At 35.1% G+C, this 72,089-nt stretch overlaps 4 protein-coding genes across 4 annotated transcripts; 1 reads left to right on the top strand and 3 right to left on the bottom strand.

The window, feature by feature from the left end:
- Positions 1-4,244: 4,244 nt before the first annotated feature.
- LOC104096866 (pectinesterase-like) lies at positions 4,245-8,860 on the bottom strand. Its single transcript, XM_009603316.4, has 3 exons — positions 8,002-8,860; positions 6,910-7,257; positions 4,245-5,023 (listed from the first exon to the last, which is right to left on the bottom strand). Exons 1-3 carry the CDS (start codon positions 8,738-8,740, stop codon positions 4,332-4,334), a joined length of 1,779 nt encoding a protein of 592 aa, XP_009601611.1. The 5' UTR covers positions 8,741-8,860; the 3' UTR covers positions 4,245-4,331.
- A 40,658-nt stretch (positions 8,861-49,518) lies between these two features.
- On the bottom strand, positions 49,519-50,605 carry LOC104111712 (RING-H2 finger protein ATL3-like). Its single transcript, XM_009621465.4, has one exon. The coding sequence runs from the start codon at positions 50,377-50,379 to the stop codon at positions 49,588-49,590; it is 792 nt and encodes a 263-aa protein (XP_009619760.1). The 5' UTR covers positions 50,380-50,605; the 3' UTR covers positions 49,519-49,587.
- A 1,936-nt stretch (positions 50,606-52,541) lies between these two features.
- Positions 52,542-61,752, top strand: LOC104111713 (26S proteasome regulatory subunit 7 homolog A-like). Its single transcript, XM_009621466.4, has 10 exons — positions 52,542-52,752; positions 52,871-52,952; positions 56,717-56,808; positions 56,889-56,966; positions 58,397-58,458; positions 59,221-59,365; positions 59,479-59,697; positions 59,776-59,957; positions 60,700-60,875; positions 61,325-61,752. Exons 1-10 carry the CDS (start codon positions 52,657-52,659, stop codon positions 61,480-61,482), a joined length of 1,290 nt encoding a protein of 429 aa, XP_009619761.1. The 5' UTR covers positions 52,542-52,656; the 3' UTR covers positions 61,483-61,752.
- Positions 61,753-62,134: 382 nt separating this feature from the next.
- On the bottom strand, positions 62,135-70,884 carry LOC104111714 (protein STRUBBELIG-RECEPTOR FAMILY 6-like). Its single transcript, XM_009621468.4, has 16 exons — positions 70,419-70,884; positions 67,898-68,030; positions 67,714-67,785; positions 67,564-67,629; positions 67,406-67,477; positions 67,225-67,296; positions 66,799-66,870; positions 66,651-66,716; positions 66,478-66,537; positions 66,084-66,379; positions 65,027-65,313; positions 64,289-64,554; positions 63,439-63,571; positions 62,801-62,937; positions 62,536-62,692; positions 62,135-62,438 (listed from the first exon to the last, which is right to left on the bottom strand). Exons 1-16 carry the CDS (start codon positions 70,507-70,509, stop codon positions 62,295-62,297), a joined length of 2,124 nt encoding a protein of 707 aa, XP_009619763.1. The 5' UTR covers positions 70,510-70,884; the 3' UTR covers positions 62,135-62,294.
- Between the last annotated feature and the right edge of the window lie 1,205 nt (positions 70,885-72,089).

Genomic DNA, 72,089 nt, shown 5'->3' with positions numbered 1-72,089 from the left:
GAAATCAAAAAGCTAAACTACTACATCCCCAGAATCTGGGGGAAGAGAAGCATCTGCGCCCCTAGGAGAAGTAGGTAGATCTGTCACTAGATCGAGGTCTTGACCTTCATCATCATCCCCTTTCAAGTTGTTCTTCGCAACCAAATCTGCGCCCCCAGTCGCATCAGGTTGGACCGGGAGACCCTTCGGGCAGTTAACTCTAGCCCACGGGCCTTGGCGATCTCGGCATCAAAGTCAATGACACCCGTTTTGGCCTCTTCCAAGGTTTTTATCCTCATGATATACATAGAATATGTGTTTTCAACAATGAGGGAAGTCGTTCGACATTGAAGCTCTTCCTTAAGCTGGTCAACCTTGGTCGAAAGTTTATTCCGCTCGGATCTAACGGCTTCAAAGCTAACATCAAGGTCACGGATAATGGAGTTATAAACTTTATTATGCTCCCTGACCTTCTTATACTTCTCCTCCATCCAGGCATGCTTCTGCTCCTCCGCAGTAGCCTCTTCAGCTTTGAAGTTCAAGGCTGCCTCCAAATTATTTATTCTTTCAATAGAGGCAGCCTCACGATCGGTAGAAACAAGAACGTCATTTTGGACCTCAGACCACTTTGCCTTGGCCTCTTGAAATTGTACCCTTAACATGGGAGTCTCTTGGCTGAGGGTCACCACTTCTTGCTCGCTCTGCTGCAACCGAGCCTCTAACTCAACGGCCTTGGCAACGTTTCTTCTAGTTTCGGGAGGCAAGTAGCAATTTGATCCCACTCGGCTAACAGTTGATCCCGCTCGAAGGTGAGTTTCTCTTTATCAAGGTTCAACCTTTGAAGTCCATCAGAATCAAGGAAGTTAGCCTGCAAAACAAAAGTTCAAATCAAAAGTCCTGACATAGCAAAGCTAGACAAAATAGTTGAAGGAATAAAGACCACACTGTTGTTGCGTTATGCATGGAATTGTTTACCATACACTCCCCCGATAAAGAATGTATTTTATTCCTATCTTTCTCTGAAGCTAGAGGCTTCAGGAGTTGGCAAGTTTCACCGACCAATACAACAGATGGCACTTGGTAAAGACTGAGTGGGAGACGCTCCTCCTCCTATGAGGATCTGCTGAAGGGGCCGAATAGTTATGCCCCAACTTCCCATGGATTAGGTACTAGGGAGGAGGGATGTAGTAAATGCTGTAGTAAATGCTGGTGGCGAATCGATGTAGTAAATGCTGGAGGGATGTAGTAAATGTTGTAGTAAATGCCGGTGGAGATGATGTAGTAAATGCTGGTGGCGAAGGCAAGGTTGGCGAAAAGGGAGATGAAGCTGATGGCATTGTAGGTTGCGAAGAAACTGCGGCAAAGTAGTGTTGGTTATTGGTTGGTCATCAACCAAAGATGGAAGAGACCCGGTACCCAGCCTCACGGTACCGGGAGCAGTGACTGGGACTTGAAAGCGAGAGTTTGCATCTTCTACTATACCACACTCCCCCTAGAGCGCCTCGACGTCGCCCTCAGTTGATGTAACTAGCTCAACAAATTGAGCATTCTATTGAGCTGATGAAAGGTATTATCTTCTATGTAGAGAAGCCCCATCATCACTGACTCCTCCATCATCATCGATCACCACAGTGTCTGCAGCTGTATCGGGAGCGGTGCTCTTCGCTTTTTTATTTTTACCTTAGCCGCAGAGGAACATTACCTTTTTTGTTGCTTGTTCTCCGGTCGGGGACTCCGAGAGGAAACATTTGCACCAGAAGCACGTCTGATGACACCCGTTCGGGTGAAGGCTTCCTGCAGCAACCTCGCCGCATCTGCAAGATCATCCAAAATGTCCTCCTCGGGGATGGTAACAGAGCCCTGCAATAGACCAAAATTCCACAGAAATAGAAGTTAGTCAATTTTCTTGTACGCAAGGCAGAAACAAGATTTGTTCAAGAGTTAACTTACCTTGATTTTTGGCCTTCCACCCGTATTTAAAGGTCAGTTCTTTCCATCGGCGGGTCTCAGGCATGGTAATATTCAAAATCTTCTGGACCCACTGGTCCAAGCCTTTAACCCTAGGTGGTGTCCACCGAGTTGCTGAAATAGTGAAAAGAGAAGGATCAGTAACAGTATGAAGCGATCTTTAATCAGAGAAAGGACAAACGTTAATCTTACTTATACGAGTCTATGACTCAGAGAAAGCTGGAGTTGTATCCCGGATGATGTCCCTGGTGGAAACTTCAATGAACTGCTCCATCCATTCGCAGTCGTTGTCATCATCCATGTTGGTGAACAGAGCATGGTGACCACGTTTGCTAAATTTTATCATTCCCCCATGGAAAATCTTGGGGGAATAAAGGTTCATCAGTCGAACTAGGGAGAGCTCTTCCCCCGTCTCCTAGCATAGCCGCCGAAGATAGGATACCGTTCGCCATACAGAAGGGCTCACTTGTGCCAAGTAGACTTGGTAACAGAAGCAAAACTCCAAAATTATAGGTTCACGTCCCCCGCTAAATGAAAACGGACCCAAAGTGAATGGATATGTGTAAACATACGTAAAGCCCTTTTCGGGGAAGGTTACCTGCTCCGCTAGATCAAGAGCGATAATGTTCAAATCATGGCAACCACAGTCTTCCTTCACAACAGGGATGCTAGAAGAACGGATGGAAGAAGGATATACACCAGCAGCCCATGTGCGGGAGTTAGCAGAAAGGAACTTCTCTTCTAAGTCCTTAGCTATAGTAAGCTTTCTGGGAATAATGGTGCTCACCGTAGGAGGAGGAGCATCATCAGTATTTTTCTTGTTCTTTGAAGAACTTGAGTTTTTGGAAGAGAAAGCCATAGTTAGCTGAACGAAGTAAGAGTTTTCTCTTGAGAAGAAGGTTAAAGGAAGTTGGAAGCAAGAGTGAGTTGAGTAAAGAAAGTTTGAGAGAGTATAATAAAATGTGAAGTGTAAAAGAAGAAGATTGAAGCGTATAAGTACAGGATAGGCGGCTAAAATTGTGGTCATGGTTATCTCGAAGACCGGCGAAAGTATTGTTGAATCATGGGATAAAGCATGTTCGGGAAATTAAATGCGGAAAGACGTGCGTCTAATCAAACATTAGAAACCTTTTAGAGGAGTGCGGAGAATTTTTCACCAAGAAAGGTATTGGTATCTTCACCAACTTCCCGGTGATACAAGGATGTGCCACTGGAAAGCAGGGGGGCTATCTGTATAGGTTAAAATATGTTCATATTAAATGCTCGCATAATAGAATGACACGTGGATCCGGAAACAGATAGAAAGCGAGGCAGGTGGAAATCATGTTCGGGGGCAGCAATCTCGGTTGTCCCAGAAGGGAATGTTGCTCATAAAGACAAATAAATGTCTGCCACCCAGTAACATTCAATGGAGAATATTCTATAGCATTAAGTACATAGTCCGTTACAGAGAATATGACATACATAGCCTGCCGTTACATATTCTTGAATGACCCCCATAATTGTCATTTAAAATAGGCTTGATCCTAGGACCTTGTTCCCTAGGTGCAACTATAAATAGCGAATTCAACAGCCATTTAAGGGGAATACATTTTCTAACAAACTTATGCTATATACTGTTCAAAAGCTCAATAACATTTTGTTTCTTGCTTATTAATATTGCGACTATTGCCTTCGGAAGCTTTGCTCAAGGAATCAAGCTATCTCTTGTCTTATCTCGATTTCAACATTAAGTCTTGCATTCTTATTTAATTTATTTATCATTTTGGGATCAAATCAATTCGTTTGTCTACAAACCACGTATAAATTCAACTGTATCATTTTTACGGGCAAACAAAGAGGACAAAAACTAAAGTGATAATATAAATTAATTAAAGCAATAAAATTTTATCCAAATACACATGAAGAAATATTATTCCTAGTGTTGAACTAATAAGAGTCAATTAGGTATGCTTTGGTTAAGTGCTAGCTCAATGATTTGGACAACCATATGTCATTGTTACGTAGCCAAAGAAGAGGGTACAACACTGAACAAGTGAGGAAAAAGGTGGAACGGTCAAGTTGTTTATCTATTACATGTAGGTTCGAGTCGTGAAATTTATATCAGGATAAGTTGTCTATATATCAGGATAAGTTGTCTATATCACACTCTTTTGGGGTGCGGTCTTTTCCACACTCTTTTTTTTACTACTCCATTTGTTAATCTAGAGGCTTTATTCAAGAGTATTATTTTAAAATGATATCAATCATCAAAGGGGTTGTTTGGTATAGAGCAGGGATATTCAGTATGGGATAGCTAATATCAAGATTTGATATAAAATTTATTTTGGTATTAGCTAATACCCACAAACAAAACAAAGAAACTAAAAAAACAAGAAACAATATTAAAGACCAAGAGCAAAAGGAAAACCAGTGGAGCTCAACCAACTATTTCCAGCAATAAACTTGTTAGGAGTATAATCTTGAGCCTCAGTTGCACTAGTAATAACTTTAAAACCTTTCCATTTCACTCTCCCCGATGTCCCAGCTCCGGCACCTGTATTCTCATATTCCCCATAAAACAACGTATCAAGTGCAAAATCCCCATTCCACTCGTGCCATCCTGTCGGACTAATCACATCCGCGATCGAACATTGCATGATCACAGTCCTAGAATATTCCTTCCACGGCCGTCCTAAATACGTAGGAAAATTTTTCTGAACTGATTTCAAGTCTGAAGTAGCGCCAATTCTAGATTTCTGAATCACGATCCCAGTGTTTTGGTTGGGATCCTTACGCCCTTGGGCCGTGACCATGTTCTTCTGGCCCGGCCCTGGACGTCTGGCGTGGATGTCGCAGTCCTGGAGTACGGCTGCGGCATTGCCAAAGATGAAATCGACTGTGCCTGAAATGAAACATTGGACGAAGAATTGACGATTGGAGTGGACGTAGAGAGTGTCTTGGTAGCCTAACATGTCACATTTGTAGAAGGCGGATAAATCGGCACCTACGCGAAGTGCAACTGCTTGGTGCTTTTCGTGCCCTGCTGTGTTTTCGAATGTTATGTCTCTGGCTAAGAACCCTTCTCCCACTGCGGCTGCAAAGTTAGAACAACAAATTAATATTAATACGTAGTGATACCTTTCAAGATCGATTGAACTTAGTACATGAAAGAATGAAATATTGTTTGCACTCACATACCTTTTTTGAATTATCAAAGCTAAATAGTTTTGTTTTTATTCCCCTTCTCTTTTTTGTTGAGATAATTAAATGGCGTTACTTATAGAGAATTGTTTTTTGCAGCGGACAGGGAAGCTAAGAAAGCATAGAATTATGGTCACTATGTGCTAAGAAAGAGTTTTTCTATACATTGATAGATGAACTAAAAGTTACATGTAAGTGAGACTACTAACCTTAAAAATGATAGCAAGTAAAATACATTATTAATGTAAAAATACTTTTCACAACCAATATATATTTAAGTTAAATCGCTAAAAATATTGTTCATTTAATCCATTATATTAAGCCATAACTAAAAGAAACATAGGAGCATCTTACTCCATCAAACTCTTACGAAATATGCATGAAGTTTAAGAAAGTAAACAAAACTTTGAAATTCGTAATCTAATATAAGCTATGGATATTTGTATAGTTATAAAAATTTCTCACTAAAAGTAAAATGAGAAATTTAAATTAAATTATTTTTAAATTTAAAAAACTATCATCTTTTGGGACAGATTAAAAAAAATATTATCACATAAATTGAAACGGATAGAATTCGATTTATAGTTAATCAAATTAAAAGGAGAAATTCTCTAAACTAAAACAAAATGTTGATTTAAAGGTGGACGAAAGAGCTCGGCTAGCAATGACATAGAATGACCACCAAATTTAAGTCAATACTGTGTGGGGAAATTTACGGAAGGCGCTCCCAGCTGGATGCCATCAATAGGTGATGGTGATCAAGAGTACGTATTGGCCAAATGGAGGTCAAACCTTATGAATAATTTTATTTGAATGAATGGGTGGTTTTTTTTTAATGCTCTCAAACTTTTCTATAACAATCGTCATTTATAATAATACACTATTATAATAGCCAAATTTCTTTAGATTTTATGTTATGTTACTATAATATATGTTATATATAACAATACTTCACTATAACAGTCAAAACATGTAAGTACAAACAAGAGTGTTATAGAAAGGTTTAATTTAACAACTTTTATTTTATGATAATTAAGTTAGATTTAATATAAGTACATAGTTCAGAAAATATTCAAATACTACATACATATATATAGCATCATTGTCATTTGTCTCCTTGGGTTTGGATTTATTTGGAGCACGGCCTAACACAGGCCTTTCTGCTGAATCTTAAAGAATATAAGCCTATATATATAATCCGGACAGATAAACCATATTTTGAAGTTTGAAATTCAAACTTGGGTTCACGCGCAACAGTAATTGCTCCTACTAGCTAGACAAGGAAAACAACAATAAAGCTCCTACACAGTACACCTTTGCCACATGCGACTCTGCGTCATCCCAAATTACAGCTTTTCACAACTATGCTCTTAGGGTTTTTGGTTCAAAATCAAGTTATTCCAGAAATTTGGATTATAATTTTTAGACTATAACTAGAATTATAATCAGAATAAATAGTTTCACTTTCTATATGAAATAGATAATTATATAATTTTGATATAAATCTTATTCTATATTAGCTAATATTCATTTAGAAGTAATTGAAGTTCTCTCGCAGTAAGCATTATTATTATTGTGCCAGATGCCAGCCATCCAATGATTTTTACTTGTAGCAATAATCTATAAATTAAGAGGAAATTTGAGTTTTAACGTATTAAATTTAAAACGTCACACCGTTTACTGCTAAAAGCGACTTAATAACAAACAAGTACTAGAAAATAACAAGTAATGCATGAATAAATAAGTAAAAAAGAAAAGGTAATTGTAAATTTAACTTACCAACAGTGGCAGAATGGAAAGTAGTGCTACCATCTTTGACATTCCTGCTTCCAGTAATAATAGTATTCTCTCTACCATCTCCCATAAACATTATGTTCTTCTTCTTCTTTGACACCTCCACACTTTCTTTGTAAACACCTGCTTTTATTCTTATCACATATCTCTTGCTACTCTTTTCAGGTGCGTTAGCTACTGCTTCAGCCACCGTCTTGTAGTCTCCGCTTCCATCTGCCGCTACCACCACATCCGCCGTCACTGACGGTGATTGCAGCAGTCTTCTATCTCCGGTAGACAACCACTCCGGCCATGTTCCACTGCTTTCCTCATTGAGTTTTCTCTTCACTTTACCTGTGTTAAGAGTTGAGACATAAAAATGTGATTTTATTAAACAGTACTCGTACATAAGTAGCGTGTTAAGAATATAATTAACTGGTCCCCTTTAATTAGGTTGTATTTTACGGGTGTCAAAATATATAAAAATAAATATAAAAAAAACAATGAGTGTTCAAATATATATATATAAGTAAACAATACACAAAAAATCAAGACGAGGGTCCGCAACTGTTTGCGTGTCCATTTAAAAAATATTAAGAAATTGATTAAACTATTTTTTAATTTCAACTTATCACTCAACTCTTCTTCTCACCACATTAATCTCTCCATATTTACTAGAGTAAGGGTAAAAATGGGAAAAAATAAATTAATTGTATCTTAATTTTACAAAATGACACGTACTTTTGACCAAATATTTTTAGTAACCATGACAACTTAAAAAAACTGGAGGGAGTATTTCATCCATTTCACTTTACACGTCTTAATTTGACATTTTATATGTCTTAATATGAAGTTTAAAAATGTAAAGAGAACTTTAATTTTGAATTTTGTAATCTTAAACTAGAGGTATGTATATTATAGAACTAAAAAATACTTATTGAATCTTGTGACCTTATACATGTTATGTCATTCCTAGAAGGTACTGTGGTAAAATGAGATTGTTGATATTAAAAACTTACTACTCCTACTAAATATGCAAAGGCGGCATTATCTTTAAATTTAACTAAAAAGAAAAGTAAGACAGTAACATTCAATTACCTGAAGCAACTAACTTCATCTCATTCTGAATATCTGTATCAGTCATGTTCTTAATCATGGCTAAAGCATTACTGCACAATTTCTCCACATACACTTGCCCTTTGAGCAAAATCTTACGAACTTTTTTATCAGCTTCATCATGTGAAAACCCGTCAAGACAAGTCTCTTGATTAGTAATAGCAGCACTAATTAAAGTTTTCAAATCATCTGCATGTTGTCTCAACGACTTAGCATTAGGATATTTTTCCAAATCTTCAACGGCTGTGTGAAGCTCATCAATAGTCTCGTCTATCGTCTCTAAACAATCGTGTAACGCGATTTTTTCGCGTTCTGTTAAACCCTTTCGTGTTTTTACTAGCTTGTCTATGGCGTAGTAGTTGCGTTGAACGGCCTTAGTTGTAATATTCAAGGACAATTCAATGACATCCTTTTGGTTTGTGACTTTTTTGGAGGAGTTTGGGATATTATTTGCAATTGTAGAGTAGCATAGTTCTTGGTGTAAAGTGATGCTACATGAGGATTTTACTATGGTATGAGTTGCCAATGAAATGGCCTCGATTTGGGCTTGATTTGAGCTATTTTTTCGTGAGTTTACTCCAACAACGACTCCAATGACTGCAGCAATTAGTAGGATAGAGGCAATGAGGGATAAAAAGAGTTTTGGTCTTTTTAACATTGGAAAAGAATTTGAGTGTTTGCCAGAATCTGTTATTCCGGCTAAGAATTCTTTGAAAGTCATTGAGTTTGTAGGTGAAAGAATGAAGGAAGAGTATAGTTGTGAGGAAGAGCGTTAGGTAGGTGGTGTTTATATCAGTGACAAGAGCATATATTTGAACTTTGTTTTTTGTTACTCCTCTATCGCGATTCATGTAGTTCGAATTTAGAGAGTATTCTTTGATCCTAATATTTTTATATATATGACTTTTAGATATTTTGGATTGTTAATTATTGTGACTTATACTACTTTTTATATAGTTTTCAACAATAATAAACTCAGTGATTTCCCATATGTGTGGTGTGGGAAGGATAAAATGTACGCAGCCTAATTATCCGGCTCTACTCTGGAAGGGCAAATAAATTATTTTTGATAGACTCGCCATTGATAATTTTTAAATATATAAATTTTATTTTAAGAAACCTAAAGATTCTGTATGTCCGAATTCGTGGAAAATTAAGATATTTGATTTTCGAAATTTGAAATGTACCACATAAAGTGGGGAATAATAGAGAGAATAATATTATTCAGATTTGGTTGAAATCATAGAGAGAGCCATGTGAATTATAGTTGTTGGTTTCTCTTTTTGTCATTCATTTTCTCTCTCTTTTTTATGCAATGTGTGCATCATATACTCGTTTCTGTCTGTATTTACTTTTAAATACTCACTTATTATTCCGTTCAAGATTCTCACTGAGTACTGAATATCAACAATATATGCAGTAAATTGCTAAACAAGAACAATTGGGTGTTTTTTAACTTGGTTTGGCCTTGGATACTGTGCGGTTTAACTTGGATTAGATGCTGGAAAATGACCAGATTTGAATGGAATGTCTTATTTATTGTATCTGTTTCTTGCGCAGTCTCTTCGTTTATCGTGATATTCCTGGTCAAACGTTGCTCAAACTCAGAGGTGGTTTAATTTGATGGTCTTTGGTTGCCTGGAATAATTACGTATGTCTTTTAAGGTTTTGCATCCAATTGTTAAAAAAATATGTAATAACTTTAATTATAATATGATTTATCTAAATTATTTATCTTTTCTTTAAACATCTCACTTGATTAATATTTCACTAATCAAAACTGTGTGTGTAATTTTTTTTAAAAAAAAAATGGAGTGCTAAATAATACGTGCAGAAGTTGAAAATAGCTTAAATGAGGATATTTAGATGGATGTGTAGGCATACTAGGAAAGGTAAAATTAGGAACTAAGATATACGGGACAAGGTCGGAGTGACCTCCGTGGTAGACAAGATGCGAAAAGCGAGGGTGAGATGGTTCCGGACATGTGAAGAGTAGGAGCATACATGCCCATTGAGGAGGTGCGGATCTAAGGAAGGATAAAGGTAGACTGAGGAAGAATTGAGGAAGAGTGATTAGATAGGACATGACATATATCTTCAGCTCATCAAGGACATGATCTTAGATAGAAGAGCATTTAGGCCGAGAACTAATGTAGAAGGTTAGTAGATAGTCAAGCAATTTCTCTCTTTTAAGTGAGAGATCATGTATGGTTCTAGTTTAGAGCACCTTATCTGCCGTATTATTGTTATTCATTCTATTAATATCTTATTCTTCAAATTTATTACTATGTTGTTTCTTTTACTTTGGTTATTTTTATTATTATTTTTTTCCCAGTATTTTCATCATAATTGTTTTACTCTTATATTTTTCAAAGCTGTTTTGAAAATACTTTTATTGAGCCGCTAGTCTATAGAAAATAAAACCTTACTTTTGGGATCACACTTATTATTTTATTATTGTTGTTATAGATTTTAGAATAACTTTAGTTTGCTAAAAGAACTACGTAGTAAAATAGTAAAGTGGAAAGAAACAAATAAGAAAAAGAATGAGGCATTCAAACTGAATAACGCGGTAGTGCTCCCAAGTTGAAGTTAAATTTGAAGGCTGAAACAAGGGTGAGCTCCCACCAATCAAGACTCCATTCCCCATAGATTTGAACACTTCAATCCAAATTAAACGTGTGTTCGGAGCTGACAGCTTTTGAGATATTGTAACCCCACATATGGATATGGTGGTAACATTTCAAAGAGAAAAGGAAACAAACAAAGATGTACACGTCCCCTACAAATCCGGGACATAAATTGCATTTCGATAAAATTCAAAACAGAGGAAATTTGTAATTAGAACTTTATCACGAGTCTTTTGCTTTATTGTTAATCATCACATAGGAGAAACTTGCACTTATTTGTATTTTGCTATGGCACTTTAATCATGAGTCTTTTGCTTTACTAGCAGAGGTGGATGTAGTGTTCCGCCGACAGGTTCAGTTAATTTTCAATGTGGAATAAAAATTAATATGTAAAAATTCATTAAAACTGCAAAAATAGTACTCCTTCTGTTTCAATTTATGTGAACCTATTTCCTTTTTAGTCCGTGTCAAAAAGAATGACCCATTTCCTTATTTGAAAACAATTTACCTTTATGCAATGATTTATAGCCATACAAAATATATGTGTCTCATTTTACACCACAAGTTCAAAAGTCTTCTCTCTTTTCTTAAACTCCGTGCTCAGTCAAATGGGTTCACATAAATTGAAACGGAGGGTGTACAAGAAAAATGTATTCATTTTATTTTTTTGTGCCTTAATTTGATCGGACACAAATTTTTAAACATAAAAAAGACTTTTAAATTTTGTGGTCTTAAATTAAAAGTGTGTATAACAAAACATGGAACTAAAGACATACTGTCACGACCCGAAATTCTCGCCTTCGAGTCCGTGATGACCCCTAACATTTCACTTGTTAGGCAAGCCAACGTTAGAATATAATTAGCCATTTAAAACAAATTTTAAACTAAATAATAACAAGAAAACAAATGCAGAAATAAAGTCTCAAATAAAGTGAATATTCCATAATAATCGCGATACCTAAATATCATCCTAAAACTAGAACCACAAGTACACGGGCTTCTAGAATAATACAAATAAAGGTCTGAATAAAGAACACGAGAGAAATAATTAATATAATAATTAATTCATGATTTAAAATAATTTATGATTTTTCAAGTAATTATGCAAACAATTAATTTGACGACGTATAGACACTCGTCACCTCGCCTATACGTCGTTCACATGCATTTCACATAACAAATAATTCAAGGATTCTATTCCCTCAAGTCAAGGTTAACCACGACACTTACCTCGCTCTGCAACCAAATTCAAGAATCCAATAAACCTTTGCCTCGCGAATTAGTGTTCGAAATCCTCAAATCTAGTCATAAACAATTCACTTTACTCAATACAAATCGTAGGAATTAATTCCATATGAATTTACTAATTTTTCGAATTAAAATTCGAAATTTATTTTAAAAATCGACACTGGGACTCACGTTTCAAATCTCCAAAAAAACTTATAAAACACGAACACCCGTTCCGATACGAGTTCAACCATATAAAAATTATCAAATTCCGATGTCAAATGGACCTTCAAATCTTAAATTTTTATTTTTGGAAAGTTTTATAAAAAATCCAATTTTTTCCATCTAAATCTGAAATAAACGATGAATATAATCATAGATTTATGAAATATAAACACTTTAGGATATAGAACACTTATCCCAATCCATATGGTGAAAATCGCCTAAACAATCGCTTCAATTCGAGCTCCATAGATCCAAATATGTTAAAAATGGCTGAAACCTCGAAATATAGCTACTGCCTAGGTATTTACTCTTCGCGATCGCCAAGCACAACTTTTCTCAGCCCAGAATTTGCCTTTCGCGATCGCGAAGTACAAGTGGACAGCTCTTCCAGACAACCTCTAGTGTAATGGTCATAACCTTTTGTACAAAACTCCAAATTATAAATGGTTTAACTTTATGAAAACTAGACACAAAGGGATATAACTTTCACTTGTTGTTCATCTCCCAATTTCTTATATATTACGAGATATACGCTTCCAAAGTCAGCCCTGTGCAACAAAAAAATTTTAGCTCCTCCCACACATCCTATAGTATATCTACCATAACTTTTTGTGCATAACTCTAGACAGCAATTAATTGTGAAAATTAAGGATGTAATAGGCATTTTATTAATTAGTATGCTAAACGTCAAGTAAAAATTAAGTCACATAAATCAAATAAGCATGTAGCAATTATAACATGGATTCAAGGCATGATATTGAGCAAAGAACACGAGATAAATAATTAATATTATAATTAATTCATGATTTAAAATGATTTATGATTTTTTAAGTAATTATGCAAACAATTAATTTGACGACGTATAGACACTCGTCACCTCGCCTATATATTGTTCACATGCATTTCACATAACAAATAATTTAAGGGTTCTATTCCCTCAAGTCAATGTTAACCACGACACTTACCTCGCTCTACAACCAAATTCAAGAATCCAATAAACCTTTGCCTCGCGAATTAGTGTCCGAAATCCTCAAATCTAGTCATAAATAATTCACTTTACTCAAGTATAATGGTCATAACGTTTTGTACAAAATTCCAAATTAAAAATGGTTAAACTTTCTGAAAACTAGACATCAAGCGCTATAATTTTTATTTGTTGTTCATCTCCCAATTCCTTATAGATTGCGAGATATAAGCTTCCAAAGTCAGCTCTGTGCAACAGAAATTTCCAAGCTCTTCCCAGACAACCTATAGTATATATACCATAACTTTTTGTGCATAACTCTAAATAACAAATGGTTTATCTTTCAGAAAACTAGATTCAAAGGTCTACAACTTTCATTTTTAGATCATATCCAAATTCCTTATAGATTGATAGATATAAGCTTCCAAAACCGTTTGTGTGCGGCAGGATTTTCCTCTACGCGATCGCGAAAAGGCTTCCGCGATCGCGATTCACAGTGTCCAAACAGAAAAATTGCTCTTCGCGATCGCGACCGTTTGTCCGCGATCGCGATGCATACCTCTGTGGCTAAAACCAACAACTAGAAATGGCCTACAAATGGTCCAAAACTATCCTGAAACTCACCCGAGCCATTCGGGACCCTATCCGAACATACCAACAAGTCTAAAAATATATTACGGACTTAGTCAAAACCTCAAATCACATCAAACAATGCTAAAACCACGAATCATACCCCAATTCAAGCTTAATGAAAGTAAGAAATTTTAACTTCTACATTCGACACCGAAACCTATCAAATCAAGTCTGATTGGCCTCAAATTTTTCACACTAGTCATAAATGACATAACAGACCTACTCTAACTTTCGAAATCGGAATCCGACCCCGATATCAAAAAGTCAAATCCGTGGTCAAACGTTGAAAATCCTTAACCTTTAAATTTCTAGTTTCCATCAAATGGCCATAACTTGAGCTAGGGACCTCCAAATTAAATTTCGGGCATACGCCCAAGTCCCAAATCACGAGAACAGGCCTGCCGGAACTGTCAAAATACTGATCCATGTCCGTTTGCTAAAATTATTGACCAAAGTTAACTTAATTGAGTTTTAAATCTCTATTTACCATTTTAATCCATTTTTCACATAAACATTTTCCGAAAAATTATACGGGTTGCGCATGCAAGTCGAGGAATGATGAATAGTGCTTTTCAACGTCGTAGAACATATAAATAATTATTAAATTTAAAGATGACCTTTTGGGTCATCACGTTCTCCACATCTAAAACAAACGTTCGTCCTTGAACGGAATTAGAAAAGTACTTGAGCTGGTGAAAAGGTATGGATATTACTCCGCATGTCCGACTCGGACTCCCAGATAGCTGTTTCTACCGGCTGACCCTTCCATTGTACTCGAACTGAAGGATAACTCTTAGAACTTAATTGTCGTACCTGCCGGGTTAGAATAACTACCGGCTCCTTTTCGCAAGTCAAATCCTTGTCCAATTGGACTGAGATAAGTATAGACGTCCCTGTACCGATCCTTCATACTCTACTAAGTTTGCTCGTGACTCGTGAGACCTATGTAACCTAGTGCTCTGATACCAACTGTCATGAACCGAAATTCCCACCTTCGAGACCATGATGGTGCATAACATTTCACATGCTAGCCAAGCTAACGTTAGAATATAATTAGCCATATTTAACAAAAATTTAAATTAATTAATAACAAAAAAATAAATACGAAAATAAAGTGAATATTCCATAATAATCGCGATACCTAAATATCATCCCAGAACTGGAGTCACAAGTACACGAGCTTCTAGAATAATACAAATAAAGGTCTGAATAAAATTTAAGTTGTTTGAAATATAATACACAGCTGAGATAAGATAGAAGGGGACTTCAAAACGGCGAACGTTGTGCAGTTATACCTCAAGTATCCACTGGTAGTTCTATCCAAGCAAATCTACAATACGCTGCTGGGACCAACTCTGAAATCTGCACAAGAAGTGCAGAGTGTAGTATCAGTACAACCAACCCCATGTACTGGTAAGTACCGAGCCTAAACTCGACGAAGTAGTGATGAGGCTAAGGCATGTCACTTACATTAACCTATACACAATAATAATAATAACAACAATAATAGAAATAAAATAGGTATCTCTTTTCAACAATTGAAGCCAACTCGACAGTCATAACCAATTATTATTTCAATCAGTTTCTGTTGCGGCGTGCAACCCGATCCCACAATATATTCATATTCAATTCTGTTGCGGCGTGAAACCCGATCCTCCAATATATTCATTTCAATCAATTCTGTTGCGGCGTGCAACCCGTTCCTCCAATATATTCATTTCAACAATTCTGTTGCGGCGTGTAACCCGTTCCTCCAATATATTCATTTCAATCAATTCTGTTATGGCGTGCAACCCGCTCCTCCAATATATTTATTTACCAATTCTTATAAAAGAAATTACTCCAATAAATGCAACAACTAATATGAAATTATAAGACAACACGCATATAATAATTATGATTTATTAGAAATAACTGGTGACAAGTAGCAATTAATTGTGGAAATTAAGGATGTAATAGGCATTTTATTAATTAGTATGCTAAAAGTCAAGTGAAAATTAAGTCACATAAATCAAATAAGCATATACCAATTATAGCATGGATTCAAAGCATGATATTGAGCAAAGAACACGATAGAAATAATTAATATTATAATTAATTCATGATTTTAAATGATTTATGATTTTTCAAGTAATTATACAAATAGTTAATTTGACGACGTATAGACACTCGTCACCTCGCCTATACTTTGTTCACATGCATTTCATATAACAAATAATTCAAGGGTTCTATTCCCTCAAGTCAAGGTTAACCTCGACACTTACCTCGCTCTACAACCAAATTCAAGAATCCAATAAACCTTTGCCTCGCGAATTAGTGTCTGAAATCCTCAAATCTAGTCATAAATAATTCACTTTACTCAAGTATAATGGTCATAACATTTTGTACAAAACTCCAAATTATAAATGGTTAAACTTTCTGAAAACTAGACACCAAGCACTATAACTTTAATTTGTTGTTCATCTCCCAATTCCTTGTAGATTGCGAGATATAAGCTTCCAAAGTCAGCCATGTGCAACAGAGATTTCCAAGCTCTTCCTAGACAGCCTATAGTATATCCACCATAACCTTTTGTACATAACTCCAAATGACAAATGATTTACCTTTTGGAAAACTAGACACAAAAGACTACAACTTTTATTTTTGGATCATCTCCAAATTCCTTATAGATTGAGAGATATAATCTTCCAAAGTCGGGTCTATGTAGCAGGATTTTCCTCTACGCGATCGCGAAAATGCTTCCGCGATCGCGATTCATAGTGTCCAGACAGCAAAATTGCTCTTCGCGATTACGACCATTATTCCGCGATCGGAATGCATACCTCTGTGGTAAAAAAACTAGCAACTAAAAATGGCTTAGAAATGGTCCGAAACCACCCCGAAACTCACCCGAGCCATTCGGGACCCCGTCCGAACATACCAACTAGTCTCAAAACATATAACCGACTTAGTCGAAACTTCAAATCACATCAAACAACGCTAAAATCACGAATCATACCCCAATTCAAGCTTAATGAAACTAAGAAATTTCAACTTCTACATTCGACGCTAAAACCTATCAAATCAAGTCCGATTGACCTCAAATTTTGCACACTAGTCATAAATGACATAACAGACCTACTCTAACTTTCGGAATCGGAATCCAACCCCGATATCAAAAAGTCAAATCCGTGGTCAAACTTTGAAAATTCTTAGCCTTTAAATTTCTAGTTTCCGTCAAATGGCCATAACTTGAGCTAGGGACCTCCAAATTAAATTCTGGGCATACGCCCAAGTCCCAAATCACGAGACGGACCTACCGCAACTGTCAAAATACTGATCCGGGTCCGTTTTCTTAAAAATGTTGACCAAAGTCTTATTGAGTTTTAAATCTATATTTATCATTTTAATCCATTTTTCACATAAAAATTATACGGATTACGCACGCAAGTTGAGGAATGATGAATAGTATTTTTCGAGGTTTTAGAACACACAAATAATTATTAAATATAAAGATGACCTTTTGAGTTATCACACATACTAAAAATTAAAGGTGGCATTTTAAGAAAAGAAAAAAACTAAGATGAGAGTAAGGCACATAATTGAAATGAGTGAAATATCAATTTTAGTAAGGGAGCAATTGGTTTCTAATATAAATATAAAGTACTAGTTTTTGCTAGTATTCAACATGGGTAAGAATGTCGGTTCCCGTGTTAACAAATTTCATTAGACATTAGGTGAAGAAAACTTGAGCACACCTAACTAAAGAAAAAGATGATGTAACAAGTCAGTATGTAGTAATATTTATAGCTAGTTCATTATTAATTATCAGTCTGTTGAATTTCAAAATGTTTTTTTTTTCTTACAATACATAATTAGTTAAGCCTCCACTCGAAATTTGTGACCTCCATTTGTCATTTACACCATTCACATTACTTCGATCAACGATTAATAGTTGTGCCCTCTCTTCTGACTTCCAACAGAAAAGTTACTTGCCTCTTATGTAGTGTTTGTTATGTGTCCACATAATCAGCTTGGATTGTATAGAACTAGAGTGTAAATAATATACATTATCTGTAAAAATTATTAAAAAATTCTTTATACTGATAATGTATTTTTTGTCTGATCCCGTATTATTTTTCAATCCTTACATATAAGATTTTAGCTAGAACAAACACATGTAGTGATGTTGCATGGTTTAGCCAAAGAACAGGGAACCCATTCCACACATTTTCTCCCGTTTTAACTATTTAATTTAAGGAAATTTTATCGTATACACCCTATTTATTATAAAACCAAAATCATTTTAAAATATTATTTTCTATAGCTATCTTTTATATTTTATAGCAAAATAAGTATTTATGGTATATACTACCATTGTCCATCGAGACATAAAATAAGACATGAAATATGCTATTTATGTTTTTTCTCTATTTCTTTCAATTAATATACGATTCTCTCTCAAAACATTTCTTCTCTCTCTTCGAGCAAAATATGCCGAATCATAGATACACGAAAGAAAGCCATAAAATCTCAAAATCAGAAACATGGAAGTAAACTTATAATCAAAAAAGGAAGCGGAGATACTTTGGGCGACGGAGAGATTGAAGAGAAAGAGGGATTCTTAGCGCGGTAAGTAAGAAAGGAAAGAGGAAGAAGCGGTCGAATTGGAAGCGTTGTAAATTGTAATGGAAGAGGTAATGAAGCAATACAAGGAGTCTTAGCCGGAAAACGCCATCTCCGACGAACTTTATTCTCTTCTTTGCTAGTTAGTCACATACAATGATACAAATACATTGTATTCTGTAGAAATTCACTCAAACACATTGTATTTTTGTATAAATATATTTTTTTGCCTGTGTTTATGTATTTTTTTTAATATAGCTGAATACACTTGTATTCATGCATACTATACATACATTATGCATGAATACATGATATAAACATTGAAATACACTTAATATAAACATTAAAATAGAACAGAATATGAACAGTGAATACATCTAATTTTAAAATATAGTAAAATACACTGAATACAAATAAAAATACAGTGAATATAACCAATAAAATATACTTAATACAGCAGTAATAACATGTATTAGGAATAACTAAAATATTGTTAATACAAATACATTTGAATACATTATATATAAAATAGCGAATATAGTAAATACAAACATTGAATCTAATGAATGCAACAGTAAAAAAAATTGAAACACATTAAGGGGTCGTTTGGTAGGACGCATTAGATAAAATAGTGCATGTATTAGTTTTATGTATTAATAATACCTTGTTTGGTGCACTTTTTGAACATATGCATACAAGCATTAGTACACCCTATTTGGTATTATCATATGCATAACTAATGCATAAGAAACCCTAGTATTAACAATGCAATGGGTTTTAATGCATGCATTAGCTTAGTTAAAGACAAAATTGTCCTTCAAAATTTATGCTAGATAATTATATTATTATATTAATGCAAGTTTGAAATAATCCAATAAAGTAGGAAATAAAATTATATCCCTAGTAAATAAATAAATACTTAGCATATTTTCTTTTTTTATAAATAAATATCAGTTCTATACTACAATATAGGTAGACAAATCAAATATTCTTTTTAAAACCTTTTTCATATAAAAACATTACTCAACATATGTTTCTTTTAAAAAGATAAAGTGATGGACTGATTATGAGGGTATTTTTGTAAACAAATAATTCTTTTAGAAATTGTGCAATGCTTTAATACATCAAACCAAACAATGGATAAGAAATATGTTAGCATAACTAATGCCAGCATAACTAATGCAAGCACAACTAATACCAGCATTACTAATACAGCATATTCAGCATTATTCTTATACACTCTACCAAACGACCCTAAATACAAAAGTTATGTACAACTGAAAAATTATTCTAATTAATTGGGTTGATAATGAGGCATGTTAGAATTGATTTTGTTAAGTTATATTAGGAGTGTATCATGCTAATTGATATTATTTTCGTTAATAGACAGCTGGACATACATATTTTAAAGGTGATTATTGTTAATGTATTCATGAATACATGACGCAAATACATGTGAATACATGCGCATATAACTTGACTGCCCTGATTTTAGGCATTTTTTACTACTGTATTCATGAATACAGTAGCACGAATACATGTGAATACATGCGCATATAGCTGGAGTGCCTTCATTTTAGGCGCTTTTTGCTGTTGTATTCATGAATACATGGCGCGAATACATGTGAATACACGAGCGTATAGCTGGACTGCCCTGATTTTTAGGAGCTTTTTGCTACTGTATTCATGAATACAGCAGCGCGAATACATCGAATACACTACCGTAATAACTGAATAGTAGCTATAGGAAGGAATTATGTATATGGTAGCTACAGGAAGTTAATAGGCACTAAACAATAGTAGTTTAAAATTTCCTCTTAATTTAATCGACCATTGCGATTCATTTTGCTTCTTCTTGAATAATAAACTAACTTCAAACTAACATTAAAGATAAGAAGTATATTTAAGCAAGAAATGTAAAGTAAGCCAAAGTATAAAGTTGAAGTTACTAACATAGTTAAAATTTCACTCGGTCCTTATTCAACCAAAAATTGCACTCTTCTCTATCTTTCCTTCTCATATTATTCATGTGTTTATCCGTCCAAAAAGAGATAAAAAATATTATACAGTAAAAAAATAATCGGATAAGGGTCTGATTTGCTCTTTTACTATCATAAATAGGCTTTATTTACCCTCCGTTTACGTTTTCTATCAAAAATATCCCTACAGTTATACATTAGGTTCATATTTACCCCTTACACATTAAAATGGGTTACATTTGCCTTTCGTTATACTTTAGGATCATATTTACCCCTCTACTCTTCAAAAAGGGTTACATTTGCCCTTCGTTATACTTTCTTGATATATTTATCCTTACAATTATACCCTACATTTACCCTCATCTGGTAGATCGCCATGTCCCACCTTTGTTTTCCTACATGGCGCCTATGTGGATTTCTTTTTCTTTCAATTTAAATATGGTCACCTATTTAAAATAATTTAACCCGCCCACCCAATTTAAATAAGATTTCATTAACTCCATTATTGTGAAACTTCTTATAATTTACTTTGGTTACTGCAATAATTGTGAGCTGTATTAGATTAGTGATTTTGAGTTCAAAATTATTATTTGCCAATATGTTGTCGCTGCTATAACTATTATATTTCTCACAATCTTCATAAATGCATTATCAGGAAATTGCTTTTCGTGAATCAATCATGGTCAATTGACCCAGTTTAGACTTTACAGAGTTGTATCTCTACAAACACTTCAAAACATCATTGAGTGATTCATGTCTCCTAACTCCTAAGTATTAAAGGGAAACAAATTAACATAGACAAAGGTAAAATAATTAAATAAATCAATTAGAGATAGCACTATAGTTTCGTTCACTCACTATCCAAAATTTTTTCATTCTCCGAAAAATATAGAGCTGACCCGGAGAAGAGAGATGGACGAGAGGGGGGGGGTGGAGGGGATTGGGAATTATGATTTTCATTTATTTTAGTTAGTGTGTCTTATTTAAATTGGGTAGACAGGTTAAATTATCTTAAATATGTGACCATATTTAAATTGGAAGAAAAAGAAATCCACATAGGCACCCAGGTAGGAAAACAAAGGTGGGATATGGCGATCTACCGGATGAGAGTAAATGTAAGGTATAATTATAAGGATAAATATGTCAAGAAAGTATAATGAAGGGCAAATGTAATCCTTTTTGAAGAATAGAGGGGTAAATATGATCTTAAAGTATAATCATTTTTAACGTGTAAGGGATAAATATGAACCTAATATATAACGGTAAGGATATTTTTTATAATAAAATTAAACGAAAAGTAAATAAGGCCAATTTATAATAGTAAAGGGACAAATGAGACCCTTATTCGGAAAAACATTGTAGACCATCGAGAAGGGAATTAAAATAAGGAGATGTCTTTTCGGAGGATGAATATACTGACATGTGAATTTGTTAAGCACATGGGTATATATTGACGCAAGTTGTATCGTGGTTTCTGGACCGGTTCTCTATCATTCTTCGCCTTCACACACACACAAAAACAGACCGAGGGGCCGAACTAGAAGTTCGAAAATAAGTTTGGTCCAACTTAATAACTTTTGTTTAAATAATATATTTGTATTAAAATTCTGAATTCATAAAGTTAAAATCTTAATTATGGCTCTGCACACATTCTCTCTTTCTCCTTGTCGGCCATGCTTTATCGTTTTCTAAGACTTACACCCAATTACACCTTCTGGTCCATAATAAATAATTTTTTGTCTTTTTATTTTGGTCCAAAATAAGTGATCTTTTACTTAATCAAGAAGGATTAACTTTGTTTTTTCAAAGTTTGTCTTTATTTATATATCCCAATATGTCAAGTTAACAATATGCAAATTTTAATTATGGGTAATTTAGTCAAAATACCTATATTTTTCTAGGAGTTAGTATTTTCTTAAAAGCTTGTTTGGATGGTTGTTACACATCGTTTCATAATGTATCGTATCGTATCGTATCGTATCGTATTGTATTGTATTGTACTGTATCGTTTGATGAATACAATGTTTGGATAGATTGTATCGTTTGTTGTTGTTTTATGATATCACACACCAACAATATGGAGAATAAATTTATAATATTATAAAGAAAAATTATGATACGGGGTAAATTTATTATATAAAAAGGTAGGATAAATGATAAAATAAAATTATTTAATAGTAATAAAGGGTGATATGAGAGAAAAAGACAAGATAACGATGCAACCACACCAAATCTGTCGTTACATAAAGTGGCACATTTCGTCGTTACGTAACGACGGATTTAACGATACGATACAATAAAATTTAAGTAACAACCAAAACAAACATTGTATTTGAAGTAACAATACAATAGATAACAACCATCCAAATATGCTGTAAGGGGTTTGCCAAAGGCCAAAAGGTCACTTATTATGGAGCAGAGGGAGTAATAACTTATTTCCATATCACATTTTCCGGCTGTATTTGGCAATAAAGAAGTTCCAAACTAAGTACTCTCTCTATTTCAAAAGATTGTCATAGTTTGACTTGACATAAACTTTAATAAAGAAGACATGACTTTTAAGATATATGGTCTTAAATAAGCCATATCATTTGTGTGGTTGTATAACTTTTGAAACTTGTAGTCTGAAACATGTCATAGCATTTGTGTGGCTATAAATACGGCCTATTAAAAAATATTAAAAAGTATCACTCTTTTTTAAAACAGATTAATAAGGAAATAATGTCAATCTTATTGAAACAGAAAAAGTATATAACAACGCAATCCTGCAAAGATTTTAAAAAAAAAAAAGGAATTGATATTGATCATATTTCAATGGTGCGCTTCTATTTCTAAGTTATGCATTTCATTTGCGTGCGAAGCGCGATATATTCACTAGTTTAAATAGTAATCATTTATCAAGTATGTAGTCATGAAGCAAAACGTTTACTCATAAAACACACATAAGAAGAGGTATATAAGCTAAAAACGAAGTTTTAAATTTGACAAATGCGAACACTAGGATTCAAAACTTTGAATAAGTAATTATATATATATCAAAGTTAGTTATGAATAAGTTTAAAGAAGAGTTGACATTTGTGAAATATTAGGTAGGTGATGGAGATGTTGCCATGGAAAAAAGATGGTGATATATGGTGTCGAAATCAAGATAAAAAGAATATAAGGTAGCTAGGCTATGTTAATTTTAATTTCTTCACTTCTCTATATGCGAAATAACGGATGAAGAAATTTGGACGAGTACAATCAATATACAGAAAACGCAAGCCGAGCCGAGGGTGCATCATAGATAGAGACATAGATAGTATTTGTGTTCAGTAATTTATTGAATAGTTATATATATTTTATATAAAATCCAATCAACCATCTTTTTTAAAATTCAGAACTTATAAACTCACAATTTCACGTCTGTCTCTAATTACAGGGCATTTAAGAGAGAGAGATTTGATATTGGCGGTCATTGGTTGCCGGGGGAGGATGCATAATTGGAGGAATTAAATACGACCATTTTACCACAAGAAAATCGGCCATGATTTAGGGGATTTGGTACCATGCACTGGCAATTCGTCAGCCAACAACCTTTCATGTGTACACTGTACACGCACAAGATTTTGTACACATGATGACGTTGACCTTGTTATAATTTCGTTTCTGAGTGAATTTGGATATAAGATTTTCATGGTTTTAATATTTTACTTTCCGTCTCAAATTGATATTACTTTATACTAGTATTAACACCCGCGCGGATGCGGGGACACTAATCATGTCAAATATTTGAGTTATTTGGATTATATATAAATAATCTTAAAATTTAAACTTTCTCGATAAATATAGATAATAATTGGATACTCCCTCCGTTTCAAATTAGATGAGGTACTTGTCACGACCCGGAATTTTTCACCGACGGGACCGTGATGACGCCTAACATTTCACTTGCTAGGCAAGCCAACGTTAGAGAATTATTAAACCAATTCCTTATTTCCATTCAGTAATTAACAATAATTAACTAAGATAAAATATTATCATAAAAACTGTATTAATTACTACCACCCGGATCTCGAGTCACAATTCACGAGCATTCTAGAATTTGCTACAAGTAATAGTCTCAAAGAAATACAATTGTCTGAATGAAAGAAACAGTAGAACATAAAAGATAAACGGGGACAAGGTATGTGTACACCGACAGATCTACCTTGAGTCTCCGGACAGCGGACCAATAGCAAAATCTCGATCAATCCGAGCTGATATCCAAAATCTTCACAAAAAGTGCAAAGTGCAGTATCAGTACAACCGACCCCATGTACTGGTAAGTGTCGAGCCTAACCTCGACGAATTAGTGATGAGGCTAAGGCAAGGCACCTACAAATCAACCCGTATGATTTAATAGTGTATATATAAATAACCGAAATGAAGAACTAAACAGGAAATGTCGGGAGGAGAACATACTGAGGGGAATACAAGATAAAGAACTACAACACAATGATCACCGGAGCAGTCAATATACCATGAATCAACAGGAATAGTGAATACAGTAAGGAAAAATGCACGGCATCACCCTTCATGCTTTTACTCTAAATCTCACCATAAAATAAATAGAAACGGCACATCATCACCCTTCTTGCATTAACACTCACAATATGGCACGACATCACCCTTTGTGCATTAACTCTCATATCATGGCACAACATCACCCTTCGTGCATTAACACTCACAATATGGCACGGCATCACCCTTCGTGCATTAACACTCACAATATGACACGGCATCACCCTTCGTGCATTAACACTCACAATATGGCACGGCATCACCCTTCGTGCATTAACACTCTCCCTTACCATAATGCAATGCATAAATATCAACAAGGAGATAGAATAACAAGTACAAACCTTACTTCAACATTTGGATCCATAACATCAATCTCAACTTTGAAATAAAAACTCAATTATCACCAGAAAATTCGTAAATATGATAAGAACGATAAATTGAACAACACTAGTATAACACATCGCAATTAGGCATAGGAATGAGACAATATAAGAAAAACTGAGAAACAAGAAAAATAAGTAAATCGGCGGCGCATAAGTACTCGTCACCTCACATATACGCCGCTCACATGAATTTCACTTAGCAAGTAATCTAAGGTTCCTAATTCCCTCAAGTCAGGGTTAGACACAATACTTACCTCGCTCCGAAGGCCACTTAATTCTCAATCACAACTTTTTCTTTGGAATTCACCTCCAAACCACTCTTATCTATTCAAACATGACTCAATAATATCAAATATTGCTTAAGAAATCAATTATATTGCATAAATTAAATTCCCCAAATTTTTCTCCAAAAAGTTAAAAAATTAACCTCGGACCCGCTTGGTCAAAACCCGATGTTCGGGCCAAATTTTTTTTACCCATTCACCCCCGAGCCAGAATATATAATTAGTTTTGGAATCCGACCTCAAATTGATGTCTAAACCCCCAAATTTACGAAATCCCTAGTTTCTACCCAAAACCCCTAATTCTACCATGAAAACCTTAGATTTCAGGTTGAAATCTTGTAAAATGTAATGAAAGATTGAAAGAAACCAGTTTAGAATCACTTACCTATGATTTGGGGAAGAAATGGTCTTTGGAAAATCGCCTATTGTGTTTTAGGTCTTGAAATTTTGGGAAATGAATGAAAATTCCCGTCCAAAAGTCATTTTGATCAGCTGCAGATGTCGCATTTACGACCTGAGCTTCGCAAATGCGAAGGAGTCATCGCAAATACGAAGCCCTTCACACTTCTGCTTCCTTCGCAAATGCGAAGATAAGTTCGCAAATGCGACCTTGAATCTTCGCAAATGCGACTAAATGATCGCATTTGCGATCACTGCCCTTCCCCAACTCCCTTCGCAAATGCGGAAGAAAACTCGCAAATGCGAAAACTATTGGCCCAACTTCTCTTCGCATTTGCGATGAGAAGCTCGCAAATGCGAACCTCTCAGAGGACGCAATTGCGATGCCTGATCTCGCAAATGCGAGATAAGAGGCCTGCAATAATATCAGATGCACCTTCAGTATTTTCCAAGCCAAATCTCACTCCGTAGCCTATCCGAAACTCACCCGAGCCCTCGGGGCTCCAAACCAAATATGCACACAAGTCTAAAAATATCATACGAACTTGCTCGCGTGATCAAATCGCCAAAATAACACCTAGAACTACGAATTTAGTACCAAATCAAATGAAATTCTTAAGAACACTTTAAAAATTTTATTTTCTCAACTCAACGTCCGAATCACGTCAAATCAACTCCGTTTCTCACCAAATTTCACAGACAGGTCTTACATATCATAATGAACATGTACCGAGTTCTGAAATCAAAATACATACTTGATACTAACAATGCCAAATATCAATCAATTCTTAAAAACAAATAATTTTTAAACTTTTAATTTTCATCAAAAATTCATAACTCAAGCTAGGGACCTCCGAATTCGATTTCGGGCATACGCCCAGGTCCCATAATTCGATACGGACCTATTGGGACTGTCAAAGTATGGATCCGGGCCCGTTTACCAAAAATATTGACCGAAATTAACTAAAATTAACTTTTAAGGCAAAAATTCTTATTTTCATTAGTTTTCAACATAAAAGCTTTCCGGAAACCTGCTCGGACTGTGCACGCAAATCGAAAAGGATAAAAATGAGTTTTTTAAGGCTTAAGAGCGCAGATTCGAGTTCTAAAATATAAGATAACCTTTTGGGTCATCACAATACTTTCCTTTTTAGTCTGTCCCAAAATAAATGACACATTTCTAAATTTGGAAATAACTCAACTCTTCATTTTACCTTTAATGAGAAACTTTTATAACCACACAAATGTCATGGTCCCACAAAGCTTTTACCCCTTAAGCTTTTAAGACCACAAGTTTTAAAAGTCTTCTTCTTTTTTCTTAAACTTCGTGCCAAGTCAAACTACCTCATCTAAATTGAATTGGAGGGAGTATTAATTAAGAAACACTACATGAAAAAGATTAACTACTTCTCAAATCTCCTAGTTATAATTCTATTTTTCTTTTTTGGTACGATTCTCGCTAATGTTATTAGATCCTAAAAATAGCCAGGAAGCAAAATAATAACTCATATTTATGGCAAAACAATCAAAAATTGAGACTATGAAGGACTCTTTGGATACGACTTGACTCTTTTACCATTACTTGACATCTTATTTGGTGTGTTGATATCTTTTAAAAAATATTTCTATTTTAAAATTTAGTTTCTAAAAATTTATTTTTCAATAATAATTATTTTTATAATAATATAAGTAAAAATATTATCCTTAATTCAAAATTCATTTTAATCGGCTATCTAAAAATTCTTTAGCCAGTGAATTTTTTTTCCAGTATGACTCTATTTTGATATTTGACATTAACCATGTTAAATATCTGAGTTATTTGAATTATATGTAAATAACCTTAAAATTTAAACCTTCTAGATAATTGTAGATAATCGTTAGATATTAATTAAGGAACACTACATGAAAAAAGGCTAACATTTTCTCAAATCTCGTAGTGATAATTTTATTTTTGCATCATTCTCATTGGTGTCATTGGAACCTAAAAATACCCACAAAGCAAAATAATAACTCGTATTTATGGCAAAGCACAAAGGTTGACACAATATGAACGATTCTTTGGTTACGACGTGACTCTATTACTACAACGTGAACTCTTATTTGGTATGCTGTTATCTTTCAAAAAATATTTCTATTTCAAAATTTCAATTTCTAAAATTTTATATATATTTCAATAATAATTATCTTTATAATGATGCAAGTGAGGATATTATCCTTAATTTAAAATCCACCTTAATCAGCTATCTAAAAAATTTAATAATTCTTTAGCTGGTGAAACATTATTTCAGTATGACACCATTTTGAGTTTATCGATATCTCTAGCCACATATTTTGAATTTTGAATATTCTATGTATACAGATTTTTTGTTCTTTGAATCATTAAATGTTAAATTAGTTGATTAATTATTATTATTATATAATATTGTATATATTGTATTAAAATTACCAAGTAGTTTTTTCTCGATACTATACTTGGCTTAACCTCAATGCAAACCACTCAAATTGCATTTAAATTCAAATTCAAATATCATATCAGTTTGTTAGTAATAGTGATCTTTTAAAACCGACATACAATGTAAATTAAAAAAAAAACCTAAGATATCCTTATCTTATAATCTATGTATTTGAGTTAAAAAAAATATTTAAAATCGTAAGATCAGCTTTCAAATTTTTTATACCCAACAAAGATGAAACAAAAGAAGAAATTCGTTGTCATCTCTTATTTCTGATTTTTAGATTTTTCATACATTTTTTTCTATATTTGTTTTCTTTTATCTTATTTTTTATGTCTTTCTTTATTTTGTTATAAAAAATTAATTTATTTCGCTATAAAAGGATGAGTTTTTATAGAAATTGTCTACATAAGAACTTTATTTATATTTTTAGTCTTTGGTTGAAATTCTTTCATATTTTTCTTTTGGTTTTATCTAATCAACCTAAATAGTTGCTCACCCAACTACTTAAATTAAAAAATTAAAGTATGTATAAGTTGTATATAATCCATATATAATATGTGTATAATCTTGTGTTGTCGGTATATCATCTATGTATATTAGCTATAGGAAGTAAACAATAAATCTGGCCGGATATTTATGTAAATATTCCATAAGATTTCGGTTTCTTGATTTTATCCATGATATGACTTCTATTATAATAATTTTAAAAACTCTCTACAAAAATTCAAAAATATCTTATATTTGTATTTTTAAAATTAAATTATATTTTAAAATATAATCCCATTTCGAATAATTTGTTTACATTTAAAAAAAATAGTTTAAGTCATACCAATTTTTTTTAAAAAAATATACTTTTTATTACACTTGAAAATCGCTATAGAAACTATCAATTAGAAACCAATATCCCTCTCGTTGAATTCGAGAAAAAAAATCTTTCACATAATCTAATGATTCAAAACTAATATTCTTCAACGAAAAAAATATTATACCCTTATAATGTTGTATTGACTGCAGCTAAATGGAGAGGTTTCGACTTATACCCTTAAATTCCTAGAAGGTGCTAAATTAAAATTAATTATAGTAATTGTATAACTAAAGTTGTGTTATTTGTTTGATGCCCATTTATACAAATTGACTCTTCAAAGTAACATTCTTCAAAAAGGAAAAAAAAAAAAAATTAATATTGACTAATTTTTGTGATGTTTCTTTCCCCAGTTGTCCAGCATGTAGGTTTACTTTATTATATATGTAAGTAAACTTTTATTCGATTTTTAAACTCCTTTTTATTATCTAGATAAACATACATGTACTCAATATATTACATTTATTTTAAAAGAAATTCACTTTATTCAAATCTAGCTATAGTGTTTTAAAGAACTATAAGTATATGGTTTTAAATGTGAGAGTTTTATAGTTATCTGCAGTAGTTTTTTTTTTTTTTTTGCCAGAGCCGAAGTAGAATTTAAATAATTAGATAAGATAAAAAAGGTTCCTAACATATGATCATTAACCGAATTAAGTATGATAACATGATAATAAAAGATAAATTTCTTTTTTATTTTAAATCAAATTTAAAAAATTTGTCTATAAATTCAAAATATCCTTTAATTGATATTCAGTTTTTTTAGATATATATGTATTTGACTAATATAGTCAAATATAGAATAAAGTTATCATATGCTATTGACATTTATTAGCTTACCACTTGGCTTAACCACAAATGCCAATTATATATGGTAACTTTATTTTTTTTTAATTTTTTTTTTAAGATATATATGTATTTGACTAATATAGTCAAATATAGAATAAAGTTTTCGACAAGAGTGAGTTGCTCTAGTGGTGAACACCCTCCACTTCCAACCAAGAGGTTGTGAGTTTGAGTCACCCCAAGAGCAAGGTGGGGAGTTCTTGGAGGGAGGGACCCGATGGTCTATCGAAAACAACCTCTCTACCCCAGGGTAGATGTAAGGTCTGCGTACAAACTACCCTCCCCAGACCCCACTAGTGGGATTATACTGGGTTGTTGTTGTTGTTGTTGTTGTTATTGTTGTTGTTGTTGTTGTTGTTATAGAATAAAGTTAGCATATGCTATTGACATTTATTAACTTGCCACTTGGCTTAACCACAAATACCAATTATATATGGTAACTTTAATTTATTCCTTTAATATATATAGAAGATATAGATTATTAAGGATGACGAACTATTATGTATACACATATTATTTGCATGAACGAAACTACATGTCATAAAGGATGAGTCGAAAAATTACACTTCATATATATATATATATATATATATATAAAATATTAGGTTTTAGATGTGTATAACATATATTGAACACTCTTTATCGGAAATTTTTATTTTTTTATTTTTTTATTTTTTTTCAAGTTTGAACATCCTTAAGAAAATTTATGATTTCACCACCGATTATTTGTCGAAAAAATAATATGTACACAAATTAAAGGAAATTTTTAATGAAGCGGTCTCACTGTCCACCCATGTTAATCGAAGTTCACTTTCCTTTTGGTTTTATTCGGCATTATTCAAAACACCATGCATTCATAGAGCTATGGAAAGGGGACACATACGTATTTGCTACACTCAGTCTGAATTTTGTATATATAATGAAAAAGTTAAAGCAAAAAAAGATTATTCCCTACGGTACTCTTGAATAGTATTAGTTTTGGCAAATTAAATTTGTTTGGAAGTATCTAATATTTTAAAGAGTGTGGGAGTCTTAATATAACGAGACCTTTAAGGAAGAAATAAAAGGTGATTAATATAAATATATTTTCTTATGATTAAAACCATTAATGTCTTTGTGGAGGGGTGTCTAAAATCTCAAAAATAATACAAACCAAAATAAGTAAATAATAAACCACACACTTTGAATCCACTTATTCTTATTGTAACTATGGATTTCTCTTTCATCAATGACTAGTTCTTTAGTTAACATGTAGGTACAATTCATTAGCCAAGAACTTGCAACTTGACCGAGACGACGAGTTTGAGTAGGCGTTTGGATATAAAAATTGTGATTTTTGAAAAAAAAAATTATATATTTGAAGTTAAGTGGAAAAAGAATATTAAAATTTGAAATTATGTTTGGACATGTATTTCACTTGAGAAAATATTATAGTTTTGTGAGGGGAATGTTTTTTTTTCGAAAAACTTGAAAAGATGGTCAAAATCAATTTTTGTTTTTTGAAAAATTCATTTTCGAAAAATCTCCAAAAACTTCAAATTTATGGACAAACACATTTTTGAAAAAAAAATCGAAAAAAAGAAAGAAAAATATCTATGGACAAACGGGGCCTGAATTTGCTAGTCATCTAACCTCTACTCTACTAATCCAGGAAAAATGGCAATATATAGCCACTCTTAAAATAATAGCCGATATATATATATATATATATATATATATATATATATATATATATATATATATATATATATATATATATATATATATACTTTCTGTATGTTTATACAAATTTTATATACTTTTTCGGCTATCGAATGTAAACAGTTTCTGGCGTAGGCTAAAAGTGATAATACCCCAACTGGATTCTCTTTAATTGTAAATAGTTTCTGACGTTTGAATACAAGTGATAAGAATTAATTATAATTAAATAGTAATTACGATTAGTAATTAGGCAAACTATAGTTATTAAGCTCTAAACAATGGTAGTTGTTTATGAAAATTCCACCCAAAAAATCATTTGGGCCGATTCATTGATGGCCTTTTGATAAATGGGCTTCGATCCAATGTACATAGACAAAAGCCTAATGAATATTGTAACAAACTATAGCCGTTTGTGTGAGGCTGTGTGCCTTATGTGGCTCTAAGGCGTTCTTCATCATTAGCTGCGAATTAGATTATTTTATACTGAAGTCCCCTTGTATGAGTCTTGTGTAATTAGATTTATTTTTTACTCGTTGTCAATCCTCCTCCTTTTGGGTTCTGCACAGACAGGATCGCCTGCTTAGATTATGCCCGGTTTTAACCTTTTCTCGAATTTTACTCTTAGCAACTCCTATGTTCGAAGCAAGATGTTGTATAATTAGATCACGAATTACAAATGTCTGAAAAAGTTCTATTGCTATTGGGTTATATGATGTTAGTTCGTGTTTGCAATAAATTTGTGCAGAAAAATAAAACGGCAATCACAAACAATTATTAAGAAAAAAAGATTTTATTGATAAACATTGCGGACTACAACTTTGTTTATTCCTTATTCTTTCCTCCGATTTGTTATCCGTAATTCGAGGGCCTTAGAGGCGTATTTCTCGAATGTAGGATGATATGCATCTCCTTGACGTACTTGATGATCAGGAATCATGTAGCAGCACTCCATTTGGATCTTGAATGTTGCTAGAATTTTAAGCAAGACATATTTGACATGCCTTTAATCTCTTAATGAATATTCCAAAATTTTAATGGAATTTCGGAGATTGTATATTTGATCTCATTGTGCATATTCCGGGAGTTTATAAAATTCCTGAGATCGTCTTTGAAGGACATATGTAGCCTTATTTATAGGCATGAATTAAGGTTTGTGTGAAGTAGCCACCAAGTAATCTTAATAGACTCCTAATGTTTCAAAAGTCGTCTTGAATTTAGAATTTATTTTGATCTGTTAAAATTTCAGTGTCTACAATGGGGTCTTATCGAAGCGCTTTATTTCACTTGATTACTCATGCTTATTCCAAAGCATTATTATTTTTAGGATACAGATCCATTATTCATTCAACGGATATTCTTCAGCTAAAAGCCAATATGGATCTTATGGAAGGCTTAAGAAACCAACTAACATAACAACACTCAACACTTTGAGTGGCATAGGTGGGGGAAGACCAGTTAAGATCTCGAATAGGCTATGTTTTGTAATCGGACCTTGTGTATATATGTAAATCCAGTAGAAAAGGTAAAGGAACAATATTTGGTGAACAAATGCAAAGGTCAAAAGAGGTTTCATTATTAGAAGCAAAAAAAGAGAGTACAAACATGTTAAATCCAGTGGGAAAAAACTGCATAAAGTTTTGATATAATGGAGGTTAAAGAAATATTGTTGAAGCTGCCACTGCTTTCTCTTTGTATATCTTAGGTAATAGACTAATAGTAACTCTTTTAAGATCTCTAATTTTTGTATGGTTAGGATCTCCTTAGGCATGGTATTTTTCTCTATCCTGTGCATCCTTGTATTTCTCTGTAGTCAAATGATTGTTAATAAGATCTGTCTTTTATTTTCGTGGCACAACTTAAAAAATCTGCATTTACGAGTACAATCAGAAGTGAATTCATCCATTGAGTAACAGAAGGTAAAGGGGGACAGAAAATTAGATGCATACTCAGAATCTCAAACAAAAGAGAGTAGAGTTTAACTGTAATTATTTGTAGGTCTATCAACTCATTTTTTGTTAGCTCTAGTGATCAGCTTCCACTCACCTCTGTCGTTTAATCAGAATTAGACGAAGCTTGTATTGATATGCCAAATGCATGCAATTTAAGTTGTTCTTTTCTTTTTGTTGCTATTTTTGCTCATTATTGCTTAGTTAAAAAGAATAGCTTGCGGTAACTAGTAAAGTGTCTGTCATGTGACTAGGATATCATGAGTTTGAGCTGTGAAAATAGCCTCTTGCGGAAATGCAGGGTTAAACTGCGTAAATAAATGTCACGACCCCAAATTCCCTCCGTAGGATGTCGTGATGACACCTAGTCTCTAATACTAGGTAAACCTATCAATGCAGAATAATAATAAATATTTAAAATAAATAAACTACAAGTCAAACAATTTCAACTCCTAAAACCTAGTAGAAATAAGTCACAAGATTCTAAGAATTTATTCTTTATGTCTCTATACATCAGAGTCTAAAGCAAATAAGGAAGACAACATAGTAAGATAGAAGGGGACTCCGGAGTCTGCGAACGCTAGCATATATACATCGAAGTCTCCTCGTACAGCTAGTTTACTAATGTGTGGTCTGATAAGATGTACCTGGATTTGCATAAAAGGATGTGCAGAAGCGTAGTGTGAGTACACCACAGCGGTACCCAGTAAGTGCCGAGCCTAACCTCGGTAGAGTAGTGACGAGGTCAGGTCAGGTCCTACTGGAGAATAAATAATGGCATGGTAAAATATTTAAACAATATTATAAGATAAAATGACAATGGAAATGAATCAAGTAGTATGTCACATTTAATTACATTAAATAATGGCAAATAAATACCTCGTAAAAACAAAACAGAATTCTTTTCAACTTTAAGAAAATCACAACAATAATCAAAGGCAATTGCGGCCATAAATCAATATCAACAAGGGCACTCCCGAGGTACCTCATCGTAGTCCCAAATCATAAACAAATTCACAACATCTCATTTCCTTATCTCACCGCGGGAGCCTTCACAATTTATTTGAAAGAAAATATTTTTCCCGAAATAGCATCCCGCATTTTAGCCATCCTTATCACACCGCATGACTTCTAGTAGTTCCCCCTACTAGCCACGCGTATCAAGCCACCCTTATCTCACCGCAAGCGTTTCAATACCCAGACCTTATACCACCGCATGCGTTTCAATATCACAATATATCACAATTTACACCTCAAGTGCTCAAATAATTTAACTTGCCAAAATAATTCAACAACAATATTTTTTCACAATAAAGAGCTCACGGCTCATGCCAAAATAAATCATTAATAATATTTTTCCACAATAAAGAGCTCACGGCTCATGTCAAAATAATTCAATAATAATATTTTTCTACAATAAAGAGTTCACTGCTCATGTCAAAATAATTCAACAATAATATTTTTCCATAATTAAGAGTTCACTGCTCCATCACAATGAGTACGAAAATCTTACAAAAATATTCAGGAGTAAATAATTCAGGAAAATAATATTTCAAAATCTTTAATACGTTGCTTCAATATCAAGTTTAAAAATGTCAAATATTTCATATTAATAATATTTAATTTAAAGAAAATCAACCTTCAAATAATACACAGAATAAAAGAAACCAAGTTCCAACTAAACAGATAAAATAATTAGCAGGAAAAGGTCAAGCAAATTTAAAAATATAAACATTAAATAAATAATGAAGAATATAATAAAATAAAATAATTTAATTAATGCGCATCAGTGATTTACACAATTTAAAATATAATCTTTCACATTTAGCCCGTGTACACACTCGTCAACTCGTGTACACGACTTTTCATACATTACAATTATTAATCCTAGGGGAATTTCCTCCACACAAGGTTAGACAAGTCACTTACCTCGCCTTGCTCCAATTTAACCAAGTATTATATTTTTTTCTCGATTTTTCCGACTCCGATCGACTCGTAATAATTAATTCGATACAGTCAACAAAAATTATAGTAATCAATTTCATAAGAAAATATTATATTTTTTAATAAAATCCGAAATTAGCTCAAAATTTGTCCGTGGGGCCCCATCTCGGAATCCGACGAAACTTATCAAATTCGACAACCCAATCAATTACGAGTCCACCCATACCAATTTTACCAAATTTCGATAACAACTCGACCTCCAAATCTTAAATTTTCGTTTTTGGAAGATTTTGCAAAACTCTTGATTTTTCTTTCATAAATTCACGGATTCATGATGTAAATGAGCATGGAATCATAAAATATAATCAATATAGGATAAGGAACACTTACCCCAATATTTTTCCGTGAAAATCGTCCAAGAACCGTGCTCCAAATATCCAAAACAAAATGAATGAAATGACCATTTTTGGTCCTTAAGTTTCTGCCAATCCGTCACTAAAAGTTCATTTTCCGTCACTAAAAGTCCACCAGAAACTGCTTTACCAGCCTTCCTTCAATCGATCATAACTTTATGTACAAATGTTCAAATAATAAATAGTTTAACTTTATGGAAACTAAAATCAAAGGGGTACAACTTTCATGTTTTGTAAATTTTCCGATTCCTTATTAATTGCGAGATATAAGCTTCCAAATTTGACTCCATGCACCAGAAATTTCTGCAACAGAAATTTCCAGCAGCCTTCTTTGTCCGAAATCCATTCCGTTTAACTTCCGAAATCCACCTGAGACCCTCGGTATCTTAACCAATTATACCAACATGTCCCAAAATACAATACGAACTTATTCGAGGCTTCAAACAACATCAAAACGACGAATCGCACCTCAAATCAAAATCTATGAACTTTGAACTTTCAAATTCTATATCTTGTGCCGAAACACATCAAATCAATTCGGAATGATTTCAAATTTTGCACACAAGTCATAAATGACATAACAGACCTATTTCAATTTTCAGAATCGGATTCCGACCTCGATATAAAAAAGTCAACCCCCCGGTCAAACTTTCCAAAAATTCAACTTTGACATTTCAAGCCTAATTCTACTACGGACTTCCAAATAAAATTTCGATCACGCTCCTAAATCCAAAATCACCATACGGAGCTGTTAGAATTATCAAAATTCTATTCTGGAGTCGTTTGCACATAATTTGACATCTAGTCACTATTTGAACTTAAACTTTTAATTTTTCATCAAAATTCCATATCTCGGGCTAGGGACCTCGAAATTTGATTCCGGGCATACGCTTAAGTTCCAAATCACGATACAGACCTACCAGAACTGTCAAAATACTATTCCGAGTCCGTTTGCTCAAAATATTGACCAAAGTCAACTTAGTTGAGTTTTAAAGCTCTAATTCACATTTTAATCCATTTTTCACCTGAAAACTTTTCGAAAAATTTTACAGACTGTGCACGCAAGTCGAGAAATAATAAATAGTGCTTTTTGAGGTCTTATAATACAAAATTAATTATTAAATTTAAAGATGACATTTTGGGTCATCACATTCTCCACCTCTAAAACAAACGTTCGTCCTCGAACAGAGTTAGAAAAAGTACCTAAGCTGGTGAATAAGTGTGGATAACGGCTGCATATATCAAGCTCGGTCTCCCAAGTTGCCTCCTCGATCGGATGACCCCTCCACTGAACCTTCATGGAAGCAATGTTCCTTGACCTCAGCTTTCGAACCTACCTATCTAAAATAGCCACTGGTTCCTCAACATAAGATAGATCCTTGTCCAACTGAACTGAATTGAAGTTTAACACATGAGACGGATCGCCGTGATATTTTCGAAGCATGGAGACTTGGAATACCGGAGGAACTGCAGAGAGACTAGGTGGTAGTGCAAGTATGTAAGCCACATCTCCAACTCTTTCAAGAATCTCAAAAGGCCCAATATACCTAGGGCTCAACTTGCCCTTCTTCCCGAACCTCATCACGCCCTTCATAGGCGAAACCCGGAGCAATACTCGCTCACCAACCATGAATGCAACATTACGAACCTTCCGATTCGCATAACTCTTCTGTCTAGATTGGGCTGTACGAAGTCAATCCTGAATGAACTTAACCTTTTCCAAGGCATCCGGAACCAAGTCTGTACCAAATAGCCTAGCCTCTCCCGGTTCGAACTAACCCACTAGGGACCGGCACTGCCTACCATACAGGGCCTCATACGGAGCCATCTGAATGCTTGACTAGTAAATGTTGTAAGCAAACTCCGCAAGTGGTAAGAACTGATCCCAAGCACCCCCAAAATCTATCATACACACACGAAGCATATCCTCCAATATCTGAATAGTGCGTTCGGATTTCCCGTCCGTCTGAGGGTGAAATGTTGTACTCAATTCCACATGAGTACCCAACTCTCGATGTACAGCCCTCCAAAATCGTGAGGTAAATTGTGTATCCCGATCAGATATGATAGATACTGGTACACCGTGAAGTCTGACAATCTCGTGAATATATACCTGAGCCAGCTGCTCTGAAGAGTAAGTAGTAATACAGGAATAAAATGAGCTGACTTGATCAATCTATCCACAATCACCTAAACTGCATCGAACTTCCTCCGAGTCCGTGGGAGCCCAACAATGAAATCCATAGTGATCCGCTCCCATTTCCATTCTGGAATTTCCAACTTCTGAAGCAATCCACCTGATCGTTGATACTCATATTTCACTTGGTGACAATTTAGGCATCGAGCTACATATTCCACTATGTCTTTCTTCATCCGCCTCCACCAATAGTGTTGTCTCAAGTCTTGATACATCTTTGCAGCACCCGAATGAATGGAGTACCGCGAACTGTGAGCCTCCTAAAAAATCAAGTCGCTCAAACCATCTACATTTGGCAAACACAGCCTGCTCTGCATCCGTAATACATCTTCATCTCCAATAGTGACTTCCTTGGCATCGCCATGCTGAACTGTGTCCTTAAGGACAAGTAGATGGGGGTCATCATACTGACATTCCCTGATACAGTCATAAAGAGAAGACTATGAAACCACACAAGCCAAAACTCGGCTCGGCTCGGAAACATCCAATTTGACAAACTGGTTGGCCAAGGCCAAAGGCCTCTCTGCTACTGGTAAATATGCTAAGCTGCCCACACTCTCCGCCTTACGACTCAAGGCATTGGCCACTACATTGGCCTTCCCAAGATTATAGAGAATGGTGATATCAAAATCCTTAAGCAACTCCAACTGTCTCCGCTGCCGCAAATTAAGATCCTTCTGTTTAAACAGATGTTGTAGACTTCGGTGATCGATGTAGACCTCGCAATGGACACCGTACAAATAATGCCGCCAGATCTTTAAGGCATGAACAATAGCTGCTAACTCAATGTTGTGTACAGGATAATTCTTCTCATGCAAATTTAATTGCCTGGACGCGTAAGCAATCACCCTACCGCCTTGCATCAACACTGCGCCGAGGTCAATACGTGATGCATCACAATATACAATATAAGACCATGAACCTGTAGGTAAAACCAACATTGGGGCTGTAGTCAAAGCTGTCTTGAGCTTTTGGAAGTTCTCCTTACATTCCTCGGTCCATCTGAACGGAGCACCTTTCTGGGTCAATCTGGTCTTAATAGTTGTTCATAATCAATTACAGAATCGTCAATTAACTTCATGTTAACAAAAATCTCATTTCAAACTTTCACAATACTGATAACGAGACACGAGGCATGAAGACCTCAAAATTATTTACCCGAAATAATGGGTCACATTTAACGTCACCTGGGCGGGAACCTATCTCGTAGGTTAAAACTCAATAATTACAACACAAATTTGGCAAGTATGCAGAGAGGATTTCATATAAGTATTTTCAAATAGGCATAACAGACATGACTCCTTATTAGTACTATAGTACAAATTGGATCTCACAAGGGAGAACTTAAACACAAGATTTTTCCTCACAAAGATCTCGTCCTTATATAACTTCCACCGCAACTCGTAGCCCGGTTTAAACATATCAGTTTATTTTAAAAATGCAAGGATCTCGTCCTCGGTTCTGAATCACAAGTAATATGCACATCGTGCTAATCGAAACTTTCCATTTGCTCCTTCTAAATAATTTCCGTTAAACAAAATCACAACACATAATGAATCCCACACCGGTAGGGCATATAATTCATAATTTGCAATTAATTATTCAGAATTTACATCAAAACTTACCGAAATGAGTAACAGAAAGCCACATTTAGCCTCGCAGCTCTTATTAGTGACCAACACGAAATGATATGCGTAGTTATCTCCATAAAATCTCCCAACAAGGGAAAACACATAAGTAGATTATAGAATTATGAAGCTCACTCATAAGTGGAGCACCATAGAAGGACTCGTTTCGATAATGAGAACTGAATCAAGTTAAGGAAATTATTCCTTTATATTATATCAAGGTCGTATATGTAACGACACCAACTGATGTAGCGACCTCCGCCATACCATAAAAATATATCAACGGCTGGGTCTCCACCTTTAGGACGCCTTCTACCTGCCTGTCCTCCACCCCTAACTAGTTGTGTGGGTGGTGTAGTAACTTCAATGGGGCACGTAGCCTGAGTGCTTTGATGAAATATGTCTCTCCCAAGTTTGGGACAATTTTCTCATGATGTGCCCAGTATCACCGTATTCATAACAACCCCTTTGCGGGTTTGGCTTCTCATATTAAGCCTATGCCAGATAATTGGAATAACCATTGTAGGAACTCATATTGGTGGTGCATTAAAAGAACTTACTGGAGCACCCCGAGCAATCTGATGTGCGGACTGGGCTGGCCGACTACCCGAGCCCCTGCCATAATGATTATACTTGCGGAGTAGAATCCACTGAATTCTCCAGAACCTCAAGACGTCTTGGTCTCCTTAGTTTCCTTTTTTCTCACCCCGAACACATTCTAATATCTTGGTAATTTGTACAACTAGCAGCAATGAAGTATCAGCTTGTAGCTCCCGAGTCGTACAAAATTTTATGATCATAATTGAGTTCTTTAATGAGTCTATGGACTCGCCCTCTGACTGTAGAAAGCAAAGTAGGAGTATAACGGGCTAACTTATTAAACTTGATGGCATATTCTGACACAGTCAATGGTGACCTGATGCAACCGTTCATACCCTATGCGCCATGCATTACGGAGAGTCTGGGAAACAAACTCTTTCAAAAGTGTTTCTGAGAACTGAGCCAAATGGGCAGTGTTGCATTGGCTGGTCAGCCCTCTTCAAAGGCTTTCCACGAACACCGGTGGAGAATTATCTCTCCCAAGGCAAATTTCTTCTTTTGTTATGTTGACTCAATACTGTTGAGCTAACCCATTTCTTAACATACTCTTCGATTCTTCTTTTGGGTAACCTTTACCCTATTTATACACAACGATCACAAAAGTAGAGCTCCATATAGACAAATCTTGTCACGAACCACATAGTCCAGACTCTCGTCAACAAGTGTACTTCCTCCGAAGCACCCCAAAATCCGCAACAGTGACGTCCATGCTGAGTAGACCTTCTACAAATTTAGAATTATTTCTATAACTTCTTTGGTATTGAAGTATAGGATTATTAAGGAGGCGTACATACCGTAAATCCCAACCTTATCCTCTATAAAATCTCACGTCTTAAACTTGTGTAAATTTTAGGGAACCTTTCAGTACCACATATATACATTTCAGGCCAAAATTGATATAATACATGACCCCGCAATCCATCCATTGGTAGTGGAATCCCCCCACTCGGTGCGAAGTCATAGGTCACAACGTCCGATGATCCACAAATAATAACCTTCACAGCTTGTATAAATCACCTAGACGCCAACGTCTGTTGCACCCCCACATGATTCACTAGGTGATCTCTCAATACGCCCACATCTTCAGTCGGAACCACACGTTGAGGCAATGTTTGAGCATCTCTGGCTCCCTCATAGTCCATCTACGGCATCACGAACCGTCGACGCACAACTGATACCGAGTGCGCAATGTCATACACGAGCGGATACAAAGGAATATAAGATATATGTTTCAAGCTAAATCAATGTCGCACGATAAGGAGTCAAAGAAATGAATATTTCCTAATAGTTCCATAGCCTCTCAAAGATAAGTACAAACGTCTCTGTACCGATCCGCAAGACTCTACTAAACCTGCTTGTGACTCATGACACCTATGAACCTAGAACTCTGATACAACCTTGTCACGCCCCCAAATTCCCTCCGTATGATGTCGTGATGGCACCTAGTCTCTAAGATTAGGTAAGCCTATCAATGCAGAATAATAATAAATATCTGAAATAAATAAACTACAAGTCAAACAATTTCAACTCCCAAAACCTGGTAGAAATAAGTCACAAGCTTCTAAGAATTTATTCTCTATGTCTCTATACATCAGAGTCTAAAGCAAATAAGGAAGACAACATAGTAAGATAGAAGGGGACTCCGGAGTCTGCGGACGCTGGCAGATATACATCGAAATCTCTTCGTACAACAAGTTTACTGATATGTGGTCTGATAAGATGTACCTAGATCTGCACAAAAAGATGTGCAGAAGCGTAGTATGAGTACACCACAACGGTTTCAGTAAGTGCCAAGCCTAACCTCGGTAGAGTAGAGACGAGGTGAGGTCAGGCCTTACTGGAGAATAAATAATGGCATGGTAAAATGTTTAAACAATATTGTAAGATAAAATGACAATGAGAATGAATCAAGTAGTATGTCACATTTAATTACATCAAATAATGGCAAATAAATACCTCGTGGAAACAAAACAGAATTTTTTTCAACTTTAAGAAAATCACAACAATAATCAAAGGCAATTGCGGCCATAAATCAATATCAACAAGGGCACTCCCGAGGTACCTCATCGTAGTCCCAAATCATAAATAAATTCACAACATCTCATTTCCTTATCTCACCGTGGAAGCCTTCACAATTTATTTGAAAGAAAATATTTTTCCCGAAATAGCATCCCGCGTTTTAGCCATCCTTATTACACCGCATGACTTCTAGTAGTTCCCCCTACTAGCCACGCGTATCAAGCCACCCTTATCTCACCGCATGCGTTTCAATACCCACACCTTATACCACTACATGCGTATCAATATCACAATATATCACAATTTGCACCTCAAGTGCTCAAATAATTTAACTTGCCAAAATAATTCAACAACAATATTTTTTCACAATAAAGAGCTCACGGCTCATCCCAAAATAAATCATTAATAATATTTTTCCACAATAAAGAGCTCACGGCTCATGTCAAAATAATTCAACAATAATATTTCTCTACAATAAAGAGCTTACTGCTCATGTCAAAATAATTCAACAATAATATTTTTCCACAATTAAGAGCTCATTGCTCCATCACAATGAGTACGAAAATCTTACAAAAATATTCAGGAGTAAATAATTCAGGAAAATAATATTTCAAAATCTTTAATACGTTGCGTTAATATCAAGTTTAAAAATGTCAAATACTTCATATTAATAATATTTAATTTAAAGAAAATCAACCTTCAAATAATACACAGAATAAAAGAAACCAAGTTCCAACTAAACAGATAAAACAATTAGAAGGAAAAGGTCAAGCAAATTTAAAAATATAAACATTAAATAAATAATGAAGAATATAACAAAATAAAATAATTTAATTAATGCGCAACAGTGATTTACACAATTTAAAACATAATCTTTCACATTTAGCCCGTGTACACACTCGTCACCTCGTGTACACGACTTTTCACACATTATAATTATCAATCCTAGGGGAATTTCCTCCACACAAGGTTAGACAAGTCACTTACCTCGACTTGCTCCAGTTTAACCAAGTATTATGCTTTTTCCTCGATTTTTTCAACTCCGATCGATTCGTATCTAGTCATAATTAATTCGATACAGTCAACAAAAATTATAGTAATCAATTTCATAAGAAAATATTATATTTTTCAATAAAATCCGAAATTAGCTCAAAATTTGCCCGTGGGGCCCACATCTCGGAATCCGACGAAACTTATCAAATTCGACAACCCAATCAATTACGAGTCCACCCATACCAATTTTACTAAATTCCGATAACAACTCGACCTCCAAATCTTAAATTTTCGTTTTTGGAAGATTTTGCAAAACTCTTGATTTTTCTTTCATAAATTCACGGATTCATGATGTAAATGAGCATGGAATCATAAAATATAATCAATATAGGATAAGGAACACTTACCCCAATGTTTTTCCGTGAAAATCGCCCAAGAACCGTGCTCCAAAGATCCAAAACGAAATGAATGAAATGACCATTTTTGGTTTTTAAGTTTCTACCAATCCGGCACTAAAAGTTCATTTTCCGTCACTAAAGGTCCACCAGAAACTGCTCTACCAACCTTCCTTCAATCGATCATAACTTTATGTACAAATTTCTAAATAATGAATGGTTTAACTTTATGGAAACTAGAATCAAAGGGCTACAACTTTCATGTTTTGCAAATTTTCCGATTCCTTATTGATTGCAAGATATAATGTTCTAAATTTGGCTCCACGCACAAGAAAGCCTTCTTTGTCTGAAATCCATTCCGTTTACCTTCCGAAATCCACCCGAGACCCTCGGGACCTTAACCAATTATACCAACATATTCCAAAATACAATACGAACTTATTCGTGGCTTCAAACCACATCAAACAATATCAAAACGACGAATCACACCTCAAATCAAAATCTATGAACTTTTAACTTTCAAATTCTATATCTTGTGCCGAAACACATCAAATCAATTCGGAATGATTTTAAATTTTGCACACAAGTCATAAATGAAATAACAGACCTATTCCAATTTCCAGAATCGGATTCCGACCTCGATATCAAAAAGTCAAACCCCCCGGTCAAACTTCTCAAAAATTCAACTTTTGGTATTTCAAGCCTAATTCTACTACGGACTTCCAAATAAAATTCTGATCACGCTCCTAAGTCCAAAATCACCATACGGAACAGTTGAAATTATTAAAATTCTATTCCGGGGTCGTTTGCACATAATTTGACTTCCGGTCACTATTTGAACTTAAACTTTTAATTTTTCATCAAAATTCCATATCTCGGGTTAGGGACCTCGGAATTTGATTCCGGGCATACGCCTAAGTCCCAAATCACGATACGGACCTACCAGAACTGTCAAAATACTGATCCGAGTCCGTTTGCTCAAAATGTTGACCAAAGTCAACTCAGTTGAGTTTTAAAGCTCTAATTCACATTTTAATCCATTTTTCACTTCAAAACTTTCCGGAAAATTTTATAGACTACGCACGCAAGTCAAGGAATGATAAATAGTGCTTTCGAGGTCTTAGAACATAAAATTAATTATTAAATTTAAAGATGACATTTTGGATCATCACAATAAACCCTTATGCTTCGACCCTTCTCCCGACCCCGCGCATAGCAGGAGCTTAATGCACCATGCTGCCCTTTTTTTGCTTAGTTAGAAAGAGTTGGGACATAAATGCACCTTGATATGAAAAGTTTATAACATTCATATCTGTATAATACTAAGGAAATACATCTAGCAGCAAACCTTGTTGCTACAAAAGAACAAAAAGTAGATGCTAAGTGGTGCCACTATTGGCTATTCTAAGAAGAGACTAATATCTAATGCTGCAAACTACATAAAAAAAATTGAATGAAAGAACTGACACTCTTCTTTGCCCTGTGATCCTATGCTATGGCTATGGGGGCTTGGACCTGGTACAAGAATGCGCGACATATGAGAAGAACTGCTTGTACAAGTAACTCTTGAACATTTGGGGTCTCAGAAATTACTTATTTTGTGTAGGATTGGATCTGCTTCGAGGTATTCTTCGAAAGCTTGATTTAACTTTCTTGAATGGTTGCTTCTGAACTTTGAGCGTAGTTTCTGATGATGAATGTTGTTCCGATAAGACGAAGCGAGCTGCTTCTGCAGCATTAGGGCATGAATGTAGAATCAAGATAAGAGCTACAACAAAAGTTGCCAGTATTCTTGAATGGCACTTCATAATGTGGTGCAGTAAGTTCAATAACTGATCAAGAAATATGAGTTTTGCTTAAGGTAATAGATGATCAAGATTTGGTAATGAGATTTATATGTATGTTGAAATTAATTAAATGTAGTGAAGGATCCGATGCTAGTGGGATCATGTGATGTTTGCTCATTTGACTGTTTTAATATATTGAGACTCTGATATTTCCAGATTAGTTGTGATAGTTTCAGAGTGATCATGTGGTGTGGCACGTGATAATATTTTGATAAACTGGAAGATCAGTGAAGTGGTTTACTATATTGTTTTCAACTCTATATCTCGAGATATTTGAATTCTTGCATTAAAAATTGATTTGGTTTTGTTGAAATCCATTTAAAGCTAATTAATACTACTAAAATCCTGAAAAAGATTCTGTGGTAGTTGTGATTTTTTCATCTAGCTAAAATTCTATGCTTCCATTTTGATTTGTTTCCCGAATCATGTTCTTCGTAGTCTCAATTTTGTGTGTGTATAGTAAATGTTGAATTCACTTGGTTTAGTCGTGTGTTTATTTCTTTATATTTTGAATTTTCTTTTTAAATTGTCTTCTTTTATCTTGTTGTTGTTATTACTTGTTGCTATTACTTCTTTTCATATTTTCTTTAGCCAAGGGCATCCAGCATTTGAAGTTTATGGATTCCTACCGTAATTTTAAATTAATATACAATAATAACTGGGTTCATATTAGCTATTTATAAATATTTCGTGAATTTTTTAATAGAAATACAACGTCTATGCAAAAGTTAATGGGTTCCCGGGAACCCAGTAACAGTGCTCTAGATCCGCCACTGGCTAAGGATCTATCAGATACAGCCTCTCTGTCTTTCAGGGTAGAGATAAGGTTGCGTACATGTTACTCTCTCGAGACTCCACTTGTGAAAATTTACTGGATTTGTAATTGTTATTGTTGTCTTTTTAGTAAAAATCATGACTCTGCAATTACTACTATAAGAAAATTGTGTTTTCTCTTAGTAAATGATACATACAGTTGTTGACTTAAGACTCTCATCACTATGTGAAATCATTTTCGTTGATTATTTAAAATATCTCATATTATTAATTTCGAAATTGTAGGGGTAAATGACTTTTTTTCACCAAAGTCATATAACTTTATTTTCTCACACAAAAATCATAAAACTTTCACTAATTCACACAAAAATCATACAACAACAACAACCCAGTATAATCCCAATAATGGGGTTTGGAGAGGGTAGTTTGTACGCAGACCTTACCCCTACCCTAGGGTAGAGAGGTTGTTTCCGATAAACTCTCGGTTTCCTCCCCCAAAAACTCCCACCTTGCTCTTGGGGTGACTCGAACTCATAATCTCTTGGTTGGAAGTGGAGGGTACTCACCACTAGAGCAACCATCTTTTGTCTCACACAAAAATCATAGTGGTCGAAAAATAAATTTTCCGGTAGTATTTTTTTATTTTATGTTTTTTCTTTCTTTCTATTTTCAGTCTAATAAATAATTACCCAATTAAAATAGAAGAAATATGAGCATATTTTGAACCGCTCCTAAAAATAATAGCCAATAAAATATTATATTGGCTAGCAAATACAATTAGTTTCGGCCGGATGGTTAATTTTATATTTTTTACTTAAAATAGGAATGACCCTACCCAACCTGATCTAATACCCATATGCATAAGTTAAAATAATACTAAAAGTGAATTCTTTCCCCATAAAAAATTTAGTTCGGAATGCATGAGATTCTGACAAAAAAACAAAAAAATAAAAGGTATAATTGGAGAACACTTGAAATAAAAATGCTATCAACTTGAATAAAAATCTTGAAAAGTAAAATAAAAGATAGAAGTATCATTTTTTGAAGAATTTACTATTCACTTTTAGTATTATTTTAATTTATATGTATGAGTATTGGATCGGGTGGGTTAGGCCGGGTTGAGTCATTCCTATTTTAACTGGATTATTATATATTAGACTGAAAATAAAAAATAAAAAATCACAAAATAAGAAAATATTACAAAAAATTATATTTTTCGATCACTATAATTTTTGTGTGAGTTAGTAAAAGTTTTATAATTTTTGTGTGAGAAAATATAGTTATGTGACTTTGACGAAAAAAAGTCATAATTATATAATTTTTGTTTGAGAAAATAAAGTTATATGCCTTTGATAAAAAAATATCATAGTTATATGACTATCGGTGAAATTTATCCAAATTATAGATAGGTGTTAAAGCATTTAAGAGTGTTTGTGAGTCAAAAGATGCTCTTAATTTTAAATTAGCTGGTTGCAGTCTTGGAAATGTAACTCACTTGTTATTTGGCAGCATTATGATGGTGATGATGATGATTATAGACTTATAGTAGTACAATATTTTAGAAAGAAAAACTGAGAGAAGGGGGTGGGTGGGACTGTGGCAGTGAGACATACTGCTTAAGCTTGCTCCTCCTCCCCCCCCGGCGCCCGGCTCGAGTTATAAGAGGGATATGATATAGTTTTCGCAGCTAATGCATTTCGGTTAATGAGAAACTACCTTCTTGACTTTGATCAAGTGATTCAACTCTGTGTGTGTGAGTTTTTGTGAAAGAGAAGCAAAAGCAACCAATAAAAAAAAGCAGGTCTAAGCAGAGGCGGAGGTAGTGTATTACATACGGGTTCGGACAAATTCAGCGAATCCAGTAACCAAAACGAGCTATGGCCTATATGTTGAGTTTTTTTATTTTTAAGATGAAATAGTCTTAAAATGAGGGTGAATGGGAAATAGAGGGAAAATGAAATTTTGAGTAAAATTTTAAGTTTCCCCCTCTTGACAATGAGACATTGTCCCATATTAGAAGAGGAAAAGATTTTTGGTGGGTATATATATAATTGCTCTTCTTGTAGCTCTTAAAGAGTTAAGAAGAAAGCAAGCCTCGCGCCGCCGTCGTCGTCGCTCGCTCGGCTCGGCTACGGCTTCGGCTTCGGCTTCGGACAAATGATCGATTGATTGACTTCAACACTGGCTGCTATATATATGTGCAGCAGCTGTTGAACATATATAAAGGATTTGGCTATACATTGCACTCCTTCCTCTCAGCATTTCCATACGATTTTCTGAGTTTCTACTCCTTCGTTCTGCATTGTTTTAACTTCAAACAAAGCAATTGTAAGTGTGATTTGCTACCGAATTTTGTGTTCGCTGAAACACTGGGGTTTGAAGTACCGCTACACCAGTGTGTGATTCGTTCTATCCTGGGAGAAAATAATCCATTACCTTGGGTACTAGGAGGGGATTAAATTCCTTAAGGAAACACTGTGAATTCAGTGGGCTCGAATTAATTACTGTTTCATTACGCTAACTTATATTTTGCAGAATTATTATTTACAAATACAGCAATATTGGCGGGAATAACACTATACGACAAATTCAGAACCCATAAATTTCAAATTAATTTCGCCTCTAGGTCTTAGCCAACCTGAATTCAACAAATAAGTAGCAATTGTTTGCATTTCTTTGACCATATATAAAGGAATATTAATTCTAACCATTAGATCAAATATAGAAGTATTTTCTGAAAGATACCAAACTCAAGCAAAGAGTAAATGTTGTAGCAGAAAAGCTCACTGCTCACGTTGACAAAAAATAACTTCTAACACTCTTCTGTAAGAGAAGATGGATTGCATCTATTCTCAAACAGAGAGAGAAGCCTACTACAATATGTTTATACATGTACTAATATATCCACTACCTATACACACCTAAAAGATGCAGACACCAAAGTGTCAACTTTTCATCTGCAACAAGAATCAATGAACTCTATACCTTAATTGCATTTACATTACAGTATGTACTACGCAATAGGCATATATAAAGGGAACCAAACTCACTTCTTGAATCCGTCTCTGCGTCTATGCTAGCTCGGGCTTCTACCACCACCTTGTTCTATATCTACATTTCGCGAACTAGAAGGATTAAACGCCCTTCTATCCCCGCTCAAAAGCCTCATCAAACGCCTCAGTCTTTCAGGCATTACAGATTTCGACTCTTCTTCAATAATTCGCCCTGGAATATCGATCACCAACATTCCATCTGTCCGATTATTACTCGTAGATGCTGTTGAGTCCAAACAAGGATTACATAAAGTGCTAACTTGAGTCTCATTTCCCCAATACAGCACATTGGTTGGGAAATTCGGCAACTCTGTTGAAGCCTCAACCTCCTCAGCCTCTGATTCCACTGACTCGAGTGTTTTATCCCCAGTCGTGGAAACTGCGTTACGACAAAGAGGGCAAGTGGAATGACATTGAAACCACATGTCAATGCAATCAACATGAAACCCATGATTACATTTTGGTAAAAATCTTGTCTTTTCACCCTCAGTGACATCGCAAAGACAAATAGTACATTCCAGTGTTCCATCTTTGAATTCTTTAGCATCAAATGCAAGCACAGGAATTGTTTTAAGAATTGACGGGTCAAGTCCCTGAACTTTGACTTTGTGGCGGCGCCCTGTGCCGCCGTTGGAGTCGTCGTCGGCTTCTTGCCGGCGACGATTCTGGGACCATTTCACGTAAAGGTGAAGGAAGAATATGAAGATCACAACCAGGAATACAAATATGATTACCCCCAACATAATCTTTCCTAAGAAAGCTAACGCACTTGACTCATCTAGTTTATTGCTAGTACTGCTCGAAGCATCTTCCATTTAATCTGAAACAAGGGCGACCTTCTTTTGGCAAAAAAAAGACGATTTAGCTAATTGTTAAAGGAAAGAACAAGTACCAAAGTGGGTTTTTGAGAGAGAGCGAACAAAATGTTTGGCTTATAGGATGAGAGGTGGAACTAGAGGTAGTATTTATGAGTTGGGTGTAAGGAGTCTTGAATGGATGGCTAAGACGACGAAGAAGAATTCAAACAAGAAATTAATTTCTGCCCCGCCTTGTTCATTTCTAAGAGGCTTCTGCTTTGACCCGACTCTTCCTACTGAAAACGTGGAACGGAAGAAAGTTGAGGTCATGGGAGAGATATTGCCTTGACTTTTACTTAGGCAGACCAAAGTGTCAAGTTTGACATTACAAAAATAAATAAAGGAAAAAAGAAAAGAGAAACAATTGGTTTAGCTCGGGTTATTGAAAGGAATGGCCCATAAGGAGATGGTTTAAGTAGAATATCTAGAAATTTAATACTCTCTATTTAGAAAATAGCCCTCGGATCTGCACATAGTTATTGCTCTTCAGAATTTTTTTTGCCAAATTGGTTGAGTTTATGTTATGTTTACTCTACATATCTATTAATATGCTATTCACTTCTTTTATTTTTACTAGGTCACTTTAGACTTTTCACGCTCCTTAAAAAATAATAATTATAGTGTATATTTTACCATATAACCCCTAATAATGATAGCTTTTCAAAAAGTCTTAAAAAATAATTTTGAAAATGAGTAATTAATGATAAGGGTAAAACAAGAAAAAAAATTATTTTTCTCTTGATTTAGTATAGTAAATAAGTAAAAGTGAAAATATATTTTTAGTATAGTAGACAAGTAAAGGTGAACGGACGGAGTATACTATATTTTTTGGTTTAGCTGGGAGGAGTCATTGACAGAATAATTTGGGTTGATAACCCAGTTAATCAATAAGGTAAAGTTTTGTAAAGCCCTCTGTCAAATGTCAAACTAGAGTTTGAAATCTATTGATCATCATCAAATAGTGACCAAAATTCATCATAGCACTTGGATTTGCTTTTCTTCTTTGGTTGTGGTTGGGGGAGATAATTTCAGTCGATTCACTCAATAAAAAGGTCTAGTTGTTTTTTCTCCTATTTTTATTGTTGACATGTTGAATTAGTTAGTTGGCATATGAAAGGTGACATCCCAGTCCTAGTGCACCCATACACATGTAAGAGACCGTTTGGATTTACTTAAAAAAAAGAAGAAGTGATATTTGAGCAAAAAATAATTTTAAAGCTAAAAAGCAATAAGTTGGGTTTGCTCAACTTATTGTTTTTTGCTTATTTTAAGCAATTTTAACTTATTTAAAGCACTTTTTAACATTACCAAATATTGAAAAAAACTTAAAAGCTGATTTGACCAGCTTAAAAGCAAATCCAAACACACTCTAATATACGCCAATTGCTCCATTGATCATAGTTTCTATCTTTTTTCCTTTTAGTTTTTCTTCTTCTTCTTCTTATTATTATTATAATTAAAGGTGTTCACGATCTAGAAGGGAGTCTTGGAACAACGGTAAAATTGTCTCAGTGTGACCTATAGATTACGAGTTCGAGTTGTGGAATCAGCTACTAATGCTTGCATTAGAGTAGGCTGCCTACATTACATCCCTTAGGGTGCGGCCCTTTCCGGAACTTGCGTGAATGCGGCATGCTTCGTGCACCGAGCTACGTGTGTTTACCATCTGGTGAGAAATGATTCAAATAAAAAATTTAACTAATGATTAAAAAAAGCGATATAATTTTTAATTTGAATTTAATTTTTTTTAAAATTGACAATATTTGATTTTATTTTATAAAAAAATTAAAGAAAGAAACTTACAAAATGGCTAAACTTTAAATAGTTATAAATAATGGAAAAGGTCCAAAATTGTTCATCTACTATGGTATATAGTTTAAGTTTGTCCCCGTTATACTTTTCGTTCAGATCCACCCCTACCGTTAACAAATTTTCTATAATTGTCCTTAACCCTAACGGATCTACACCAAAGGGCAATTGTGCAAACTTTATTAACGGTAAGGGTAGATTTGGACGAAAAGTATAACGGGCTTACAAATATAAACTATATACCATAGTAGAGGGGCAAATTTGAACCTTTTCCCTTAAATATATTGCCCTTAAAAGTGGCTATTTGTGCGGACTAAACCGGCCTCCTAGCAGGTGCATTAGACGGCCCGGTTCTGGGTTTAACAAAAGGACTGCTCTGAGTAGAGAATCAGCTGAAACTTCCATTTCTGTGCATCTCGAAAATCAATGGCACCAACCGCAGCGGATGTGGAGGATGAGATAAAGGACGAGAAGAACCCTCCGCCTCTTGATGAAGATGATATTGCTCTTCTCAAGACTTATGTAACTCTTCTTTGTCTTTCCTGTAATTCATGTTTAATGCCCAGCTATTGGGGAAATATCACGAATTTTCTTAAGATTAAGATTAAATTTTACTAAATATTGGAAATGATTTATGCAGGGTTTGGGACCTTATTCAACAAGCATAAAGAAAGTTGAAAAGGAACTCAAGGAAATGTCAAAAAAGATTAATGATTTGTGTGGTACGATTTTCTATGTCTTTGATTCTTGTGCTTAATGTTTGAATTCGTGTTACCTCTATTGCAATGTGATATATATAATAATAATAAATTTTTTTTTTTTATCTTTTCCACCTTAAGTTCCTATCTATTTAAGGATTGGTTAGGGCAAAGTAACAATGCAGCAATGTTTACTGCAAAAGATTGAGGTTTTAAGAGGGATGGCAATGGAGCGGGGCAGGGCTGGCCAAGCCTTGACCTGCTAACATTTTGAACCGCCCCGCCCCGTTTATGTTTTTTTTTTTTAAAAAAATAAAATTATTTGTCTTTATTTTTTCTTTTGTAGTATTCTAAAATAATTTTTTAACTTTTTCAATTTTTTATTTGAACTTTATATATTAAAAGAACCAATTGGAACTTGACTAAGTTGTTTTATCCTTGTTCAATAATTGATTCAAAATTTATTTCATACGCATAAATTATTCACTGAAATAATTATTTTTTGTTATAGATTATGCTTCCAGCAGTTAGCTCCTTTAATGGAGTAATCAATTAAGGTTAAAATAAGAAACCAATGGCAACAAAATGATATGCTCCTTTAATGGAGTAATCAGTTAATGTTAAAATAAGAAACCAATGGCAACAAAATGATTAAACACAATCTGTTACAACTTTCAAGACCAATAAGTTTGAATTTTAGTAAAAACTTTACCATTCAGTTCATCATTTTACTAGTAACAATATGAAGAATTTAACAAGCAATCCAACTGGACCATACCGTTACAGTTACTATATTCAAAGCCAACAAAAAAAATGATAACAGAGAGATAGATGTGATTCTGAATCATTCAATCAAAATGTCAAATAGATTGAGCAACTTTCAGATAATCCAAAATAAAGTTTGCCCCGCCCCGCCCCGCCTAATTCTTCCCTTGCCCTGCCCCATTAAGTGTTTGCCCAGCCCTGTCCCGCCCCGCCCTGCCCTGCCCCAATTGCCATCCCTAGGTTTTAATTGTCTATTTATTTATTTATACTTCTCTGTCCCAATTTGTGTAATGGTGTTTGACTGGGCATAGAGTTTAACAAAGAAACTTTTGAAACTTGTGTATTAGTCATCTCATTAAGGGTAAACTAAATATTTTACAGTTAAATTTGTCACGACCCATTTTCTGAACAAGCCGTGACAGACACCTGATCGCTAAATTTGACCGAGCGAACCATCTGCGCTTATCAAAACTATTATAACTTCAAACTTTATATGCAACAAGGCAATATTTTAATCAAATACTTTTAATTAATTTGAATATCTAAAATAAACCCACTCCAAAACTTTATTTGTAGTAACTACTGAAATAATTCAAAGTTATTATCAAAAACACATGAATCTTAACCCACCGGCTGTGTCTATGAAGCCTTCACTGATAACTGACACACTGCTCACGACATGAGATTTCCTGGCCAGTTCTCCAAGTAAACAAAGAAATAGCTAAATAATGACGACTCAAAGGAATACTCCACGAACAAGAAGGGAGCTCACCAATAGCACTGGAAGTGAGGAAAGTCCTAACCCGTAGCCTGATCGCCTGCAAAACCGGTTACTACGTTGTACCGCAGACCAACGCAGGTTCCCAAAAGAGAACGTCGGTACCATTCATTGTACACACTGAGTCTCAACGACAGGGAACAAAACTTTAATAAAATATATATTAAAGCAAAGATTCTAAATGCATGGAAAGCATAAAGCTTCTAAGAACAATTCTAAAATAATTGCATAACAACAGTTTATGAATATTCTAAAAGAAATTCTTATCTTTTTCTTTCTTATCTAAAAAAAATACTTCACTTTATGCTTCGGGAGTTCCAACTATCCTGATTCATTTCTGTCTTAGTCACCGTTTGATCGGCACGGATTCGATCCCAACCTGATCGAATAGGCCCAATCCACGAGGTGCCACTCGCTTCATGGTTCTCAGCGCTCATGTGTCATACCTTAGCCTGGCTAGGTAAATTCTCAGCAATGAGACCCTCGGCTCGTGTGCTCCCTACTTTGGCACAAATAGTTTCAGGAAGTCAACGCCTTGATCAGGACCCTCGGCCTGGACGATGACACCTTCTCAGAATAGAGGCAACAACAACAACAACAACAACATACCCAATAATATCCCACACCGTGGGGTCTGGGGAGGGTAGTGTGTACACACGCAGACCTTACCCTTACCTTGTAATAAATTGTTCCCAAAAATACTCTCAAAAATACTTTAATAATAAATTGTTCTGTGTGACCTCGCTAGGATCTAAATCAACTTCTCAACTTTCTTGATCATTCAAGTCTAAATCTTTTCTGGAACAACCTATACATACTCATACTGGTATCCTTAAATGTAAAGCATGGCATAAGCATGAAATAAACATTCAAAAGTATTTCTAAAGATTCTTGCTTCTTCATGAATTTTATGGCATATAAGAATAACACAAAAATCTGAAAATTTATGCACATATACCAGAATAAATCATCTAAATTTTAGCTAGAATAATTCTAAGTTAATAGATACTCACTTGCTCCAATTAAGTACATATTAACTCTTTTAAGCAATTCATCAAACGCCTTATATGTGTGCTTTTGTGAGTTAATCCACTTTAGTAAAGGGTTATATCAACTCACCTCAAAACTCTTCGAGCCAATACGTAGGCTCCAGTCCAATTTATACCCGTCAAACAATCGATTCTATAACAACCAGTGCATTTTAATTAATTTCAAAGTTTCACACCTAAACATGGAACTTACTGTTGATACAGAGAAGAAGGGAATTAACTATTCAATTCTTACCTACTACTACTGTAGGATAATTGACAATAGGAAATTTTATATACCTGAGTTCAAGAACTAATGATTTGTAAAGAAACCTAGAACTTTCCGTTGCTTGCGTGAATAAGCAGCAAGGCTACTTCTATTTCGTGGCTGCCTCTGTTTCGTATAAGGCTTTAAGCCTTTTGCCTCTGCATGAGTAAACAGAACGCTAGTTCTGTTTTGTTTAAGGCTTTAAGCATCTTGCCTTCTAACAACCCACTTTATGGGCTTTAGGCTTGTCCCTTTGTTTTTTTAACTTAACTAATATTTAATGATACTCACTTTTAATAATTAGTAATATTAAAATTATTAATATTCCCCTGCTTGTATATCACATTATTTATAAATAGAGAAGTAACTCAAAAGCCAATCATAAAGGTTTAAATCCATAATAGAAGTATAAGTTTTTTGCACTCAAGGCAAGATTTTAAAAAATTAAATTCTATATTAAGTGTGTCTTGAAACTTTTAAAGATTTGAGGAATGTTACAAAATTATTTCTGGATATAGAAATGTATCATTCTTTTTAGAACAGATTAACAAGAAAAGGGAAGGGTAGCCCGATGTACAAAGCATCCCGCATTCATGTATGGTCTGGGAAAGGGTCGCACCCCAAGGGGTGTAATGTAGATGGCCTACCCTAATGCAAGCATTAGTGACTGCTTCTACGGCTCGAAAGCATGACCTATCAGTCACACAGAGACAACTTTACCGCTGCTCCGAGGCTCCCCTTTAGACTAACAAGGAAACACCACCATATAAAATTTTATATGAGACAGGTAGTATTTGTTTTTGAAGGTGGGAGAGGGTTAGATACGAGAGTAAAGGAAACAGAGGGATCTTTTTCATTTCCTTTTTAATTTGTCAGAATATGTAATGTGTTTCTGTTACTATTTTCTTGGATATTCCTTAATTATATGGCTGTCTTCAACTCATTGTAGGTATTAAGGAGTCTGACACTGGGTTAGCTGCACCAAGTCAATGGGATCTTGTTTCTGATAAACAGATGATGCAGGAGGAGCAACCTCTTCAGGTGTGGTTTTATGAGAATAAAGATGCATGGTCATGTATTTAGTCAAATTCCTTGAAGCTATAACTAAACGTGTCGAGCAGGTGGCTAGGTGTACGAAGATAATTAGTCCCAATACAGAAGATGCAAAATACATGATAAATGTCAAGCAAATAGCAAAGGTATGTTCTCGTGGCTTTCACGTACGGCATTGCTTTCGGTCGTAATGTGCTTCAATTTGTGGAGGTGTGATGGGACGTTGTTTTTCCTTTTTGGGGTTAGCAAGACATAAGACGTTTGAAGCCTGCTAATTTGGAGATATATTGATAATTTACGTATGGTTGATATATGAAAAGAGTTGACTACTATGACATTAGGAAACTTGTTTGCCCTATAGTTCGTCATTTTCATCTTAGAAAGTACATCGATTAAAGAAGTGGACATGTTCTCACGAGTTTGTCTTTAGCCTGAAGGATGTTTAACCCTTGTTTTTTGGTTTGAATTTGGCGAAAAGGGCCAAATATACCCCTTTACTTTCGAATATTGTCTATATTTAACCTCCGTTATACTATCCGGTCAAATTTACCCCTACCGTTATACTATCCGGTCAAATTTACCCCTACCGTCACCAAACTTTTAAAAATTACCCCTTGATCTATTAAGTAATCCGAAATCTCCAATTTCCTTTTATTTAAATCACTTGTTCTTCTTACTCCATTATTTCTAGAAATTACTATTGATGTGAATGCTAAAGGTACTAGACTATACAAATTATTCATGGATATTTTTAATTACCAATGCACCCACTTCTTTTCTTGTGATAATGGGTTTGGAATTGGTTTAGAATTTTATTTATTTTTCAACCATATACACATTGTAGAATTCAGTGGGTCTATTTATTGTGTATTATATGCAACTGATAATCATGTATGTACATGTATATTCGAATATATTTTGTTATTATCTGGTTAGTATAGAGTTCGATCGACTAACTTAAGAGTGCACAATGCGTAGGCATTTGATTAAAGCAAAGTTGAATTCGACAATGTAAAGTTTCAAAGGAACTTCAACTTCTATCACTAATAATTGCAAAGTCTCCATATCTTTGGTGCAACGAATTCATTAAAGGTGTGGTGTTGTAAATACTTTTGGAATTTAGACAAGCTACCTAATTTAGATTCTTCAATTTAGTATACCTTGTTTTCTAACCGGTGTATTATGTTAATATTTTTTTCTCTTATAATTTTTTTCCAATTAAGAAAGCAGGTAAATACCAATTATTTCGAAAATAGTGGAGTATGAAGAAGAATAAGTGACTTAATTAAAATAATTTGGGAGATTTTGGGTCACCTGACGGACTGAGGGGTAAGTTTTAAAAGTTTGCTGATGGTAGGGGTAAATTTGGCCGGATAGCATAACGGTAGGGGTAAATTTGACCGAATAGTATAACGGAGGTTAAGTGTAGACAATATACGAAAGTAGAGGGGTATATTTGACCCTTTTCCCTTGAATTTATTGGTTATGATGTTTAGAAATGACAGAAGTTACACAATATTGTTTGTTCGATAGCCTTCCATGAAGTTTTTTGACTACGCTCGTTTTGTAACTGCAGTTTGTTGTTGGATTGGGAGATAAAGTTTCTCCAACTGATATAGAGGAAGGCATGCGAGTCGGGTAGATTCTTCTCTTCTCTCTCTCCCTTCGTACCCCTCCTGAAGTTGCAATCTTAAGCAAAATCAGTTCTGAGTATGGTGGGATGATAACTTTCCTTGAAATAATAACACTCATTGTATTACACAGGATGGTTTCTAGATAATGGGCTCGTGGAGGGGGGTGTTATGAACATTAAGATCTCTTAGCATTTTGTTAATGGACCTTTTTTCTGATACAGTAATACTTTATTTGATGTGAAAGCTTCCGGTATATAAGAAGTGTACCAAAATAGAGAACCTATAGACATGTTTGTAATGGATTCATCAACTACGGATCAGAATGATTTGGAGCATCTAGATATCACTTGCTGTCATCCTGCAGACAATAAAAGAACTTTTGCAACACATATTTGCCCCCTCATATGCCACTTTGGCATGTGCAGTTCATTATAGAGTAATTATCTTCTAGAGGATGGTTGGAGAAGGCTTGTAGATTTAGCGAGCATTTATCTTATTTATATTTTTCTTTTTCACTTAATAAATGTAGTATGAAGTACTCTTTTTGTTATGGCTGGTTATAGAACTTCATTGCTTAGCATGTCAAGCCTTGTGGTTACCTTCATTTTGTGTTGGTTATGCCTACTTTAGGATTCATGAACTATTTAGGCAGAACAAAGTATTTTAAACTTCTGTATGGAAGATTACCGAACAATTCCAAATTCTTGCCTCTTTTGTAAATCTTGATTGGGAGGTTTGGCTTGACTATTTTTTATTATTATTGCAGAGTTGACAGGAATAAATATCAAATCCAGATTCCGTTACCTCCCAAAATTGATCCAAGCGTTACAATGATGACAGTTGAGGAGAAACCTGATGTAACATACAATGACGTTGGTGGATGCAAGGAGCAAATTGAAAAAATGCGAGAGGTACTCATGATTGTACATGCTTCGGTTGTGTTATTGGGTTTTTTGTATCTGACTTGATCCTGCTGCTTGGAATTCTTTCTTTTTGACATGGAAATTTTGATTTTTAACAACAGGTTGTTGAGCTGCCCATGCTTCACCCAGAAAAGTTTGTGAAACTTGGAATTGATCCTCCGAAGGGTGTTCTCTGCTATGGTCCTCCTGGTACTGGAAAAACACTGCTTGCCAGAGCAGTAGCTAATCGAACTGATGCATGCTTCATTCGTGTTATTGGTAGTGAGCTGGTTCAGAAATACGTTGGCGAGGGGGCTAGGATGGTGCGTGAACTGTTCCAGGTCAGATGCGCTCTTGCTGTCAAATTCTAATGGGAGTTCTTATAGCATTGATTACTGACTTGTGATTTCATATGGCAGATGGCACGCTCCAAGAAGGCCTGCATTGTGTTTTTCGATGAAGTGGATGCCATTGGAGGTGCTCGATTTGATGATGGTGTAGGCGGAGACAATGAGGTTCAGCGAACTATGCTTGAAATTGTGAACCAACTCGATGGATTTGATGCCCGAGGGAATATTAAAGTTCTCATGGCAACCAATAGGTTAAGTTTGACTTATGTTGAAACTGTTGTTTTCAGTGCATACATCTAGTTTATTTTATAAAGGTAAATAATATTATTAATAGTGGGGAAATCTCCCATATACAAGCAGTATACTGAAAAGTAGATTCTCCGTAAATGTACTCGATCTTCTATATAAACTGGAATCTCATGGTTGCACCAAAAAGAAACTAGGAACGAGAGACTATTTTTCAGCATATGCATCTAGTTTTTCATGTGGGTTCTAGACTCTGGGATACTTTGGGTAATTATGCAGCTATTGGTGAATGACAGCTCGGTTGGTGGTATATGCTTACTTGTCTTTTACTTTCTCTTTAGCAAATCTACTGCTTTCTTCTTTTCTCATATTTTTGGACTCTCGCCTCAAATATATGGTTTTCTTGCACTCCAAAAGTCCATTACTTTTGCGTAGATTTTCAAGTCGAGCTTTTAATATGGTATTTGGCAGTGAAGGGCCACATTTTACTGAACGAATCTTACAAGGTTCCTTGTGGCTCTGACTGATATATAATATAACTCCTCTCTCGTGGAGGGGATTTGCCAGTCCTCTTCTCTTGCTTTTTTGGAATTGGAGGTCGGAATTGTTTCCATTTGTTTGAAGTTGATTTATGGTAGTAACTAGTAACAAGTGTTTTCAGTTCATTGATATTGATAGCTAAAATACTATTGAACAGATTGATATCCTCTTGCTCAAGTTATAACTCCATCTTCCTATTATCTTCAGACCTGATACACTTGATCCTGCATTATTGCGTCCTGGGAGACTGGATCGCAAAGTTGAGTTTGGTCTGCCGGATCTAGAGAGTAGGACACAGATATTTAAGATTCATACGCGAACGATGAACTGTGAGCGTGACGTTCGATTTGAACTTCTGGCTCGTCTTTGTCCAAACTCTACTGGTAACCTCTTGTTTAAATTGCTCCATGAGTAGCATATTATATTTATTTATTTGATATAGTTGTAGCTGTTGTTTGACTTATGTACATGTTGATTCAACTGCTCTGTCCGACTCCTAATACTTGCATTTCTTTTTCAGTCAGCACAGGAAAATGTCTATCTCTTAAAAGCTCAAGTTATACCATGTCACACTTACCTTATCCAAAAAACAAAAAAAAAAGTCACTCGTCGACCAACATTCTATTTAGTATCTGACAAAATCTTACACATTAAAAAATTTGTAGTATATAGTTTCAAGAATCAAATTTGTTTCACAATTCAATTTAAACCATGTTCTGTTTTTCGTTTATCTACCTAATTGTCATCTACTTAAATATTTCTTACCATGCCTGGGTAATATGTTAGCCAATTTTAACTTCTATAAAGAAATATTTTCATTCTTAAATTACAGGAGCTGATATAAGAAGTGTGTGCACAGAGGCTGGAATGTATGCTATTCGAGCTAGAAGGAAGACTGTTACTGAGAAAGACTTTTTAGATGCTGTCAACAAAGTTATCAAAGGGTATCAGAAATTCAGTGCGACGCCAAAGTACATGGTCTACAATTGATCGAGCTGCTTTTATTTTTGCTTCCTTGAGAAAGGAAAACAGGGCACTGACAGGAATGGAGCAACACTGTTTGATAATTGAGCATTATTGTTTCCTGTAATTGAATCTTAGGAATATTTGGCCTGTGTGCACATGAGATATGTTACGTTTATTAGTTAGATGTTGGATAATGTATTGATTTCTGTGGGCGTCACAAGGTTATCCACAACATGTTATCATTTCATGAAGATTTGATCATTGTTATTTGAATTATTGCTTCTTAGTTCATCATAGATTGTGTCATTAATATGTTATGAGAAAAAGCAAAAATGCTGGAAGTGAGCTTTGCCCTCAATTTCTTCTATAAAGTTGCTACTGTGCAGGCAAATGTCACCATAGTTAGACTGTTGCATTGAGCAAAAACTGCGATGCAATATATTGGCTGGTTCCCCAGATTGTCGATGCTAGTGGCTCCTTTCAATTTTGGCAAGAACTTTAATGCCACTAAAATGGACCCTTTCGAGTTTCAGGTTTCTGCTAAAAGTGGCACTTATTCACTTCAGATGTCTATTATACACTTCTGACTAGATTTTCTCCCAAATTATTTGGAAACAAAAGTACACGACTCATTCATGTCATCGTGTATGGAATGAATAGGAAATAAGATAAGAAATGAAAATTAAATATGCACTATGAACAAATTTTAGTATCTAGCAGTGGTAGAATGCAATGCAATCAACAAGATCTTGCTGAACAGATCAGCAGAACATTATATCCCATAAACAGCAAACAATAAAGAGACATTTCGTAGAAAAGGCTATATTACATTGGAACTAAGATTGGTTGTCTTGAGCATCTGTTTCACCCCTTGAACTCCGATCAAGACTAAATGTCCTCTTGCTCATATTTGCTCGTTGAACTAGCCGAACTAAGGCTTCAACCACTTCTGACATAGGTGGCCGGAACTCAGGCTCAGGCTGCAACAATAGCATACAGGACATTGAGATAATGTCTAGGTTCTTGATAAACACAGCAGATTTATGAATTCAGCTGACTGTCTATACAAAATATTACCTGGACACAAAGAGCAATTACATCAGCGAAGCGGGAAATAGATTTAACCGGATAGAGCCCTTTGAGCGCTGGATCAACCATCTTAGCCAAGGCATCAATATCATGGAGTTGAGGTGTTGCCCATCTAACTAAAGATTGTTCTGATCTTGGTCTCTCACTGCATCAAGAGCATACATATTGATCAAGAAAATTGATACCATCTGAATTTCTTCCTGTTTGTTTTCAAGTAATTTGACACAGTATCATGGTGACTAAGTTACTTTACCTATCAAAAGGTTTTCGTCCGGTAAGAAGTTCCAACATAACAACTCCAAAGCTGTATACATCACTTTTTATGGTGCATTGCCCATACATAGCTCCCTCAGGCGCACCATATCCAGACCCTGTATTATGGTTTAGTGCCTACAAATATCGGGACGTGAAGCTTTTAGGAAGAACAAACAGCTAAAATTTTGTACCAATTGAATAGTAGAGGAGCAAGAGATAAAGCACCAGGAACCATTGAAAGACTAGTGCATAATAATGAGTTACATGGTAAAGTGTTCCTTCATAATATTCTACTGCATAATTTCATGCCCAAGACTTGAATAAAGTTTCTGTTTTCTACGTGACAATTTCTCTTTCGGCCCGAATCTATGAACCACGGAGACACTTGTAAAAGATTCCATGTTCCAATGGTTTGTGCACAAAATAAAACTTCCCTGAAGCAAATGACGTTTCAACCATGTGATTCGTCAATATTTCTTATCTCTTTGAAAAGGACACATAAGCAGCTAATAGAATGTCAAAACATGCCTCTCTCTCTCTCTATATATATATATATACACACACACATGCACATATGTGCATGCTTATATATCGAATCCATTGCAACAATGCATAAAGTAAGGTGCTCAAAACTACCTGATCTGCATCATCAATAAGGCTTGCTAATCCAGAATCTGATAGATGAGGATTGAGTTCCATATCAAGTAAAATATTTGCAGATTTAATGTTTTTATGAACCAATAATGGTGAACAAACTTCATGCAGATACCTGCAAAGGATGCTTATATTAGCTAGTGAAGAAACTTGCTCATGCAAATTAAGAGATGTGGAATCACATAAATTGGAAATTTATTATCATCCCTATTTCATTTTATGTGGCAGTATTTCCTTTTTAGTCAATTCCAAGAAGATTGACACCTTTCTTCATTTGGAAACATTTTGACTTGAAACTTTAGATTTTACCCTTAATGACATGCTTTTATACCCACATAAATGTCATTGCAAGTTTAATACCACACGTTCCAAAAGTCTTCCTTTCTTTCTTAAACTCCGTGCCTAGTCAAACATCGACACAAAATGAAATGGAGGGAGTATAAAGTTTTGATCAGCTTTCTATTGGCAAGACCAGCATATTTAGCATACTGAGCTCTAACTAAATGGAATAACGAACTCTTCTTCACGTTAACTTACTGGTCATCAATGTTTAAGAAAGACCAAAAATCTATAGTGGTCTTTTTGTCTGACAAGTTTGATTTCCAAATGCAATAATACTATGGATCCATTGGTAAAATTCATTACGACTCACGACTAAGTGCTTGGTATTGACTTTCACAGAATCCCCTTTTCTATAAATATTGGGTATAGATAACAAAAGATTTATGTAAACTATTAGCCTTCAAAAAAACAAGGATAACGTAGCATTGCTGCACATTCCATGAATTTTATAGTATAGCATAAAATAATTCTGAAAATTGCAAAAACTCACTCTAGTGCTCGTGCTGCACCAAGTGCAATCTTGACTCGACTATTCCATGCTAGTGGCTTGCTCTCCTCATCTGACAGATGTAGGAAATCATGCAGAGAACCATTTTTATGGAATTCATAAACCAGCAAGTGCTGTCCATGCTCTGAACAGTAACCAACCAGCTCAGTTATATTTGGATGATTCAGCTGGGATATCTCAGAAACTATATTGAGAAAATCTTCGGGATTCTGGAGAGCAGACAAATTAATTTTCTTCACAGCAAGAACCTACAACATTTCAAATAACAGGAAGGAACACGTGAGCATAGAATCAGAACAAACAAAATTCGTCAACAAATGAAGTTCTCTTTTTTGAAACTTTCTTTAGTTTGTTGTTTTCCTCATCAGACTATTTTTCAAAAGTAATTTTGATTAATTAGCATCACTAAACCACCTTCAAAATCCATATCCCTCTTACGGGGTATCAACTTTTATTTTATATTCATAGGAGAGAGTCCATATCCCTCTTATGGGTGTGTGAACCACTTACATAAGCATAAATACTGGTGGCTTCAAACAGAACTAGTCAGAACAAAAGTTTTCAACATATAAAGTTCTATCACACTTTTCTAAATACTTAGTTTTTCTGATCAGACATTTATCTACGATTTAATACCATCTTACTTGAACATGTGTTAGCATCACTAAATCACATTATAGTCATAAGAAAGAAAAAAGATTTCATAGAGAGAAGTTTTACTTTGCCATCATTAAACTGAGCGCAATAAACACGCCCAATTGATCCCTCGCCAATAAGGTTTTCAACATTGAAGCTATCAGTAGCCATCTGTAGGTCTGCAATTGAATATTGTGTAGCCCTTATTTGAGCTGTATTAATTTTCTTGGGAGGAACAATGGGTTTTGGTGACATGTCAACCGCATCAAAGGACTTAAGGCGCTCAATAGGTGGAGGTCTTAAATTTACGGCAGTGGGAGTTTCAAATGTGTTTATGCTTATTGTGGAGGAGGTTTGATAAGGTTTCATCTCTGCACCCAAAAAAAGACATTGAGTAAGAAATTTAGCAATAAAGAAAACATAACAATGAAAATGTTAGACAGCACCAAATAAAAGCCCCAACTCAGATCCATTACAGCATTGAAGTTGAAATTGAGATGAGGCATGAATGATATAAGCATGAACCAGAAAATTACTGATGAAGTTGCAGGTGGAAGGAACTTGTATTGTTAGATTCAGTTTGGGGCATTCAATGGATTAAAAGGGAGAAAGCAACTTCCCAACCATGCACCTGAAGATAATTCCTTCACTGTGCTGAAAGTTACAACCTGAAGCACGAGTTCTTCGGGTCAACTATATTCTGAAGAGGTTTTGTTTTCCAGGAAATTAAACCGTCAAGGGTAGCTGCTGTTAATTCGTCAAAACAATCATAATCTTTAAAAGCAACAGGTAATTTAGGACCTCCTCCAAAAGATCAGTTTGACTTTCTAAAGGTTATACCTCTGGAACTTTCTATAAAGCATGAAAATTTTGACTCTTCAGAATTTATAATCTTTCACATCCATACTGTTTTTACCCTTCGATGATAAATATGTTGCTGTTTCGCTGCTTCCTTTTGTATCAACGACAATACCTTGCAAAATTTTGATACGACTTCCATGGTTTATAAACAATTAACAAGCTAAGCATAGTGGCTTAACAAATCACAATTGATCATTATTGTTCCTTGAGAAATATCCAAAGAGTTGAGAGAACATTCATGACATTTCTTAACAAATCAAGAATTGTGAAAGCGGAATACCTTGTACTTCCTGTGAACTAAGAGGAGCAAATGGCTGATTATCAAGTTTTTCTATGTCTGTGGACGACCTTCTTGATCTTTTCTTGATAATAAAGAATGCTATTATTGCCCCAACTACTAGAATGGATATCACTATTCCTGCAACACCTCCACCCCCTATACCTGATTTCCCACCGCCATCACTGCCCGAATTGCTGCCGTTCCCTCTGGATTTGTGATTTCCATTGGGGTTGTTTGCAGGTGTGCCAGGTGGAGGTGGGGGTGCAGTTCCTGAGCTCCACGAATTACCATTTGATCTGTTATGAAAGATTCATAAATCCCGACCACAATTAGATAGAACCCTCCAAAGAATTTGTAAAGATGAATAATAATTATTGGAATCTGAGACACTCACTGCACTATCCCTTTCAGCTGATTAGGAATCCAGCCAGTAAATTGGTTATTCTCAACATTCCTAAGCATGAAGGAATCAGCTTGATTTTCAACTAATGGATTTAACTCAAATTCGAGAACTGAGATATAGGTATCAGCCATAATATCTACACATATTTGGGACACAGAACTTACAGATCGCCGAGGGGAAGATTGGCGAGGACGTCAATAGTTCCTGTAAACTGGTTGTTCTGCAAATACCTGCATAATACAACAATGAAACTTTCATCTTTGGAGGAAGCTCAGGAAATAGAAATATGAAGTTTAACAACTCTTCTCTTACATTTTGTTCATACTAGTTAGTGACTGGAAGCTTTGAGGAAGATTACCCGTCATAGAATTAAAAGAGAAATCCCTGAAACATTAAAAAATCAATTAGAACTATGTGACAGAGAATGAGAAATTTCAAACTATTATTTTTTAACAAGGATATGATAAGAGCAAGCCAAATCCAAGTAGCAAACTAGCTGAATTGGCATAACTTAATACTTCTGAAATCAGACCAAAGACATGATTCCCTTCTCCGCAGTACTGTGGGAAAGGGAACAACATGTGTCTAAACCTCTTTCTCAAATAGAGACAACAACTTAAATAATAGAATAAGTGCACTTTCATGATAACATTTGAGAACAGAAAACTACTCTCATTCAGATCATAATAAGGCAATACCAAAACTCTGATGAAATGACAGGAGATGAATAGGACTTACAATGTGTTGAGAGCAGAGAGCGAGTCAAACGCGACAGTCACTGATCCTTGAATTTGATTGTGACTGACATTTCTACAACCAGATATAAAACGTCGCAGAGAATCATATGGAACCCCTAGAGAATGAAAAGTACCAAGTATCTTAATTTTAAACAAATATCAAATTTAAGCATTTCACTTACAAGTATTGGAGGGAGGTCATCTGTGAAATGGAATAAGGGAGGCCACCATTAAAACCACTAGCAGCAAGGTTTCTGCATTGCAAGGTAAGTTCTAAGAAAGATAAGAGGAAGAAAATAGAACAAGAAAGGGAGGAAGACATGTAAATAATCACACATACAATCTTTGCACATTTGGAGGAAGCTGGAAAGGTAACTGGCTCCCCATATTGTTATTGCTTATGTCACTGCAACATTCCCAAAGATGACCACATTCAAGCATTCAACATAAATCCAATTAATAAGGAACAAACGAAGGCCATTCATCTTACAAATTGGTAACAGATTTTAGACTATCTAGTTGGAACCCCATTGAACCCGAGAGTCCAAGGCCTGATATCTTGCTGAAGGAAAATGAAAAGAAAGGAAACAAATCATCAGACCACACCAAGTAAATAATTTCAAGAAATTGAAATAACATGGAGATGAAGACAAAAAAGTAAGACCAAACCCCACATTTCAGTTACTCTATTGCCAGAGCAGGTAATGCCTGTCCAGGACTCTCCACAAGGATCACCACCATTGGCACTCCATTTTGTCAGCTGTGCTGGTGAGTTTAAGCTGGTATACAGGACTCTCAGAACAGATGCTGAAAATTAAAGTGCCGCCAACTAGATCATTTTAAAATCAAGACATATCTGACCGTGAAAGGAATTTAATAAATAAAGAAATAGATACATATGAACTGAAAGTGTGGGAGAGGGTGGTGGAAGTGAGGGTGAGGAGGACGGTGTCTATATCCGACAACCAATTCGGGTTCATGACAGGTCGTTCGACTATGGAAGCGATCCACCTTATTAGGAGGTTGGGGGAACAGTACAGGGATAGGAAGAAGGATATGCACATGGTGTTTATTGACCTGGCAAAAGCGTATGACAAGGTCCCTAGGGAGGTTCTTTGGAGATGCCTGGAGGCAAAAGGTGTGCCGGTTGCCTACATTAGGGCGATTAAGGACATGTACGATGGAGCTAAGACTCTGGTTAGGACTGTGGGAGGCGACTCGGAGCACTTCCTGGTTGTTATGGGTTTACACTGCGCTCAGCCCGTTCTTATTTGTTCTAGTGATGGACACACTGACACGACATATTCAAGGGGAGTTGCCATGGTGTATGTTGTTGTTGATGATATAATTCTGATTGATGAGACGCGAGGCGGCGTTAACGAGAGGCTGGAGGTTTGGAGACATGCCCGTGAGTCTAAGGGTTCCAAGTTGAGCAGGACTAAGACAGAATACCTGGAGTGCAAGTTCAGTGTTGAGTCGAGAGAAGCGGACTTGGACGTGAGGCTTGGATCGCAAGTCATCCCCAGAAGAGGCAGTTTCAAGTACTTTGGGTCGGTTATCAAGGGGGATGAGGAGATTGACGAGGATGTCACACACTGTATAGGGGTGGGGTGGATGAAATGGAGGTTAGCATCTGGAATCCTGTGTGATAAGAAAGTGCCACCGATACTCAAAGGTATGTTTTATAGAGCGGTGGTCAGACTGGCCATGTTGTATGGGGTAGAGTGTTGGCATGTTAAGAACTCACATATCCAGAAGGTGAAAGTAGTAGAGATGAGGATGTTGAGATAGATGTGCGGGCACACCTAGGATGGATAAGATTAGGAATGAAGATATTCGGCAGAAGGTGGGTGTGGCCCCTATGGATGACAAGATGCGGGAAGCGAGACTTAGATGGTTCGGGCACGTGCGAAGGAGAAGCCCAGATGCCCCGGTCAGGAGTGTGAGCAGTTGGCCATGGCGGGTTCGAGAAGAGGGAGAGGGCAGCTTAAGAAGTATTGGGGAGAGGTGATCAGGCGGGACATGGCGTGACTTCAGATTTCCGAGGACATGACCCTTGATAGAAATGTGTAGAGGTCGAGCATTAGGGTGGTAGGTTAGGAGATAGCTGATAAGGTTCGTCCGGGTGGGAGGCTAGTCTGATAAGATTTTGTCCTAGGCTGCTAGCGATTATTGTTGTGTCCACACTATTGTTTCGTTTTTCATAGTATCGGGCCTTATTCATTAGTTTTTGTTATTGTTTTTCATTTATTTTCTGGTTCTTATGTTGTTGTTATTACTCATATGGTTCTGTTAATGGTACTGACATATTGTCTCTTTTCGTTTTCTTGAGCCGAGGGTCTTTCGGAAACAACCTCTTTACTCTCCGGGGTAGGGGTAAGGTCTGCGTACACTCTACTCTCCCCATACCCCACTTGTGAGAACTCACTAGGTTGTTGTTGTTGTTGTATACATATGAACTGAGAAGTGAGAACAACTCAAGAGAAGGATTTTACATAGGACAAACTGTTAAAAGAATGTGCAGCTACGACGCCTTGACCAGCATGGTACAAAGTGGTGAGCAACTCAACAAAACCACTACTGTGAAACTCTTTGGATCATCAGCAGTCCAAAAGTAAATTACATAGCTTTGTCAAGTCTTTGATCAACTTCAAACTCAAATGTTCTTTTGTCTCCCCCCCCCCCCCCCCCCCAAAAAAAAGGAAGAAAAACTTCTCCAGTAATTGCTTATATAATGCCGAAAATAATAAATAAACAAATCAAGTTAGAGCATGTAAGCTCCAAATTTACAAACCACAAGTTTCCCGTAAGAAGGTACCTTTTTCCAGACTTCAATTTTAATGAAAGAAACTTGTTATGCAAAAATTGATCATTTCTATTAAGTGAGGACAAGACTGAATACAGCTACAACTACACCAACTACTACTCAATTCCAAATTCAGTTGGGATAGCTTTATGGCCATAAATAATATTTCAATCAGTATATAAAATGTTGTTAAGAATTTCAGCATATGTATTTAGCCATTGTAGCTAATCTATTTGCAACTCTTCTCGAGTCCATTCTCAGCTAAAATTTTCTTTGGGAACGAGAAAAATAAAACCTTTACGAATTACTTCAAATCTATTTCTTTATATGACACATACTGAAAAACACAGAGAGATTAATTAAGAGAATGATAAAAGCAAGAGACTAACCATCAGATGGATCTGTGTCAGTACCATTGGCGGAGCTGAAGAACAGTGCCACCGCCACCGCCACCGCCACTACCAGTAGCAAAAACCTCATCTTTCACTCACCACTAACAACACTAAATTATGCAACACTTTTCCTTTTTTTATATTACTAGACTTGAGTATATTTTAGCAATTGAGTAAATGGTAGTAGTAGTAGTAGTAGTAGTAGAGTATATAATTAGTGAAAGATAAAAGAAGAAAAGGGTCAAACAGGTAAAGGGATTGATGTTTTTGTGAGTAGCCATTTCAAAGAAAAGCTGGCAGTAGCAGTCACTATTCAGCTACTGCTACAAGATTCCAAAACCACAGACTTTTTTAGCCATTCTCGTTTTTTCCCTTTATTTACAGTATAATTACAGTACTCATTCATTCTATTAAAGATATTTAATGTAGATCCGTTTGACAAAAATGAGATTGTATATTTAGACACACCTGAGCATAGTACTGACACTATGGTTTAAGGAAAGGAAATTTCCTTTATCCGAAAAATATATATATATATACACACACTTTAGAATCCTCTTAAAATAAAGAATACTTTTTATATAGTGATAAAAGTTAAAACTTTTTTAGTAGGAGTAGAACTTTTGGCTTTAAATTTGAATTCTGCTTAATAACGGAAAGAACTAATCCTAAGATGGAAGAAGGAACGCTTGGACAGTGAAAAGAAGGGGAAAGGGCCAAAAATGCCCCTCGATAGTGGAAAATAGAGTAAATTTGTTCTTATTTTGAATTTGATTTCAAATATTTACTTATTATTAGTGGATTAATTCAAATATGCCTGTCAACTATGAAAAATAGAACCAATTTGCCCTCAATTTGACTTCAGCCCCAAATATGCCTTTATGATGAGTGAACTATCAATCCATTTTTTCACGGTTAAAATTTTATTTGACTTCTATTTCTAAAATAACGAGAGGACGAAAATAAATAAAAAAATTAAATTTAAAATCAGTTACTAACACTTGATATCGTTATCTTAAAATTTAAAATAAATCATGGGCTCCGTCCCTGCCTGAATGAGAACGTCCACATGTAATGAGAGTATACACATGGCATTGACACTATAGTGAATGAGAGTCCACATGTAAGGAAAGGGAATTTCCTTCATTAGAAAATTATAAAGTGTAATAGAAAAAAAAAATAGAATCCTTTTAAAATAAAAAATAATTTTTTTATATAGTAATAAAAGTTAAACTTCTTTAGTAGAATTTCTGGCTTTAAATTTGAATTCTGCTTAGTAAGGGAAAGAACTACTCCTAAGATGGAAGAAGGGAAGCTTGGACAGTAAAAAGAAAAGTAACTTAGAGATTCTGTGTTTGACATTTGAATTATGGATAGTACTGCTTACGACAAAGTGGAATATGAAAGCAAAACACAGAGTAATTGACAAATTGATAAAATGATTACCCCCACCCACCTCACTCTTTTCTTCTTAAATTATTAACGTTGCTCATGATTGACAACTTCCTAAATTTAATCAATCATAGTTACTGAAGTGGAAAGGGAAAAGTAATAGTACTGTCGCTGCTGAGGAAAAAAAGTAAAAAAACCCTTTGGACAGAGCATTCTACTGGTTTTTATTTTCTTACTCTGTTTAAAAAGAATTACTCCATATAGTTTTATATTTAA

The sequence above is a fragment of the Nicotiana tomentosiformis genome, chromosome 12 (assembly GCF_000390325.3).
Source record: "Nicotiana tomentosiformis chromosome 12, ASM39032v3, whole genome shotgun sequence".
In the NCBI taxonomy this organism is placed as follows: domain Eukaryota; kingdom Viridiplantae; phylum Streptophyta; class Magnoliopsida; order Solanales; family Solanaceae; genus Nicotiana; species Nicotiana tomentosiformis.
Note: the sequence above shows the minus strand (reverse complement) of the source record. Positions and strands in the feature narration are given on the sequence as shown.

Bases quoted from the DNA above. Each gene is read 5' to 3' on its own strand.
- LOC104096866 (XM_009603316.4), bottom strand. From the start codon at position 8,740: ATGACTTTCAAAGAATTCTTAGCCGGAATAACAGATTCTGGCAAACAC. The intron at 7,258-8,001 runs GTAATTGAATGT...CTCTTAACACAG, and splicing joins GATGAAGTTAGTTGCTTCAG to GTAAAGTGAAGAGAAAACTC. The intron at 5,024-6,909 runs GTAAGTTAAATT...CTAACTTTGCAG, and splicing joins TTTCCATTCTGCCACTGTTG to CCGCAGTGGGAGAAGGGTTC.
- LOC104111712 (XM_009621465.4), bottom strand. From the start codon at position 50,379: ATGGAAGATGCTTCGAGCAGTACTAGCAATAAACTAGATGAGTCAAGT.
- LOC104111713 (XM_009621466.4), top strand. From the start codon at position 52,657: ATGGCACCAACCGCAGCGGATGTGGAGGATGAGATAAAGGACGAGAAG. The intron at 52,753-52,870 runs GTAACTCTTCTT...TGATTTATGCAG, and splicing joins TTGCTCTTCTCAAGACTTAT to GGTTTGGGACCTTATTCAAC. The intron at 59,698-59,775 runs GTCAGATGCGCT...TTCATATGGCAG, and splicing joins TGGTGCGTGAACTGTTCCAG to ATGGCACGCTCCAAGAAGGC.
- LOC104111714 (XM_009621468.4), bottom strand. From the start codon at position 70,509: ATGAGGTTTTTGCTACTGGTAGTGGCGGTGGCGGTGGCGGTGGCACTG. The intron at 65,314-66,083 runs GTATTCCGCTTT...TTTTGGGTGCAG, and splicing joins TAGTTCACAGGAAGTACAAG to AGATGAAACCTTATCAAACC. The intron at 63,572-64,288 runs GTGAGTTTTTGC...CATCCTTTGCAG, and splicing joins GGTGCAGCACGAGCACTAGA to GTATCTGCATGAAGTTTGTT.